The sequence below is a fragment of the Pristis pectinata genome, chromosome 2, assembly GCF_009764475.1.
Source record: "Pristis pectinata isolate sPriPec2 chromosome 2, sPriPec2.1.pri, whole genome shotgun sequence".
NCBI lineage: Eukaryota > Metazoa > Chordata > Chondrichthyes > Rhinopristiformes > Pristidae > Pristis > Pristis pectinata.
Window position 1 is genome coordinate 57367737 of NC_067406.1, and position 72089 is coordinate 57439825.

At 41.3% G+C, this 72089-nt stretch overlaps 2 protein-coding genes across 4 annotated transcripts in view; both read left to right on the forward strand.

The window, feature by feature from the left end:
* Window positions 1-2730: 2730 nt before the first annotated feature.
* Window positions 2731-33908, forward strand: fgl1 (fibrinogen-like 1). The gene is made up of 8 exons (XM_052010337.1): window positions 2731-3181; window positions 3317-3395; window positions 6415-6601; window positions 18474-18633; window positions 24320-24417; window positions 25541-25629; window positions 27440-27627; window positions 31332-33908. Exons 2-8 carry the CDS (start codon window positions 3327-3329, stop codon window positions 31492-31494), a joined length of 954 nt encoding a protein of 317 aa, XP_051866297.1. The 5' UTR covers window positions 2731-3181; window positions 3317-3326; the 3' UTR covers window positions 31495-33908.
* Window positions 33909-42363: 8455 nt separating this feature from the next.
* The window catches only part of mtus1b (microtubule associated tumor suppressor 1b), a 123317-nt gene continuing 93591 nt past the window's right edge, over window positions 42364-72089 (forward strand). Inside the window, exons 1-2 of one of the 3 annotated variants that reach the window (XM_052009340.1) lie at window positions 42364-42422; window positions 71181-72089. The exon at window positions 71181-72089 is cut by the window's right edge and continues 1439 nt beyond it. In XM_052009340.1, coding sequence (XP_051865300.1) covers window positions 71327-72089 — 763 coding nt within the window. In that variant the 5' untranslated portion in view covers window positions 42364-42422; window positions 71181-71326. Of the gene's footprint in view, window positions 42423-42464; window positions 42490-58321; window positions 58677-71180 lie in introns of those variants that run through there. The other 2 variants (XM_052009346.1, XM_052009334.1) reach the window with 2 other exon arrangements.

Genomic DNA, 72089 nt, shown 5'->3' on the forward strand with positions numbered 1-72089 from the left:
AAGCAGGATTTATATGCAGCGAGTCATTGGTTATTGCAGCAAGGGTAGGTGATTGGAATATCTAGGATGCTTAGTCACTGAAAGGCAAGGTGGCACACAAGTTTAACTGTAGAGAACTCAGATGAGAGTTCCAATGGGACCACATAGGGAAGAAAGATGATGAATATTCACAATTAAATGCTTTGTGCATTGGGAGAAGATAACAAAGATGGAGAGGGACATGGGGGATAAGCAAGTTTAGGTATTGGTATTGGTTTATTATTGCCACTTGCACAGTGGTACAGTGAAAAGTTTGTCTCACAAACCGATCGTACAGGTCAATTCATTACATAGTGCAGTTACATTGAGTTAGTACAAAGTGCATTGATGTAGTACAGGTAAAAACAGTAACAGTACAGAGTAAAGTGTCACAGTTACAGAGAAAGTGCAGTGCAATAAGGTGCAAGGTCACAACAAGGTAGATCGTGGGGTCATAGTTCATCTCATTGTATAAAGGAACCATTTCAATCGTCTTATCACAGTGGGGTAGAAGCTGTCCTTAAGTCTGGTGGTACGTGCCCTCAGGCACCTGTATCTTCTACCCGATGGAAGAGGAGAGAAAAGAGAATGTCCCGGGTGGGTGGGGTCTTTGATTATGCTGGCTGCTTCACCAAGACAACGAGAGGTAAAGACAGAGTCCAAGGTGGGGAGGCTGGTTTCCGTGATGCGCTGGGCTGTGTCCACAACTCTCTGCTGTTTCTTGCGGTCCTGGGCAGAGCAGTTGCCATACCAAACCATGATACATCCAGATAGGATGCTTTCTATGGTGCATCTGTAAAAGTTGGTGAGAGTCAAAGGGGACAAACCAAATTTCTTTAGCCTCCTGAGGAAGTAGAGGCACTGGTGTGCTTTCTTGGCCGTGGCATCTACATGATTTGACCGGGACAGGCTGTTGGTGATGCTTATTCCCAGGAACTTGAAGCCCTCAACCCTCTCGACCTCAGCACCATTGATGTAGACAGGTGCATGTACACCGCCCCCTTTCCCGAAATCAATGACCAGCTCTTTTGTTTTGTTGACATTGAGGGAAAGGTTTGGAGGCAAATTCATAGAAAGGATTTGGTTTGTAGTGTTGGAGATTATGCAGACATGGAGGGGCAAAGTTATTAAACATTAACTTTACATGTGAATTTAAAATTGAAATGCTTTGGAGGACCTACAGCTAATTTCTGTGGAATTATGAAGAATATTGCAGGTCATTGGGGCCAATAGATCTACATCAGTGCTTATGCTCATCACAGGCCACTTAATACTTTCATCTCAACATATTAAATAAAATATTGTTTTATACCTTTCTTCCTCATGCTTCAGCTGAAATCTTGTTGCCCTATAAATATAATGACTCATTTTGCCTCAACTGCACATTGTTATTCCAACTTCCAGAATTCTGCACTCTCTCAGTTATAGAATAGACTTTCTTCAGTGGGAACATGCATGCAGATTGCCTTGGACACTGGACATAGGCTATGGGCAAAAGAATTTTGGAATAGAATCAAACCACAATCTCCAGACTGGCACTTGTGATCTTGTGTATGGCAGGAGCCAGCATTTATAAACTGACTATGATGCAGGTAAGCTTTTCAATAGATTGTGTGGAGGGCAGGTTGTGTTATTATGGTTCATTATTTGATCTGGGTTACTGCATTCACAGGCAGAGAAGCATTTGATTTGCCATTCATGTTTTTCAAAATGACATCTGAGCATGCTTGAGATGAAGACGTAAGACACAGCCTAAAATTTCACAGGTCTTTAAAAGTAGTTCCCAGCATGTGAGGCTGAGACTTCTGTTTGCCATTCTACAAATGCTCTTATCGTATCCTAAATCCTGGACAAGGGTTTAGTATCACGCCTGCTTAGGCAGAGTGGAAGTGCCTGGCCTGATTTATTAGCAGAAAATTGAAATGAAACCCTATCACTTATTGAGACAAAAAACTCATTATTTTGGCCCAAATTCCCCTTATATTTATTTATTACCACTCTCCCGCATTTTCTTTTTTAATTTTGTTTGCAATTTATTGATCTGGTTGCAGCTTTTATTTTGATTGGTTAATTAAAACCCATCCCACAAGGTAAACTTCAAATGATAGACACTGTCAATCCTAAACAAAAATCAGAACGCTGGAAGAACTCAACAGGTCAAGCAGCATCTGCGGAGGCAAAGGGTGTAAGTTGACATCTCGGTTCAAGACCCTCTATGGGGACTGAGATGGAAGAGCAAAGACTTCCAGTATATTCAGCAGTAAAGGGGAAGGTGGGACAGAGGCTGGTAGGTCTCCACATTTGGGGGGAGGGGGAGGGGGTGAAATGATGGACAAATGTACCCAGGTTGGAGACAGGGAGGGGGAGGGGATGGGCAAAGTGAACAAACCCAGGTGGGCAGGTGAGTGTATGTGGGAGGAGAACACCAGGCTTGTGGGTTCCTGCATCTGCACTCTCTTTTGTCTTCATACTGCAAATTGTCTTCAAGGCATGCACACTTGGAAGAAATTTTCCTCCTCTCTACTACAAAACTTCAGTGAGTCTCTCTCTCTCTCTCGCTGTTCTCTCTCTGTAGGTTCTTCTGCTCTTCTCTCCTGGAGAAGGTGCTTTCCAGCCCGCTCCCCTTCGCTCACCATTCTACTCCAACCCACTCTGTCTGGTCCCACCTCTTTCCAGCGCTAGTCATCCTTCTTCATCTCCCTCAGTCCTGATGCAGGGTCTTGACCCGAAATGTCAACTTATACCTTTTGCCTCAATAGATGCTGCTTAACCCGCTGAGTTCTTCCAGAGCTCTGTTCTTTTTTTTGCATTTTTCCAGCATCTACAGTCTCTTCTGTTTTCATACTGTCAGTGAAGCATTCGCTTGTAACTGTGTCCTGCGTGTTATAAAGTGTTAAGCCAACTGTGGCTGTCCTGCGTAACCAGCGAAGTTCTTAAGTTCCTTCTTTTGTCTTCTTGGGGCCACTGCAGAGTCTCCCTCGGCTGCTGACTGGTGTGTTTTTTTTTGGAAACCATCTCATTGGAAACATTCCTGATCACCGACTCACCCGAGATAAACATCACCAACTCTGAAAACAACTGAAGTCTTCTGATTCGCAAGAGACCCGCTAGTCACTTGGAGCTCACAGTTTTGCTCCTTCCATTCTCAGAAGGAAGTAAAAAGGTCAGTTTATGTCTTTGGTTTAGCTGCTCTTATAATTGAGGCTTATTTGGGTGTTACGGATCGAAAATCTCAGTCTTCTCCCGCTGGCCTGCTGGGATAATTTATCTTTTTTTTTCATTTTCTGTTCACAAACAGGAATTCCGAAATGCAGCGTCCTTGGGACTCACTGTGTTCGCTGCTCGTGTGTATCTCAATGCTGAGCTGCAGCCACTCGGTGAGTGAGTTTACTGCGATAAAAAGCGGCGCGATCACTGCGATTTACTACCTTTCGACAAAAGAGGCCCCAAACTCAAAAGTTGCAGTCTGAAAGCCAAAAGAGGCAGCTAACAAATGTTTTGAAATGTTTGTCAGAACTTCCGTAAAAATAAAGATAAAATGACGGTGGAATATCGCTTTTGCAAAACAGGGACTGGATGTGCAGAGAAAGCTGCGCTGTGCCAGATGTTTTCTATTGTGCTGCTGAGATCGGGCACTCACATTCCACTTCCAAACTCTGCCTCCCGCACCACTGCTCTTTGAACTTCTGTCTGAATCCTCCACTCCATCTGCAGGGAATGATTCACTCTGTCCACATTCTTGATGAGCAACTTTGTCGAGAGAGCACACGTTACCCGCAAGAGATTGCCAGTACATTTGGGAGGCAAATCTGATCTGAATCATGTTTGCCTTAAAATCTTGAGCAAAAGGCTCAATTTGTTGTAGACAGTGCGTTGGTTAAATGTGGAGGAGTATTAATGGGGAAACATGAACTCAAATCTTACTGGGCCAGCTGGGAAATTTAAATCCAGATAAGTAAATGCATCAAGAATGAATACCTAGCAGCAGTACTCCTGATCATGAAACTGCTGGGTTGTTTTAAAACTTTCAGCATCCAATTCCTGCCACTACCCCCCCCCCCCCCCCCCGCCTCAGGAAAGCGCAGATCTACCATGTTTACTGGGTGTGTCCATGTGCGGCTCCAGACACATCAGTGGACCTGTGTGGCTGGACCCACTCTGCTCCTTGAGCTTGCTTCTCACAGAAAGTCTGCAGTTGTACTTCCCTCTGTGGCTGCAAGGCTTCCAGCACCCAGCCAGTATTGCTGCTGCTGCAGCCTTCCCATGAGGTGCAGTAGTGTGCCAGGGGCAATCTGGCCTCAGGTGGCTGATGCTAGGACCCTGCATAAGCACCGCACTGATGGCCTTCTCATAGCTTGTGCTGTCAGGAAGCCTATTCTACTGATTATAAAATGTCTCTAATGTGCCTGCATCTGACTTCCAGCCTGATTCGTATTTCAGTGTGGAGGTCCAGAATTTCTGACAACTCTTGGAACTTCTGTATGGAACAGTCAGCTTAGCATCAATGTGATCCAAGCCAATGTGGTTGACTTTTGGCTGCACTCTGCCGTTGGAGATGGACCGTAAATGTTGACTTCAATATAAAGCGCTATGACCAAGAAAAATAGCACAGTTGTGTAATCTTGAACATCAGTTAGATCAGATTTCTAATTTGTTACAACATCTTCTATGTTCAATGTCTATTTTTCCTGGTAAAATCTTCCTCTGAGTTTTAAAAGCTGAGTTATCTTTATAGCATGAGGGAAATTTTGTTTATTTGGATTAAAATGCTTCCCTAAAGAAAGTAACAGCAATTCCTCTTTTGCAGTTATAATGGAGCCCATAAGGTAATGGAATCGGTGCTTTGTAATACTTGACATCAGTTTTATAGCTGGTTTACATTCATTTTCAGTGTTATAAACAAATTGAAGAAATATTAAATGGCACAAGACAAACTAGAGTCTAATAATGAAGTTATTTGTTTAAAATTTTGCGTTAGTTTTCCATAAACTAATATCTTGATCAATTCAAGATTCAGAATTCTGTTAGGTGATCACTGCTGTATAGAATATTTGCTTATATGCATTTAGTTCATTCCAAACTAAGGACAGTGAGATTAGTTCATTGTCATTAATGGGATTGCATCATTTTTCTTGGCATGTTAGGTGATTATATTTTGCAGCACACATTTGAAAACATACAAATGATGTTTCTTTAGTTGTTTTTACTTATGCTGTGATGTAGCACCATTTCGTTTTCCAGAAGTCTGTGGAGACTAACCTTAATATTTCAAAGCTGTTTGCACTAACAATGGAATTTTTCCATAGTTTGAATTAACTGATCCAAATAGATGAACATAGAAATTAATTCAAATAATTGACCTTGAAGTGAATCAATTGGTTGACATTTTTCCTTATAATGCAACAATGACAAGCCTAGCAAATATATAGAGTCTTCTGCATGCACGACACTTCATTTATGCTTTAACAAACAACTTTGATATGAGGAATTGGCTGCCTTGCATATTTACCATCTAGAAATGAGTTCCCTCCATCTGGGCATCTGAAACATAGAAATATTTTCCAATTTTCTCATGGCAGGTTGTCAAGAAATCATGCACTTGCAATGACTATTATGTTTGATTTTAACCAGTTGATTGACAAAATGAGTAAATAAGAGTAAGGGGGTTGGTTATTCCTTGTACAACATCAATGACAGCATTTTCATAAATGCTTACAAGAGAAATGAAGATTAATAAAAAGCCTGAAGACGCTGGACATCTGAAAGAGAAACAGAAAACGTTGGGAACATTCAGCAGGTCAGGTGGCATCTGTGGAAATGGAAACAGTTAATGATTTATATCCAGGGTCCTTTGTCAGAACTGGGAAAGAGAGAAAATCAAGTTAGCTTTCAGTAGCAGAGAAAGTGAGGAGGGGATGACTTGAAGAAAGGGAATACCTCTGATAGGGTGAGTCCAAATGGAGTACAAGCACATTATGCTTCTTTGTCTGTGTAACGTGTTGTTACTAGTGATACTAGGGGACATGCCCGGCAGGCCAGACTATATGAATAGAATAAGAAAAAGTGACCCATCCCTGCCCCACATTCTCTGCTACTGAAAACTAACTCATTTTTCTCTCTTTTCCCAGTTCTGATTAAGGGTCCTGGATCTGAAATGTTATCTGTTTCTTTTTCAACAGATACTGCCTGACCTACTGAGCATTCCCAGCATTTTCTGTTTTTATATAAGGGAAGCATTTCAAAATGTGCTGTGCATGCAAAAGAACCTATAGTTAATGCATTTTACTTCATTTTTTGACTTAAGGGGAATAGACTGCCTTTCATATTTACTGTCCAGAACTGGGTCCCCTTCATTAACTTATGCATTCTCAATGGCTGTCATGTTTAATTCTGAAGGCACCAACTGATTGTCATCATGAACAAATAAGACTGAGGGCTCAGGTGAAAGCTCTGGAACTTCGGATTAAACAGCAGCAACTTCAGATTGAACGCATCTTGAGAGAGAGGGAAAACTTGCAAAGTGTTGATGCTTCAGAAGATGATGAATCCCTGAATGAACTGGAAGGAAGAAAATTCTTTGCAGGTTATACATATCTTATTTAAAACCTATTTTTTGTGGGCACAAAACTATGTCATAAGTTACTGAGATCAAAATGTAGAAGTGCAAAAATTTAAAGATGACACATTTTGAAAATAAACAAATGGAAAACACGAGAAATGTGTAAAGCAGACCAGACATGAAAGGGATGTAGAGAATGTTTCAAATCAAATACTTTGCCAGTTCAGTATCATCTGGACACAGAACTAGCAACCAAGTTGGAAAACATTCTATTTAAAATTACATATTGAAGCAGAGATTCATGATATTGCCTTTCAAAATATCTCAGTCAGGCAAATTCCATTTCGTTGGTCAGTTTTTGTCAGTAATATCTATTACCTATCAACTCAGCATCCTGATAATTGGTTTACACATGCACATTAGCTGAAGGAATAGATTTGCCTGTAGTCTTGATGCAAATCATTATGTTACCCGCAATGCCACCCAATGTTTTTCTAGCAAAATGTCCCCTGGAAGCCATAATAAGAGACAAAAGGGCCAAATTTAATGTTCTTGAACCATAGTTAGAAGAATTCAAAAGGAGGTATAAGATTCAGCACCAATTCTTGTGAAAGATATATTAATCTACTTAACATGACTTAGTTTTGTGCCCTTAAACATCCCATCCTTTTGCTGTCTGTTTGTGGCCTCAAGGCTCCAATCTTTCTTCAGTGTTCATTGAATAGCGTTGCTTAAGCAGCAATGATCCTAGTTGTAGTAGAAAGTGAAATTACAAAATCAATGTGACAATAGAGGCACAGATGATATACAGCAAACAAAGATGCCATTCAGCCCATCTGGTCTATGCCAGCATTTAAATGCCACTCAAGCTTCCTCCCAACTTTTGTCAACTAAGTCCATCAACATAACCTCTAATCCCTTTTCCTTTATGTGCTCATCCAGCCTCCCCTTAAATGCATGAGTACTATGCTCTTTCCCACAAGTAGAAACTTATGCTTTGTAGCAACAGTTTTAAAAACCTGTCATAATTTTAAAGACCTCAATTAAGCAACCTCTCAGCCTTCTTATCCCGAGAGAAAAGAGACCCAGTCTGTTCAATCTTTCCATGTACTCTTGTATTTTTGGTAACATCATTGTAAGTCTTCTCTCAAGTACCTTCTTTTTTATAATGTGGCAACCAGCTTTATTCCCCGTATCCCAAGTGGAGTCTCACCAAGGTTTCAACACAGGTTTAGCATAACTTCTCTCCTTTTTAATTCTTTTGCTCTCTAGATAAATCATAGTACTTGATATGCTCTTGTTTTGGATTTACTAACCTGTGGTGCAATTTTTAATGTGTGGTGTATTTGCAGTCTGAGGTCTCTTTGTTCTTCTGCCCTACCTAGACTTGCACGAAATTAATAAGTGACCTCTCTGCTCTTCACAGCTAGATATTATCTGAGTTGAACTTCATTTGCCAATTATTTGTTCATTCTGCATTTATTTATGTCCTCTTGTTGTTTGTTACAGTCATCCTTGGTGTTGACTATTAATCCTGATTTGGTGTCTTCTGCAACTTTAGAAATTCTGGTTTTGGTTCCAAATTCTAAATCATTAATGTAAATGTGAACGGCAGTGGTTCCAGCTCTGATCCTTGTAGGCCTCCACAGCCTATCTTCTAACATTGCAAATACTACCCTTTATTCCCAGCATCTGCTTTCTGTCTTGAAGTCAGCTAGCAATCCAATTCTGCCATTTGTCCCCTGACTCCACATTCTCTGATGTTATTCTTTGCTTTTTAAAGAATGGTTTATAAAAGGACTTTTTAAAATCAAGATAAATGACATTTCCTACATTTCCATTATCCATTCTCTCTGAAATCCATGATAACTATTCATTAATCTTTTATTTTCTAAATAATATTATATTCTCCCCTTTATTAGGCAATTCATTATTTTTCCTCCAATATTAAGCTGACTACTTTACAATTCCCTGGAAATGTTCTATCTCCCTTCTTATAGTTTATACATTATCTGTCTGCCTTTAGCACCCCACAGTTCATCATGAACTGTTCTACTTGTTGATTTTTTCCATTGCACTCTACTTATTCTTTAGCTCTGCATGTACTTAAAAGAAAATAGACGTGAGTGTGGCTTGACCCACTGTCAACTTGTAACCCTATCTAATTTCAATAGATCATCCAAGCAGGGAGCTTTATACGACTGATTTGATTAATGGACATTGGGGAAAGGGCAGTGAATTGGACTATTTGGATACCTCTTTCAGAATGACACAAATGTAGTCTGAATGCTGAATGGCCTCCCCTGTTCTGTCCGTACATTGCCCCTCCTGCAATTGAGGTAGTTAGGTGAGTTAGCCAGTTTTGATTATTGGATTTAGCTCCATCGTCAGTGGAAAAACTAGTTCCACCATGTGTTCCTATCCCCAACCCCATAACATAGCTGCTTTTATTTAAACCATATGAACCCAAGTCCCCATAGAAACAGTCGTCACCCAACCTGTGAAATGAATTCCATCTGCATCTGCCTTTTACCCCCCTGATCTGGATCCACCTATCACCTGCCAGCTCTTGCTCCATCCCTTCCCTCCACCTTTTTTATAGTATCTGTCTTTCTTTCCAGTCCGCATGAAGGGTCTTGACACAAACCATTTCCCTCCATAGCTGCTGCTTGACCTACTGAGTTCCTCCAGCACTTTTGTGTTGTCTTTCATTCAGAGAGAATTTCCACATTGCTGCATCCCATTGGGCCAAGTCAAGTTGGCCATAAGTCTAAGATGAACTGAGTGACAGATGCCAGTGCTTGGTCTAGGATCGGAATTAGAACATAGAACATTACCGCACCGTACAGGCCCTTTGGCCCATGATGTTGTGCTGACATTTTATCCTGCTCTAAGATCTATCTAACCCTTCCCTCCCACATAGCCCTCCATTTTTTGATCATTCATGTGGCTAAGAGTCTCTTAAATGTCCCTAATGTATCTGCCTCCACCACCTCTGCTGGCAGTGTGTTCCACGCACCCACCACTCTGTGTAAAAACCTTACCTCTGAAACATAGCTTCCTCCAATCACCTCAAAATTATGCCCCCTCGTGTGAGCCATTTTCACCCTGGAAAAAGTCTCTGTCCACTCAATCTATGCCTCTTATCATCTTGTACACCTCTCATCATCCTTCTCTCCAAAGAGAAAAGCCCTAGCTCACTCAACCTATCCTCATAAGACATGCTCTCCAGTCCAGGCAGCATCCTGGTAAATCTCCTCTGCACCCTCTCTAAAGCTTCCACATCCTTCCTATAATGAGGCAACCAGAACTGAACACAATACTCCAAGTGTTTTATAGAGCTGCAACATTACCTCACGGCTCTTGAACTCTATACCCTGACTAATGAAGGCCAACACACCATACGCCTTCTTAACAACCCTATTGACCTGCACGGCAACCTTGAGGGATCTATGGATGTGGACCCCAAGATCCCTCTGTTCCTCCACACTGCTTAGAGTCCTGCCATCAACCTTGTATTCTGCCTTCAAATTCGATCTTCCAAAGTGTATCACTTCACACTTTTCCAGGTTGAACTCCATCTGCCACTTCTCAGCCCAGGTCTTCATTCTATCAATATCCTGTTGTAATCTACAGCAACCTTCTACACCATCCACAACACTGCCAACCTTTCTGTCATCTGCAAACTTACTAACCCACCCTTCCACCTCCTCATCCAAGTCATTTATAAAAATCACAAACAGCAAGGGTCCCAGAACAGATTCCTGCAGAACACCACTGGTCACCGACCTCCAGGCAGAATATACTCCATCTACCACCACCCTCTGTCTTCTATGGGCAAACCAATTCTGAATCCACACAGCCAAGTTTTCCTGGATCACACACCTCCTGACTTTCTGAATGAGCCTTCCATGAGGAAGCTTATCAAATGCCTTACTAAAATCCATGTACACCACATCCACTGCTCAACCTTCATCAATGTGCTTTCTCACATCCTCAATCAGGCTCGTGAGGCATGACCTGCCCCTCACAAAGCTATGCTGACTGTCCCTAATCAGCTTATCCTTCTCCAAATTCCTATAAATCCTGTCTCTAAGAATCTTCTCCAGTAATTTGCTCACTACTGAAGTAAGACTCACTGGTCTGTAATTCCCAGGGTTATCCCTACTCCCTTTCTTGAACAAAGGAACAACATTTGCCACTCTCCAATCATCTGGCACTACTCCTGTGGCCAGTGAGGACTCAAAGATCGTTGCCAAAGGCACAGCAATCTCTTCCCTCGCTTCCCATAATAACCTTGGATATATCCCATCCGGCCCTGGTGACTTATCTATCCTAATGTTTTTCAAAAGTTCCAGCACATCCCCTTTACTCACATCAACATGCTCTGGCGTTTCAGCCTATTGTACACCATCCTCATAAACGTCAAGGTCTCTCTCACTGGTGAATACTGAAGCAAAGTATTCATTAAGGACCTCCCCTACATCTTCCGACTCCAGGCTCATGTTTCCTCTTTTATCCCTGATCGGTCCTACCTTCACTCTAGTCATCCTCCTATTCTTCACATACGTGTAGAACGCCTTGGGGTTTTCCTTAATCCTACTTGCCAAGGCCTTCTCATGCCCCCTTCTAGCTCTCCTAAATCCATCCATTAAGGGGTTTTCCTTAATCCTACTCGCTCCTGGCTACCTTGTAACTCTCCAGAGCCCTGTCTGATCCTTGCTTTCTAAATCTTAGGTAAGCTTCTTTCTTCCTCTTGACAAGATATTCTACGTCTCTTGTCAACCACTGTTCCTTCACTCCTTACCCTACTTCAATGGGGCAAACCTATCCAGAACCCCATGCAAGTACTCCTTAAACAACCTCCACATTTCCGCAGTGCACTTCCCCAAGAAAATCTGTTCCCAATTTACACTCCCAAGTTCCTGCCTAATAGCATCTTAATTCCCCCTCCCCCAATTAAATACTTTTCAATATCGTCTGCTCCTATCCCTCTCCAAGGCTATGGTAAAGGTCAAGGAGTTATGGTGACTGTCTCCAAAATGCTCTCCCACCGAGAGATCTGAAACTTGATCAGACTTGCCTAATACCAGGTCCAATATGCCCTCTCCTCTAGTCGGGCTGTCCACATACTGTGTCAGGAATCCTTCCTGGACACACCTAACAAACTGTGCCCCATCTATCCCCTTTACACTGAGGAGGTGCCAATCAATATTAGGGAAGTTGAAATCACCCATGACAACAACCTTGTTATTTTTTGCACCTTACCAAACTCTGCTTCCCGATCTGCTCTTCCGTGTCTCTGCTGCTATTGGGGGGGGGGGGGTCTGTAGAATACTCCCAACAGAGTGATTGCTCCCTTTCTGTTTCTGACTTCCACCCACACTGACTCAGTGGACAATTCCTCCAGGACATCCTCCCTTTCTACAGCTGTGACACTGTCCCTGATCAGCAAAGCCACTCCCCCACCTCTTTTACCTCCGCCCCTGTCCCTTTTGAAACATCTAAACCCCAGAATATCCAGCAGCCATTCCTGCCCTTGCAACAGCCAAGTCTCTTTAATGGCTCTAAGTTCATCAGCCTCGTTCCTGATACTTCTCACATTAAAGTAGACACACTTCAGCCCATCCAACTGACTGCAGTTTTGGCCTTTCAACTGTCTATCCTTCCTCACAGTCTTTCTACATGCTGCATCTACTTGTACACTAAATGCACCAACCTCCAACTATCACTCAAGTTCACATCCCACTGCCAAACTAGTTTAAATTCTCCCCAACAGATCTAACAAACCTGCCTGCAAGAATATTGGTCCCCTCCAATTCAGGTGTAACCCATCCCTTTTGTACCTTCCCCAGAAGAGATCTCAATGATCCACAAATCTGAAACCCTGCCCGCTGCACCAACTCCTCAGCCACGCATTCATCTGCCAAATCAACCTATTCTTACCCTCACTGGTGCATGGCACAGGCAACAGTCCAGAGATTACTACCCTTGAAGTCCTGCTTTTCAGCTTCCTACCTAACTCCCTATATTCCCTTTTTGGTATTGGTTTATTATTATCACTTGTATTGAGGTACAGTGAAAAACTCATCTTGCAAACCAATCGTACAGATCAATTCATTACATAGTGCAGTTACATTGAGTTAGTACAGAGTGCATTGAGGTAGTACAGGTAAAAACAATAACAGTACAGAGTAAAGTGTCACAGTTACAGAGGAAGTGCAGTGCAATAAGGTGCAAGGTCACAACAAGGTAGATCGTGAGGTCATAGTCCATCTCACTGCATAAAGGAACCGTTTCAATAGTATTATCACAGTGGGGTAGAAGCTGTCCTTAAGTCTGGTGATATGTACCCTCAGGCTCCTGTATCTTCTACCCGATAGAAGGGGAGAGAAAAGAGAATGTCCTGGGTGGGTGGGATCTTTGATTATGCTGGCTGCTTCACCAAGACAACGAGAGGTAAAGACAGAGTCCAAGGAGGGGAGGCTGGTATCCATGTGCTTGGCTGTGTCCGCAACTCTCTGCAGTTTCTTGCGGTCCTGGGCAGAGCAGTTGCTGTACCAAGCCGTGATACATCCAGATAGGATGCTTTCTATGGTGCATCGGTAAAAGTTGGTGAGGGTCAAAGGGGACAAACCAAATTTCTTTAGCCTCCTGAGGAATTAGAGGCACTGGTGAGCTTCCTTGGCTGTGGCATCTACATGATTTGACCAGGACAGGCTGTTGGTGATGTTCACTCCCAGGAACTTGAAGCCCTCAACCCTCTCGACCTCAGCACCATTGATGTAGACAGGTGCATGTACACCACGCACTTTCCTGGTCAATGACCAGTTCTTTTGTTTTGTTGACATTGAGGGAAAGGTTGCTGTCATGACACCATTCCATTAAGCTCTCTATCTCCTTCCTGTACTCCGACTCATTGCTATTTGAGATACGGCCCACAACGGTGGTATCATCTGCAAGCTTGTAGATGGAGTTAGAGCAGAATCTGGCCACACAGTCATGAGTGTATAGGGAGTAGAGTAGAGGACTGAGGATGCAGCCTTGTAGGGCACCAGTGTTGAGAATAATCATGCTGGAGGTATTGCTGCCTATCCTCACTGACTGCGGTCTGTTTGTTAGAAAGTCAAGGATCCAGTTACAGAAGAAGGTGTTGTGTCCTAGGTCTCGGAGTTTGGTGACAAGCTTCCTTGGGATTATTGTATTACAGGAGGAGCTGTCATCTATTTTTCTACCTACGTCATTGGTACCAATATGTACCACGACTTCTAGCTGCTCTCCCTCCCCCTTTAGAATGCTGTGGACCCGATCCGAGATGTCCCTAACCCTGGCACCCAGGAGGCAACATACCATCTGGGAGTCTCTTTCACGTCCACAGAATCTCCTGTCTGCCCCCCTTACTAATGAATCCCCTATCACTACTGCTCTCCTCTTCTCCCCCTTTCTGTTCTGCGCCACACAACCAGGTTCAGTGCCAGAGACCTGGTCACTGCGGCCTTCTCCTGGTAGGTCATCCCCCCCAACAGTATCCTGTTATTCAGGGGAACAGCTGCAGGGTTACTCTGCACTACCTGCCTATTCTCCTTCCCTCTCCTGACAGTCACCCAGCTACCTGCCTCCTGTAGCTTCGGAGTGACTGCCTCCCTGTTGCTCTTGTCTATGAACTCCTCATTCTCCCATAGGAGGCAAAGGTCATCCAGCTGCAGCTCCAGTTCCCTAACACAGTCTGTAAGGAGCTGCAGCTGGATGCACCTTGTGCGGATGTAGCTATAAGGGAGACTGGAGGTCTCCCAGAACTCCCACATCTCTCGAGGTGAACACACCACTGGCCCTGGAGCCATTCTAGTTACTCTGGCCTGGCACTAAAGGAAATATCACAGGAAGAAACTTACCAGAGACTTACTTGAGCCTCTGCCTCCTCTTGCTGAAGCCTCTCGAGCCAAACTGCTCCACTCTAACCCTGGCCTACTGGCACAATGGCCGCTCCGCTAATACCTACCTTCCTTTTATTCGCTACTGTTAATTAACCAATCAACTATTAACAATTTGCAAACGTGCCTCTTTTAGACTCTTGCAAGGTGAAACTCACAAGCACATGCACAGAGACTCACCTCTTTTCAAAGCTCCCACTCCAAATCTCACTCCCGACTCTGCAAGGTGAAACTCTTAAGCACAATTCTCAATCATTTAAACAGGAATTTCCCAACTTGGAGAATAGGAAGAAGAATGTGAGTTATTTCCTTTTAATATTTTATTTTAATATTTTAAATTATTATTCAGTGTTTCAAAGTATTTTAATCATTTTTATTTTTAAGTTTAACAGTTTTTATTTTTCAGTAATTTAAAGGAATTTTAACAGATATTAAATGTCTCCAAAACATTTTAAAACTGTGACAAAGTACCCCAGTTTTGACTGGCTCTACACCTTGCTTGCCTCCTGTCAAAGGCTGGCATGATACTCTGGCAGCAGAAGTTCATCAGTCCACCCCTGTGGTCTCGTAGCCACTGAGATTTGAATTGACTTGGCTGCCAAGGGTGAAGAACTAGTGCATTCAACCCTCTGTATCTGACCCCGAGTAAGTGCAGGTGGGTAAAGGCTGTGTTCAGTGAGTCAGACCACTGAGTCAACTCCAGTTCCAAATAGTTCCTTGTTTGCTCCTCTTCCTTTCCCTTGTCTTCAAATCCATTTCTCCTTCATCTTTCTGTTTCCTACCCATCTCCCTACACCACCGCACTTATTTCTCTACAACCAACAGCCCTCCTCAGAATAACACCCAAACCTGAGGGGGGGCCAATATCCTTGCGGCCAGGTTTGCTAGGGTGATTCAGGAGGGTTTAAACTAGATTGCGAGGGGGAAGGGAACCGGAGGAGTAGGTCAGAGGAAGAAGGGGATGGGGAAAAGTCAGATCTGACAGGTAGAGAGGCTTTGAGGAAGGAGAAGCAGAGTACAGGCTATAAAAGTAGTAAGGTGGATGGGCTAAAGTGCATTTACTTAAATGCAAGAAGCATCAGGGTTAAGGGAGATAAACTGAGAGCTTGGATAAATACATGGGACTACGATATTGTGGCTATTACAAAGATATGGCTGACATCAGGGCAGGAATGGATATTGAATATTCCTGGTTTTCAGTGTTTTAAAAGGGATAGGGAGGGGGGGAGAAGAGGAGGATGGGTGGCGATACTGGTCAGGGACACTGTTACAGCTGCAGAAAGGGTAGATAATGTAGAAGGATCCTCTCGAGAGTCAATATGGGTGGAAGTTAGGAACAAGAAAGGAACAGTTACCCTCCTGGGAGTATTCTATAGCTCCCCCCCCCCACCCCAATAGCCGTAGGGATACCGAGGAGCAGATTGGGAGGCAGTTTTTGGAAAGATAAGAAAATAACAGTGTTATTATAATGGGAGACTTCAACTTTCCAAATATTGATTGGCACCTACTTAGTGCCAAAGGTTTAGACGGGGCAGAGTTTGTTAAGTGTGTCCAGGATGGATTCCTGACACAGTATGTTGACAGGCCGACTAGAGGGAATGCCATTATTATATCTAGTCTTAGGTAATGAACCGGGACAGGCGACAGATCTATCAGTGGGTGAACATTTGGGGGACAGTGACCATTGATCCATAATCTTTAGAATTGTCATGGACAGGGATACGAGCAAAGAGGACGGGAAGATATTTAATTGGGGAAAGGCGAATTATGAGGCTATAAGGCGAGAACTTGGGAGTGTAAATTGGGATGACATTTTTGAAGGGAAATGTACTATAGAGATGTGGTCGATGTTCAGGGATCTTTTGCAGGATGTTAGGGATAAATTTGTCCTGGTGAGGCAGAGAAGGAATGGCAGGGTGAAGGAACCGTGGGTGATGAGAGAGGTGGAACAACTAGTTAGGAAGAAGAAGGCAGCATACATAAGGTGTAAGCAGCAAGGATCGGACAGGGCTCGTGAGGAATATAGAGTAGCAAGGAAGGAACTTAAGAAAGGGCTGAGGAGAGTGAGAAGGGGACATGAAAAGGCTTTAGCGAGTAGGGTTAAGGAGAATCCCAAGGCTTTTTTCTCATATGTGAAGAACAAGGATGGCTAGAGTAAAGGTAGGTCCAATTAAATACAAAGGTGGGAGGATGTGCCTGGAAGCTGTGGAAGTGGGTGAGGTTCTCAATGAATACTTCTCTTCAGCATTCACGAAGGAGAGGGGTCTTGATGATGCTGAGGACAGTGTTGGTAAGGGTAATGTTCTAGAGTATGTAGATATCAAGAGAGAGGATGTGTTGGAGTTGTTAGAAAATATTAGGACAGATAAGTCCCCGGGTCCTGATGGAATATTCCCCAGGCTGCTTCATGAGGCAAGGGAGGAGATTGCTGAACCTTTGGCTAGGAGTCCTCGTTGTCCACGGGGATGGTACTGGAGGATTGGAGGGTGGCGAATGTTGTCCCCTTATTCAAAAAAGGTAGTAGGGATAGTCCAGGGAATTACAGACCAGTGAGCCTTAAGTCTGTGGTGGGTAAGCTGTTAGAAAGGATTCTAAGAGATAGGATCTATGAGCATTTAGAGAATCATGGACTGATTAGGGACAGCCAGCATGGTTTTGTGAAGGGAAGATCTTGCCTCACAAGCCTGATAGGGTTCTTTGAGGAGGTGACCAGGAAGATTGATGAGGGTAGTGCAGTGGATGTGGTCTACATGGACTTTAGTAAGGCATTTGATAAGGTTCTGCATGGTAGGGTTCTTCAGAAGGTCAGAGGCCAAGGGATCCAGGGAGGCTTGGCTGTGTGGATTAGGAATTGGCTTGCCTGTAGAAAGCAGAGGGTTGTGGTGGAGGGAGTGCATTCGGATTGGAGGGCTGTGACTAGTGGTGTCCCATAGGGATCGGTTCTGGGACCTCTACTTTTTGTGATACTTATTAATGACTTAGATGAAGGGGTGGAAGGGTGGGTTAGCAAGTTTGCAGATGACACAAAGATCAGTGGTGTTGTGGATAGTGTGGAGCGCTGTCGAAGCTTACAGAGGGTTATTGATAGGATGCAGAGCTGGGCTGACAAGTGGCAGATGGAGCTCAATCCAGAGAAGTGTGAGGTAGTACACTTTGGAAGGACAAACTCCAAGGCGGAGTACAAGGTAAATGGCAGGATTCTGGGCAGTGTAGAGGAGCAGAGGGATCTGGGGGTTCATATCCACAGATCACTGAAAGTCGCCTCACAGGTAGGTAGGGTAGTTAAGAAAGTTTATGGGATGTTAGCTTTCATAAGTCGTGGGATCGAGTTTAAGAGCCGCGAAGTAATGATGCAGCTTTACAAAACTCTGGTTAGGCCACACTTCGAGTACTGTGTCCAGTTCTGGTTGCCTCATTATAGGAAGGATGTGGAGGCGTTGGAAAGGGTGCAGAGGAGATTTACCAGGATGCTGCCTGGATTAGAGAGTATGGCTTATGAGGAGAGACTAAAGGAGCTAGGGCTTTACTCATTGGAGAGGAGGAGGATGAGGGGAGACATGATAGAGGTATAATTAAGAGGAATAGTTAGAGTGGACAGCCAGCGCCTCTCTCCCAGGGCACCAATGCTCAAAGCAAGAGGACATGGCTTTAAGGTACTGGGTGGGAAGTTCAAGGGAGATGTCAGAGGGAGGTTTTTCACACAGAGAGTGGTTGGTGCATGGAATGCACTGCCTGGGATGGTGGTGGAGGCTGATACGTTGGTCAAGTTCAAGAGATTGTTAGATAAGCATATGGAGGAATTTAAAATAGAGGGATATGTGGGATGAAGAGGTTAGATAGTCCTTAGGTGTGGTTTGAAGGGCAGCACAACATGGTGGGCTGAAGGGCCTGTAATGTGCTGTATTGTTCTATGGTTCTATGGTATAACACTAATAGCAAATTCTCAAATTCTCTATTTGATGAAGATTGTGCAGAGGCCTTCAACAGTGGTAATAGGCGCAGCGGATTTTACAGAATTCAGCCACTGGCATCGCCTTCAAGCTTTCTCGTGCACTGTGACATGACAGGAGGAGGAGGCTGGACTGTTGTTCAGAGACGGATTGATGGCAGTGAAAACTTTGACAGGTTTGATGCTGCTTTTATGCAAATTCTTTAGTTAGCATACTCCAAATGTTTCTGCATAATTTATCTGATGGATGGAGGTATCAGTTTTACCACCGAGATTACCCTGTCCAACCCATTCAAGTATTACTTTTCCTTCTTTATTATGGTGGAAGCTTTCAGCATTCCATCTCAAATTATGCTAATCAAATTATTTCACCAAAATCTGCTTCAAGAAGTTGCTGTTAACTTAAAGGAATTAACTTTTGCAGCCATGATAATTATGCAAAATCTTTCAAAGTTTATGGGTATAAAATGTTTCTTAAGATGTAAGCCTTCGATCGAGTAACCTCTGAAAAGAATTCATTGTTTTTCCAATAATGATATACAAATTTGAAATTTACTGTTAATTTGTAATGTGCATTAAAATGCATTGGGTTATTTTAAATGTTCTAAACAGAGAAAAGTAATTTGTAAATTTGTACCAAATCAATTTTCATTGAAGTGGCATCTATCAAATATAATCCAGCTTCAGCAAAGGTACAGTTCATGTATATTTGGCATTCTGTATCCTAGTTCTCTCTCCCATAACTTACAAAAGTAAATAAAAATCTAGATTTCTTTTACTTATTGGTACCATATGAAAATTGTACTCCACAATGTTGTTAGTATTGAGAAGATTTGTCTTTTTGCTGTTAAAGAAGCTTTACTTATCCATTCTCATCAGTGTGACTTTAGGAGTAAGAAACTGAAATACATAATAGTTGACCAAGATTACAGATTGAGTTGTTTGTAGTTGGCCTTAATGGTGTATTTAATGGAAGTGAGTTGGAGATGCTTCAGATGGCCTATTGCAAGAAATAAGCAAGATTTTAAAATTCTACAATGATCCCAACTGAACATTTGAAATGCACATTGGGAAATAATTTCTTTAAAGTTCATCAATGAGTTGTGAGCAACACTAACATACCCAATGCTTATTGCCAAAATCTAAATACTCTTGAGGTGGTGGTGAGCTGCCTTCTTGAACAGCTGCTTGAACATTTGACAAAGGTACACTACAGAACCGTTGGGTTAAGAATTCCAGTATTTAGACTCAGTAACAATGAAGTAATTGTGTTATATCTTGAAATTAGGAGTGTGTGTGTGACTTTTAGGAGAACTTGCAGGTGGTGGCATTCCCACATCTCTGTCCTCGTCCATCTGGATGATTGAGGTAATCAATTTGGGATAAAGTGTAAAAAAAAGGTGACACTTCTGGTGAATTGCTGCAGTGCATTTTGTTGATGGTACACATGGAAAACTTGTGTTGGTGGTGATGGGAGTGAATGGTTCTGGGTAGTGGACAAGATATTTAATGAGCGCACATATTGGATGACGATGAACTACATCTGTTTTGCTGGAGCTGCACTGAAATAATTGGAGAATATTCTCATTCTTCTGACTTGTGCTTTGTAGATTGGGGTGTCAGGAGGCAAATCTCCTTTTGGAGGTGTTGTTTGAGAGCACATGGCTGTCACGTGACCGTAACAACACTGACCCCTCTGGTCAGAGGACAGAATTGCTTATCGGATTGGAAGTGACATCACTGTCAATCAAGGTTTGGCTCCACTCTGGCCATCAGGTGTGGGTGTAGGGATTGGCCTTGGAGAGCACCTTTGTTCCTGAACCTGTCCGACCATCGGCCTTGGTAAACACCTTTGTCCTTGACCTCCAAGCCATTGGCCTGTCTAAATCACCTGGCTGGGTGCCACCCAGCCTCCCAGCCCTATAAAAGGTGTTGAATTCCCCTGGCCCTTCCTCTTTTGACTGCCCCAGGAGTAGTGAGATGACAGTGCAGAGACCACTGGTAAGAGTGTGCATCACCATGTGGTTTGGGAGCATCTTAGTCAGATTCCAGGGAGTGTTAAGGCCAATGCTTGTTTGGGTCAAGGTATTCAGGCATTGAAGTGTTTATCCCTTGATAAGCTGTACCTTGTTTATTGGGTGTGTCTGTGTGTGTGTATGTATGTATATCTCATGCTCGTTGTGATTCCCCCTCACGTTCATGGTCTCCTGTGTGAGTGTGCATCTGTTCCCATTCATTCTGTCCCTACGTTTGCCTTTGTGATTAAATTATTTTTTAAAATCCAAAGACCGTGTCCAGAGCCCTCCATCCTTAAGATTCCAAAAGAACCTTTTCACACAACAGGAGGATACACAACTTCTGGTTTGTTTTGTAGCAACAGTGCTTACATGGCTAGTACCATTAAGTTTCTTGCCAACTAAACTTACAGCATTTTCTGATACTGAAACACCTTGTTGAATGTCAGGTGGTGGTAGGTAGACTCTCTCTTGTTGAGGGAGGTCATTACCTAATATTTCTGTGCCGCAAATATTACTTGCCATTTATCTGAATCTTGTCCAGGTCTAATTTGTGTCATTATTGGAAGAATTGCACATAGAATTGGACATTGTATAATCATCAGCAAATATCTCCACATTTGACATTGTAGGCAAGACCTTATAGGAAATATTGATGAAGTGGCTGATGTGGCCAAGGGCACTGCCCAATGGGATGCCTGTATGGATATCCTGTGCCCTAGATATGGGTGACACAGTGACATAGTTGGATGAGCTGCTGCCTCACAGCACCAGTGAACTGGGTTCAATATTGACTTCTGGTGCTGTCTGTGTGGGGTTTGCATGTTCTCCCTGTGATCACCTGGTTTTTCTCCAGGTTCTCTGATTTCCTCCCATATCTCAAAGACATGCAGGTTGGTGGGTAAATTGTAAACAGTTGCCCCTGCTGTGTAGGTGAGTGGTAGAGTCTGAGGGTAGTGGATGGGAGAACAGTTTATAGGGAAAATAAGTGGGAGAATGGGATTGATCTGTGAGCTGGCATAATTTCAATGGGTCAAATAGCCTCTTTCCCCATCATAAAGAAAATATAGCTATATTATTTTGTGCTATATTATTTTGTGCTGAGGCAGTAAGTTTTTCCCCTTGATTCCCATTGACCAGTTCTACCATGTGTCCTTGGTCCATGATGTCACTTACACGCACTACAGAAGCTCATCTATTTTGTCAATGTTTGGAAAAGACTTTCAAGAGATGAAGCTGAACGGTGCTGGTGAAATTCAAACTGATCATTAATAATAAAGTGCAGGGCTAAAGAGATTCATTTCACTACTTTGGATTCGAACACTTGCTTGTGAAGTTCTGACAGTACAATTGAACAGGATGTGAGCAATAAATTATTAAGAGCAAGTTTAAACAGTGGGAATATGAGTATGTGTTTTATGAATGCATAGCTCGGGAACTAACAATGACATGCTTTATTTATTGAGAATAGGTTCATAGGAATGCAAAGACTCCAGTAATTTATTAACTCAATCTCAGTGAAAATATGCAGGGTTCAATGTTGTTACAAAGATCTCATGTATATTAAAGGAAAATTCAGAAAAAGCAGATTGCAATGTACTGATGGTTTCTTTACCTGCCCAAGGATCCAAGATGGCACCTCTGATAACAATTTTTTCATTGTCAAAATGAAACAATTCTTGTATTGGGAGTCTAGATATTTGTAAAAGCACTGGCATTACTTTGTTTACTTTACAAACAATTCATTTGGTGTAAAGGCTTCAAGATAAATGATGGAAAGCATCTAAGTTTAATAATCAGAATCATACAACACGGAAACAGCCCATTCAGCCCACCACATTTAATCTGACCAGTAATAATGGGTCCTCCCCAGGTTACAGCAGGGTTCCATTCCTGTGAACAGTTCATAACTTGTATAGTTACAGGTTGGAAATATGGCTGTGAACCAACTTCCCACACAACAGCCAGTAAACCCATCCCGCAGTCCTCCCAATCCCTATTTGTATGTACAGGCTGTACATAATTTTGGGAATTCTTAAGCTGGGGAGGACATGTAATCTTTCAGGACTTAGCCCGTAGCCTTCTATGACTAGGTAATTCAGTGCTCATCTAGAGACCTCTTAAATGAGTCAATGACTCTGCTTCCACCACTCTCTCGGGCAGAGAATTCCAGGTACTCACCACTCTCTGGTGAAAAAGGTTCCCCTCAGATCTGCTCTAAATCTCTTACCGCTTAACCTAAATCTAAGCCCTCTAGGTTTACCTACCTTTGACATGGGGAATAGATTGCTACGGTCTACACAATATACCCCTCAATTTCACATACCTTGATCTTATCCCCTCCACTTCAGGTAAGGCATAACTGAAATACTGATTGCTTATTGATGATGCTTGTTTGAACTAATTAGAATTCAGCTCACTCATTTCTCATAGGTCCATCAAATGCACTTTGAATGAATTGAAACAATCAACAAAAATAGACAGAAAATGTTTGTTATATTTGTTAATTATTAATTTTTACTCAATACTGGAGCCCCCTTTTAATCCAAATAGGTTGCATTAACTCCTGTAGATAAAATGTTTATTCTAGACTTCCTTATTTTCTTTTGAAATTATTGGTCATTCCCATTGGCTGAGGTTACATTCAAGACACTACTGCTTGGTTTTAAGTGGGTACCTATCCACACCAAAGCTCTCAACAGAATTTAAAGGAACATTGTAAACAGCCCAAACTCCCATCTGAATTGCATCCTTCTCCCAAATTCTGCACCCTGACAGAACTTCAATTTATCCTCCAAGACCAAGAATTTAGAGTCAAATACCTTTAATCTGAATACAATTAATCCAAATGTTGTCAATTTTTTCTGATCTAATGAATTATGGATATAGGCATAATTAATAATGGATGTACATGCATAATTTATAATGCAGTGCAGTCTCTTGCTGGGTTGAAGACATTCAACATTACCAGACAGTTCAAATGATACTACCTCCTTACTATGTTCTGACCTTTTCAGCAGCTGAATGCATGGCCTTGAGTTTTACTAAACTGTTTTTCACAATTCATCTGGGTTTGGTTCACTGTCCACAAAACATATTTCTAATATGACTATAAACCCTCTTTTGAAATAATCCCAGCAGAGAATTGTCCAAAATTCCGCCACAATTTAGCCCTTTCTGCTATACAGTCTTTTAGAGTATCTGGTTTTACTTTTAATAAATAAATCCAAAGGAATTAGTTAGAAACATAGAAAACCTACAGCACAATTCAGGCCCTTTGGCCCACAAAGCTGTGCCAAACATGTCCCTACCTTAGAAATTACTAGGCTTACCCATCGCCCTCTATTTTTCTCAGCTCCATGTACCTATCCAAAAGTCTCTTAAAAGACCCTTTCGTTTCTGCCTCCACCACTGTTGCTGGTAGACCATTCCATGCACTCACCACTGAGTGAAAAAACTTAACCCTGATATCTCCTCAATACCTACTCCCCAGCACCTTAAATCTATGTCCTCTTGTGGCAACCATTTCAGCCCTGGGGAAAAGCCTCTGACTATCTACCTGATCAATGCCTCTCGTCTTCTATACCTCTGTCAGGTCCCCCCTCATCCTCTGTAGCTCCAAGGAGAGTTCCCTCAACCTGCTTTCATAAGGCATGCTCTGCAATCCAGGCAGCATCCTTGTAAATCTCCTCTGCACCCTTTCTATGGCTTCCACATCCTTCCTGTAGTGAGGAAACCAGAACTGAGCACAGTACTCCAAGTGGGGTCTGACCAGGGTCCTATATAGCTGTAACAATACCTCTCGGCTCCTAAATTCAATTCCCTGATATTTCCTATGTTTTTTCAGGGTCTGGTCTGATTATAAACAAGGATTTGGAAACTTCCAATCAATCAATGGAGAATATTGGATTGGAAATGACAACTTGCATTTTTTGACATCACAGGGTAAGCATTCCAACATGTTTGATTATTATGAGCTGCATCATTTTTTAATTGAAATATAAATTTGTTTATGGTTAAAAGAACTGCCTCGATCACTTTGGAGCCACCTTAATAGAATAGAAATGAAATGCACTGTCTCTAGAATTTAAAACAAGGAGAACAATGCATGTAAGGATTCTGCTGTGTCCCTGGAGACCCAGCATTGCCAAGAACAGTGGACAGGACACATCCAGGCAGGTGATCAGCAGCAGGTTTCTTCTTCTAACCAGCATGGAAATGATAGCTCTGAAGCCTCTGACATCCCTGCGTGACATCCAGTGATGCATCACTGAATCTGAGAGAGGCCTTAGCTGGTTGATTGCTTGGTTACCACTTTTTTCCATGTGCAGGCAACTCCTGAGTCTATCAAATGTAATCTTGCACCCTGCCTTTCAATATTCAAAATGGAGTTGCATTTTGTGCATTGGTATTGGATTCATAGAGCTATGCAGCATGGAAACAGGCCCTTCAGCCCAAGTCGCCCTTGCCAATGATGTTGCCTAACTGAGCCTGCATTTGCCAAATTGGAAAATTGGTTTATTATTGTCACATATACCAAGGTACAGTGAAAAACTTTGTTTTGCATGCCATCCATACAGATCATTTCATCACATCAGTACATTGAGATAGTCCAAACCTTTCTTTTCCATTCCTATACTGATGTATTGGATGCATCGGTATTGCATTATTGATTGGGAAATCTGGAATATGTTCCTTGACTAGTTGAGTTAAATCTTCACTGACAAACAGGCTATTGAAAGTAAAATAAGCTCCTGCTTACTGGCAAGCCCTGCTTCTCCACCCCCACCTCTTTCCAAAGCACCAAAGAGTAAATTCCCTCCCTTTCATAAGAAAATGTTCACTGGAGAAGTTTTACCTCTTAGATTTGAGGATTGTTTTACTATTTATATTTATTATTTATAACCACTCAAGTTTTTAGGATAAACCAAACCCACTTAAGTACTTATATTTCCCCAGTGTTTGTATGTCAAACTTGACAATCTTGCGTAAGACTGCAAGATTTTTATTGGACAGCCAAACTTAGGAAGGACAGAAGAAAAAATCTTTTCCTTTTTCTTTCTATCAGGAGACTACACAGTGAAAATTGATCTCACTGACTGGGAAGGTGAAAAACGTTACGCACAATATGAACGTTTCAAAGTTCAAAACGAACAGGTGAGGATAATAAATGATAGGGATGGATAAACATACTTTAAAAAATTATTGTAATCAGCTTACATGAGCAAACTGGAAGCATTCTTTCAGAATAGGACATGCTTCTCTGACAGTTTTTTATGGACATCATGAAGGAATGTATTTTCCAATTTTTCATGGATGAGATGAATCCAAATGTATTAGCAGAGCTACTGGGCCACTTCATGTAATGGTTAAGGAATGACAACAAGTTGCATTTATGTATTTCCTTTAACATTGGAAGTCTCCCTTCTAATCCAATGACCTTCCCTTCATATCACAACAACACTCCTTGCCTTATTGAACCCCCTTCCAATTTTCTGACCTTCAACTCTTTGTTGATGCGCTGTTTAGAGTGTCCTACTAGACACTTGTAGCTCCCTATTGTAATGAAAATGATCCTCAATATTGGGAAAGCCTTGGGCTTAGAGCTTCATGAAAAGCAGTCAATCTCTGCAAACCATTTTCTTCAGCTTGTGAACCCTATTATTCTTGGTCAGGAGATCAACTGCAATGAGACCGATAAAGATAAAAATGTTATCTTGTTGCCATATGGTGTACTCGTTGTTGACTGGATTTCATCTGCTCATCACTTGGCCCTTGGTCTGAGCATCAACATCATCCCCAAAGCCTTTCTACCCTCTGAAGTCCTTGAACATATTGCATCCTTCTGACCTCCTGTCTCTTACATGTAGTTTGAATCCCCCTAATCTGGTTTTTAATTCCTGCTGCAACATTGAAAAGGCTCTGATCATCTTTTGCAATCAGTTTGCAATACGACACAGTTGACCAGAGCATATCAAAGTCTGCCCACATTAGTCTAGTGCAATTTTATCTATCAAGTTGTAGTCAGAGAATCAACAGCAATGGCTTCACACATTCCCAAAGAACTTTCTTGGCCATGACCTGTATCTTATCTGTGTGCTGCTGCTTGGCAGCATCATATCAAAACACAAGTCAATTTTTACATCAACATTGACAGTACCTAGCTTTACCTCAAACCACATCTCTTACTCCTCCACTCTCTACACAGCCTAACAGTTGGTCTGATTTCCAACAGTATGAGCATAACTTCCTTCAGCTAAATATTGGTAGGACCATTTTTGCAAACTTGTTTTTCCAGACAGGAACTCCTTCTCCCTCTTAATCATCTGAAAATGAGCCAGACTCTTTGTAACCTTGGTGTTATGTTTAGCCTCTAGTTGAGTTTTGGACCTCATATCTGTGCTACCAGTAAAACTGCTAATTTCCACCTACATGGCATTAGCCAGCTTTACCCCTGCCTCAACTCATCTGGTACTGAAATCCTCACCCATGCTTTCAATACTGCCAGGCTTAACTATTCCAAGGTATTCCTGATTGCCCACCAAACCCCCCACCCCCATTCTACTTGCTGAAAATTTGAAGTTATCCAAAACTCTGCTGTATATGTCATAAGCCACACTAAATCCCATTCACCCAGCACTTCTGTGCTTGCTGACTTGCTCAGTTCTCAGTTAAGCAAAGTTTCACAAGTTAGTTTATTATTGTAATTACAAGTCTGATTACAATTTTTGCATATCCCAATTTTAACTGTTCCCCCCGTGAACTACCAAAGGGAAATTTTGTTATAGATCGGGAAAAGAAATTACTATCCACAAAATCCTGGATCTGATACACACCACAACACTCTATTGACCAGCACATTGCAGGGGTTTGTATGGCAGTCACTTGAGCTTCAGTATAATTGTTTCTCTTGGAAATTGTTTAGGAGGAACATTTCAATAAAGAAAATGCATTTTTTTTTGCACAGAATTCATATGTTTTAAGCTTTGGCGCTTACACTGGATCTGCAGGGGATTCACTGAGTGGTACTTATCACCCAGAAGTTCAATGGTGGGCCAACCACAACGGCATGAAATTCAGCACAAAGGACAGGGACAATGACCGTTATCATGGCAACTGTGCAAAAGAAGACAAGGGTGGATGGTGGTTTAACAGGTTTCTGGAAACATTATTTTCCTTTACAGAATACAAAGGTCTTTGGTTCATATATTTTAAACATTAGTATTGGACCAGAATGTGCAATGATTTACATCTATTGCTCTTTAAGAGGGTAATTTGCATCCAATGTGGCATACCCCATTACATTCGCAAGAGAAATACTTGAGCCTTTCAAATCGATACTTTGCAATTAAAGCTGAAAATCTGCATGTGCTGAGGGGTCATTCCTTCACTTTAAATTTTTACAGAATAATCTGCAATGAAATAAATGTAATTTGTCCCAGGGATTCTGCATCATTTAAGACACTGTGAGGATTTAAGCTGCTGATAGATTAAAAAAAACTGCAGATGGTGGAAATCTAATCTAAATCTAAAGATATGTAATAAAATAGAATACATGTGTGTCCCACGCATGGCTCAGTAACAAAACAACCTAGAAATCTGAAATGTTGCAGCTAAGTTAGGTTTAGCATAAGAATATGCACTGCATTCTTAGTTTTTCTAAAAGCCCCACAGGAGGCCCTCCATAGCCCAAGGGGGGCCTAACTTTAATTTTCCCCATTGAAAATTGATGAGATACTTTTCAGATTTATCTTTGAGATATTAAATATTTGGGTGGACCTGACCCAAGTACTTTGATCTACCTGAACCACAAAGAGAAACTGAAAATTTGTGTACCAAATACCAGCTACAATTTAAACCAGATAGATGAATACATCTGAGAGGAAGAACCAAATTTAGTGAGAAACCAAAGAAAAGCCTTGTATATTGTTACAGAGGCTGTTTAGAATACCCAAGGAAGCATTTATTTTTGGATGCTTCTGGTGTAACAGGGAAAATTATTTTTATTAATGGACTTCTGGCTAAGGTTTAAAGACAAATCATAATTGCCCTGGCTGTGGCACCATCAGGTGTTGCCTTAACATTTTTGACAGGAGGAAGAACTGCACATTCAACTTTTAAACTCCCTTTAAAATTGACAAATGTGGATCCTCCAAAATATAACATTGGTCAGGAAACTTCAAAGGAAAAAAATTCTAAAAGAATGTAAACTTATTGTCTGAGAAAACACCCACTGAAACATTAGAATGAATATTGCAAGATCTTAGACACATTATTAAATTAACAGGAAGTGTTACTTTAGTGCTAGCTGGAGGTTTTCATCAAATACAACAAGTAATTCCACAAGGTACTAAAGCAGATGAATTGATACCCTATATTAAATCATTACATATTTTGGAAAATGTGAAATGGTTACACTTAAACCATATGCTAGCACAGTTGGCAGGTGATCCATCTGCAGAAGTTTGTTTCGAATTTACTCAGATTAGGAAATGGGGAAATTAAACATGAAGATTCCAGGGGAATGATTTCAATGAAAAACATGAGCCAAATTACTACATCATTTCATGATCTGCTGCAAGCTGTTTTCCCAAATGTCACTCAACACTATTTGAGTACCACTGGTTGAATGAAAGAGCAATTTTAGCACCAAAAAACTTTGTGCAGGCCATGAATAAAGACTTTCTTTCGAAGCTTCCTGGACAACCTGTACAATGTGAATCTGTTGACAGTGTGACGGACATTGAGGATGTACATTTTCTAATGTTCACAATTGCAATCTGTGTAAGTATTACCAGAACAGTAGAAAAGATGTTTGATTGGTATTTGTCATGAATGATAACCTTGTTTCTGACACCGGACTAACAATTCAGTGATTTTGGGATAAAAGTTTAGAACTAATGTTGGACTGGGGAATTGCAGTGCACTGACAGTGAGCTGCCCAGCCAAGAGACAGTGGGCAAACCCAGAAAGCTTCTTGGATCTCACTGCAGTAACTTGGGTGAGCTGCAGGTAGTAGATGTGGCTCTGTAGGGATTTGCTCATTCCTGGCTGCTTTGCTAGCAATAAACTTCAGGTAAATGCAGGGAGTGTGGAAGGCAATGGGACAGGCTGTGGGAGGACAACAGGCAGCGAGCTTTAGGACTGCGTTGGAGCCAAGAGGGTCTTCTATTACTAATCGGTGGTGGCTGCAGACTAGATTGCATCCAAACTCAAAAGACCTGTCAGTATTTCTGACACTCTGGGTAGCCATTTTCCCAAATTATCACTGAATTTTGGGAATCCAATCATCTGTGTAATGTATCCAAGACATGCATGTATTAAACAGCTGCCCCAGATGCTTGCAAACTTGCTATAACAGTTTCAAGTTAGATACTTCCCAGGGATCATTTCAGACACACATCATTATTTTCTGAAATCTGGCTTTCTAGTTCCTATTTTATGTAAGTAAACATCTAATCCATTAAAAATAAAAAGTACTGGAAGTACTCAGCAGGTGAATCAGTATCTGTGGAGTGAGGAACAGAGTTAAGGCTGTTGGCCTTTCATCAGAATGAGAAAAGATAAATCTGTTCGACTCTCCACAGATGTGGCCTGACCTGCTGACTATTTCCAGAATTTTGTCTTTTTTTAAAATTTTCAGCATCTGCAGTTTTGTGTTTTTAAAAATACTCCAATGAGTGCAAGTTCCCCCACAGCAGACTATGAAAACTGAATTTAATGCATCTGTCAATTTGTGAGCTGGCACCAGAAAATCACCATGAAAAAGTAGGATTGTTAGGAAATCTAAATGATTTGATGATATCTTTTGTGGAAGGTTATACTTCATCTCTACTTGGTCTGGTCTTACTGAATGCAGTCTTGCACTATATGGTTGCATCTCAATGTCCTCAGTCCTGCGAATGATGCGCAATAACTACTACCTTGTTTTGTGTCATTCCCTTCCATGCTTTAATAAAATAAATAAATTAAGTGGATAATTACCAATGAGTTGGTGAATGAGAATTTTCAAACAGATTATGGAGTTTATGGTATCCAGTGTAAGTTGGCTACAGATGTAGTAGAGTGGCAGGATATTAACCAAGGCCAAGATATATCAAGTTGTTACCTAGGCCAAGATATATCAAGTTGTTACCTAGGCTTAATATCTCCATTAAGATCTATTTGGAACATGCTTTCTGTGACCTAAATATAGCTGATGGTATTTTGGTGGGGGGGGGGGGGGTGTGGCGGGAGGTGGTGTGGAATGTTGGGAATGAGTCTTCACATGAGTAATTCCATCAGCCCTGCTATCTTTATCATGAAGCACATTGTATCCTGGGGTGAACTTGATTAATGTTCTCAACAGTGAAATTGAAACTGATCTGGCAGTCCTAGAATGGATACACACAAGACTTCATTTCTGTTCTAAATGTTTGGCAACCCTGTTGCTTTATAAAATCACCTCTTGTCACCAAATAAAATGTCTTATTCACAGCTTCATCAGTGATGGGGATGTAAAATTTAAGATGAATAACAAGGAATGGGCATAAAATACACAAAGGGTTGCAGCATTCAAAGAGAAAGAAACAATGACACTGATACAAGCACAGAACGGATGAAAACATGATCATTGCTGGTGTAATATGGTATCATACAAATGTTGTAGTTATTTCCCAACTATTAGTTTTTTTTTTAAACATAGAACACCCCAATACAAATTGTTTGCATTAAAATTAAACTTCAAACTAAAATTTATTTGGGATGCAATCTTGCACTGCATTTACAGGTTAATTTAAATTGGCTGCATTAAATCAATATTATTCATTATCTGTTAGTATTTCAGTTTCTTTGACAATTGTAACATGTTGCTTTTACAGATGTCACTCTGCTAACTTGAATGGACATTACTACAATAGAGGGCCTTTCAATGCAAAGACGGATGATGGAATTATATGGTACACATGGCATGGATGGTGGTATTCACTAAACTCCACAGTCATAAAGATAAGACCTTCTGAATTTGTACCAGCTTCAGAATGAGTGTTCCAATTTCTCATGAAATTTGACTATATTTGTATTATTGTACTATAATGATTCCTCTCAGTAATGCTTATTTCAATATGTCAACACTACACTATTCTGCATTATTGTTCCTCCAACATTTTCCATAAAGCAAGCACTTATGGGTAAAAGAATAATGCAGTCCATTTGGTGTTTTCCATTAGTAGCAATATATAACATTTAGCATCTATCACAAAATGGAGGTGTCTCATTATCTAAATAACTTTACCTTATTTTGGTGGGTGGAGTGGTTTGTTTTAATGCCAGATATACGTTACATTACTCTACAGCATAATACAGAAGGTATATTGTCACAACTTATCTGCTTTATTTTCTTAAATATATTTTAATTCAGTCAGTATCATTTCGTTACTTCAACTGGTGAACAATTTTCCCATATGGCTTAGGTTCCATCAATTACTCCATTTTTGTGTCATAGAGACTGAGAAAATGTGGGATCATAATACTGCTTATGAAATGTTATTACATTAAATGGAAACTTCCTTGATGTTTTGAGCACTGCGAATCTTATGTTTGTTAAAACCAGTTAAGGCTCATTGAAACAGAAAATAGGAGCAGGACAAGGCTGTTCAGCCCTTTGAATCTGCTCAACCATTTGATATGATCATGGTTGATCACCCACTTCAGTATCCTGTTCTTGACTTCTCTCCTTACCTGCTGACCCCTTTCATATTAAGAAATATATTTAGTTTCTTCCTGTATATTTAATGACTCGGCACCCGCTGCTTTTTGTGGTAGAGAATGATAGGTGTTTCTTCATCTGCAGGCTCACCATGTCTGGGTGAAGACATCTTTGCTGATTCAGGTTCTCAGCATACCCTGTATTCAATGTCTGTGATCCCATCACTCTGGACTCCCGAGTCATCAGGAATCGTCCCCGCATTGGGTTTGTTCACTCCTGTCAGAATTTTACAGGTTTTTATGAGATCCCCACCTATTCTAAGCTCCAGTGAATATAGGCCTAACTGACCTAATCTCTCCTCGTCTGCCACTCCTGCCATCCCAGGAATTAGACAAGTAAACCTTTGTTGCACTTCCTCCGTTGTCAAGAACAGTTCTTCTCAGATATGGAGACCAAAACTGCACAAAAAAAAGGCCCTGTACAGCTGTACCAAGACACCCTTGCTCTTGTACTCGTATCCTCTCACAATAAGGCCAACATACCATTTGCCTTCCTTAGTGCTTGCTGTACCCGAATGTTTGCTTTCAGCGACAAGTGTTATGAGGACACCCAGGTCTTGATGCATTGCTCCAGTGTTCTTGTGTTTATAAGCTTTCTGTCTCTGACAGTTTTCTCTTTTATATCAGACAAGTATGATTGAAGTGCTGCCAAAACAAAATCATCATCAACTTCATTTACTGTCAACAGGCTCTCAGTGATTTTTTTAAAAAAATCATTAACATTTATAAGTCACTGACATCTGCATTTCATTTTACTGTCATCCCTTCCTGTCCTGACTTTTCTCACCCTCCATAACTATTCAGTTTGCCATTTATCAAGATTTCTTCTCTGGCGTTCAAAGAACAATGTAGAATTGTAAGCAGAGAAATAAGCTATTTGCTTAATTGATGAATGCATTTATAAACAAGCTTCCTCCCACAGTAATTATTCATTCCCACTCTGTAAAGTTATAATGGAAGAGGAATCACACCAGCAGTATTCTTGTCAAGATGAGGGTAATTAGGCTGATGATTGAAGCACGTTGAATGTGCCTCTAGTGCAGAAATCCACATCTAACAATTACAACTCACCATTGGGCATTTGTCGACTTCATCAGTTGCAGATTTTTTTCCAGTGCCATTATTCTCTTTCCATGGCAAATAAAGTGACAGCTGTCCTCATTTTTTGTGGCTGCAGATCCTTCCAAAATGCCAAAAGCATCATGTACCATTAACTGGGAAGCTGTAGGGTTAATCAGTTGGCATGAGGACCCTTTTCATAGGGCAGCCTACTTAATACAATGTGGCCTCACCTTCGTGAAGCATAGGCAGCATTGTAGGAACGAAACAATCAGCTACAAAAGCAAGTTAATAGAAAAATCACCCACATGAAATAAAGCTCATCTGTAATGTGACAAGCCAATGTTTTCCCTTGCTGCTGCAGGAAGTACAAGAGTCAGGTTTTGCAGGATCTCTTCACTGACTAATGGACCACAGTGGAAGCAGTTAGACTGTACCTTCTCCAACACACCAGGTGATACTAAAGAGGATCTTCTTGGTTTAGAAAGATCTTATTGGAAGTCCCCAACTGTGTGAAAATGTCCAAATCTACTAAATAGTTTATTACATGACTTAGTGTGGTGTTCCTAAATGAAAACTTAAGATATATGTCCAAGCTATAATAAAATTGCATCACCTTCCTACCAGAACAACCAGGTCTTGATGTATTATTCCAGTGTTCTTGTGTATATCAGTTTTCTGTCTTTAACAGTTTTGTGTCTTGTATCAAACAAGTATGATTGACATGCTGGCAAATCAAAATCATCATCAACGTCATTCAAATATTCTTTTCTGTGCAGTGCTGGCGTAGGGCTAATAAACTTCTTCTGGGTGTTGAAAATGGAAAAAGAGTTAGCAGGCACCATAACATCACACCCATCTCATTTACATGCACACTGCTCTCCACACAAGGATGATTCAGGGCACATTTAAAAAAAATTGGAGAGTCAGCATCAAGGTCTTTGGCACATTTTCCCCTGCATTTGAAAATGGCAATTGAGCATTCCCATGAACAAAGCTGGGGAAAATTAATCAAAAATTGCTGGTATTTTTGACAGTGGGTAGGGTAGTCTTAGGGGCTACAGGACAATATTGATGAGGTGCTAAGAAGGGTATAATGATGGCAGAAGTAATTTAACCCTGCTAAGTGTGAGGTGGTGCATTTTGGGAGGACTAATATGGGTAGGATGTGTAAAATGAATAGTACGCCCCTAGGTTGTGTTGAGGAGCAGAGGGACCTTGGTCTACAAGTCCAAGCATCCTTTATGATGGCAGCACAGATAGATTATGGATACTAGCATTCAGTAGCCAGGACATAGAATATAGGAGCAGGGAGGTTATGGTACAACTATATATATCATTAGTTAGGTCACAACTAAAATACTGTGTACAGTTTTCTAACTGTTCACTAAGAAGGCAAAATAGAAATACAATGCGCTCTTTCAATGCAAAGTGAAATCAACATTGTTTTGCAGAAGACTGCATTTAAATCACAAAGCAGTTTTACTTTGCACATATACAGTATATCAACAGTGGTGCTTTACCTATTGTGCTGACTTCAGTCTCTCTCTGTGCTGAGATTAACTGTAAACTGCTGTTGGCAACACCAGTGATATTTGGCTTCTCTATAACATCATGACCTTCATGAGACAGAAATGAACTTCATTTCATTGTTTCCAAGTCCAGAGAATAACCTTCAGCAGGTTGAAATGCCAGTTGCATGAAAAGGCAGCCTCAGAGCGTATCATGTAACATGATCAGAAAAGGACTGAATTAAAACATCACATGAGTACTCACCAGGAGAAGGAATAGTGGCATTAAGGTGCACTCTTGGTAAATTACTTGAGTTGGATCCTGGCTCTTACTACCCACCGGTCAATGGGAGGGCAGATCTAGTCTTATTGTTTACACCCTACAGACAAGAGATATTCCTCATGTTGACAGGCACAATTAACATAAGGAAGGACCTGACAAAGGTAGACTGGGAGCATCTACTTGTAGGTCAGTCTGCATCTGCATGGTGGGAAGCATTCAAAGGAGAAATAGCAAGAGTTCAAAGTCAACATCTTCCTGTAAGGGTAAAAACCAGGGGTAGCAAGTATAGGGAACCCTGGATGTTGAGGGATATTGAGGGTTGGATAAAGAGAGAAAAGGAAGTTTATGACAGTGATAGGGAACTAATGATGGGGGAGGCCCATCAAGAGTATAAAAAGTGTAGGGAGGCACTTAAAAAGGAAATTAGAGGGCTAAGAGGGGTCACAAAAAATCACTGGCAGACAGAATTGGATCTGTAGGCGTACTATAGGTATATTACGAGCAAAAGGATAACCAGGGGAAAAGCAGGGCCCATTAAGACAATGGGCAATCTGTGCATGGGGCCAGAAGTTAGACGTGAGGTCCTAAGTGAATATTTTTCATCTATATTCACACAGTAAGCTGACTTTGTTGTTGGAGAATTCAGTGATGGGATAGGTGAAAGTTTAGTATAGGTCTCCATAAGTAAAGAGGAGGTACTTAATGTCTTTGCGGGCTTAAAGGTGGATAAATTCCCAGGACTGGGTGGAATTATCCCAGGCTACTGCAGGAGGCAGGGGAAGAGATTTCTGGGGTCTGGCTAAGATTGTTAAACCTTTCCTGGATGCAAGTGAGGTACCAGATGACTGAAGGACAGCAAATGTGGTCCCCCTTTTCAAGAAAAGCATCAGGGAAAAGCCTGGTAACTATAGACTTGTGAGCCTAACATTAGCGGTCGGGAAGATAGATACTGGGAAAAATTCTGTGGGAGAAGATTAGTAATCACTTGGAAAGCAGAGACAGCCAACATGAATTTGTCAAGGGCAAATTCTGTCTAACCAATCTGATTGAATTCTTTGAAGAGGTAACAAAGTGTATCGATGAGAACAGGACAGTAGATGTGATTTAAGTGGACTTTAGGATATGCCTTTGACAAGGTCCCACGTGGGAGAGTGATTCAAAACGTTAAGGTCCATGGGATCCAGGGCAAGTTGGCAAACTGGGTCCAAAACTGGCTTGGCAATAGGAGACAGAGGGTGATGACGGATTGTGATTGGTTGCCTATGACTAGTAGTGTCCCACAAGTTGCTGGGTCCTTTGCTGTTTTTTTATATATGTGGATGACCTGGATTTGGATATAGGAGGCATGATCAATAAGCTTGCAGATGACCCAAAGATTGGCAGAGTTGTTGATAGTGTGGAAGACAGCGTTAGTGTTAGCCTGCAGAGAGATATTCATGTGTTGGTGAAATGGGCTGAAAAATGGCAGATGGAGTTTAATCCAGACAAGTGTGAGGTGATGTATTTTGGGACCACTAATGAGGCTCAGACATACACCATGAATGGTAGGGTCTGAGGGAATGTTGAGGAAGAGAGAGACCTTGGGAGTACAAGTCCTGAGATTCCTGAAGGTGGCAACACAGGAAGATAACATGGGTAGGAAGACGTGGGATACAGACCTTCATTAGTCAGGGCATTGAATACAGAGGTAAGGAGGTTATGCTCCAACTTTAGAAAACCTTGGTCAGACCTCAGCTGGAGTAATGTGTGCATTTCTGGTCACCATGCTATAGGAAGGATGTAATGGTGCTGGAGAGGGTGCAGAGAAGATTCACCGGGATGTTGCCTGGAATGGAGATTTTCAGTTATGAGGAGAGACTGGAGAAGCTAGGTCTGTTCTTCCTGGAGCAGAGGAGGTTGAGAGGGAACATGATTGAGGTATACAAAAGTATGAGGGGTATAGATAGGATACACTGCTGGAAACTTTCCCCCATATCAGAGGTAAATAAAACTAGAGGATATAGATTTAGAGTTAAGATTTAGAGGGTATACGAGGGGGACCTTCTCCACCCAGAGTGTTAAGTACCTGGAATGCACTGCCTGAGTGAGTGGTTGAGAGTGGAGAAGCATCGAGATGAGCACTTGAATCGTTCAGGTGATAGAAGGCTATGGACCAAGTGCTGGGATATGGGATTAATACAGATGGGTGCTCACTGGTTGGTGTGGACAAGTTGAGCCAAATGGCCCGTTTCCAGGCTGTATGATTCTATGATTGTACATAGAATTCTGAGGACTTCTTTATAAGCCATATTTCTATTAGTTCACCTGTGCTTGGAGGGACTGATGTTGGTTGAGGAGGTTAACTGAGGCATGTCAGAGCACAGTGCCATGAGCAGTTCCATTTCCCAGTTTCAATCTTAATTATACTTCTGCAGTTAGTTCTTCAGCAGCCTCAGCTGGTAATTCATTTCAGGATTTATGAAAAGGATTAAACAAAAATCACTCAACCAAAAAAAAGCATTTCTTGAAGGACTTTCAGGATGTTCAAAAAGTAGGCATCAGGATTCATGGGGTGTGGAAGTGATCTCACCCTTCCCGTTGAAACGGATTCTAGATGCAAGAGCAGTACAGATTGAGCTGGAATTAGAAATGTCAAATATTCCTCCAAAATAGTGATATTAAATCTCAGAGATACAGAAGAATTATAGCACAAGAGGAGACCTGTTGGAAATCAGAACATGCATACTGTTAATTAACTAATTATTTGGTTTATTGTACATTAGAAAAGAACAATGCATATATATATATAGTGCAAATAGATGCATAGATAATGGCAGCAACACAATGTCACACTTAGGTGATCCCCAGACATGCCTATTACCTATCTCCTTCAATGGTTTTTCACCACTGATTCTTCTGAGGCAACACAGCAGCGCCATCTAATGTTAGTTCATCTAAGACGTCCAATTTAAAGCACCAAATTTCAAACCATGAGCCAGTGTATCCTCAAGTCAAGACAGACACACAAGAGATTCTGCAGATGCCGGAATCTGGAGCAATACACACACAAAATGTTGGAGGAACTCAGCAGGTCAGGCAGCATCTATGGAGGGAAATAAACAGTCAGGACTGATGAAGGGTCTCGACCCAAAGCGTCAACTGTTTATTTCCCTCCCTTGATGCTGCCTGACCTGCTGAGTTCCTCCAGCATTTTGTGTGTGTAACCTCAAGTCAAGTCGCGTTTAATGTCATATGCACAAGTATGATGAGGTACAGGTACAATGAAAAACTTGCTTGCAGCAACATCACAGGCACACAGAACATAAATTGCACATAAATCATACCAGACAGTGAAAAAAAAGACTGTGCAAAACAAGACATTAACGCAAAAAAAATCAGTGTTTAGATATTTGGACATTCAAACCAAGGAAATAACTATTCTTGAGTAACTAATCTATGCAAATTGTAAATAGAAAAAAATGCCTTTGTCTTTTTATTCAAATAGGTAACATTAAAAAGTGAACTCAGAATGGCTTTATCTTTCCTACTACAGCACAGTGGGAAGGCATTGTGCCTATTGTACCTATGCCAACAACCAGGAGAGTAATCCCATCAGTCCCATTCCCCTTATCCCTGTAATCTATTCTCTCTCACACATGCCCTTCAACCTCCATTTTTCCATTTACCTACACTGGGCCATAATTTGCCAGATTTGCCAGATTTTAGAATTGCCAGATTTAGAACAGAAGCCCAATTATCCATATGCAAAACAGAAACTTCCATTTCAAAGCATTAGACACATATTTTAAAGTTGTGCGTCAAGGAATTTATTTTTTTAATATTATCAAAGCATTCTCAGACTTCAAACATACCTTAGGCAGAAACAAACAACTGTCATTTATTTAACAACTTTAATGGACTGATAGCATTCTTCTAGAGCCAGCTATCTCCAGCTTCTTCATCAATGACCTTCCTTCCATTATAAGGTCAGAGGTGAGGATTTCATTGAGGATTGCACAATGTTCAATTCCATTCATGACTCCTTAGCAAATGAAGCAGTCCATGCCTGCATGCAGCAAGACCTGACAGCATTCAGACTTGGGCTATTAAGAGGCAAGTAAAAAAAATACCAGGCAATGACCATCTCCAACAAGAAGATATCTAACCACCTCCCCTTGATATTCAATGAAATCTACCATTAACCTTCTGGGGGTTACAACTGACCAGAAACTCAACTGCACCATCCTCCTATGCACCGTGACTACAAGATCAGGTCAGAGACTTGGTATCCTGTGGTGAATGATTCACCTCCTGATACTCCAGGCTTTCCACCATCTACAAGGCAAAAGTCAGGAGTGTACTGGAATATTCTCCACTTTCCTGGATGAGTACAGTGCCAACAACGTTCAAGGAGCTCAACAGCATCCAGAACAAAGCAGTGATTAGTACACCAGCCACCACGCTAAACATTCATTCTCTCTAGGAGCAGGGCACAATGACTGCAGTGAGTACAAAATGGCCAGGTCACTCCAAAATATCCCCCAAGCCTGTGAACTTTACCACCAAGGACAAGGACAGTAGAGGGAAGGGAACTCCACCACCAGCAGGTTCCCTTCCAAGTTGCGCAGCATTATGACTTGGAAACATATTGCCGGTCCTTCATTGTTGCTGGGTGTAAATCCTTAGAACTCCCTGCAGACCAGCACTGTGGGATACCTTCACCAGAAGGACTGTAGCAGTTCTAGAACAGGGCTCACTATCAGCTTCTCAAGGGCAATAGGAATGGGCAATAAATGCTGACCTTGCCAGCAATGCCCAGATCCAGAAAAAGAATGGAAAAAAAAAGTAATTACTACGAAGGCGAAGTTCTTTTTAAAGATTACCTGCTTTAAATCTTTAAACCTGTTAGTAACTGAGAGTCCAGAATTCAAAGTCTGAATTTAGTTATCTAATAACTGGTTTTTCTCTCTAAAATTTCCAGTCCAGGGATTTACCTTACTTCATCTCAGCTATGCTTCCCCTGTCACAAGTCTGATAATTATGCTTTTAAAATTCTTTGCTTTCCTATGATTTACTTTAAGAATTCATTCCTAGCAAGTATATTTCAGGCCAGTGACTTATTATATCCAGAATTTTCTATTTTGTTTTAGTTTTTCAGCATCTGCAATTCTTTGGTTTTCAATAATAAATATTTAATTATGTTCTTAACACAAATATCAACAGTAAAATTCCAATATAACAGAGGATGGGAATAATGTGTAAACTCAATGCAAAAATCTACTTGGTTGATTTAGTTAGATTGCCTTCTTGTGGATTTACTCTGAGGTGCCTTCTTTTCTATGGGACCTGTGCATTTTTTTCTGGTGTCTGACTGCATGCTATTACTTTGTAATTATAAAAATTACAATTTTCTCTAATGCAGATCACAATACCTTAAAACAACATAAACAGGCATGCTAATTAAATGTCCCAGTAATTTCATAAATCCAGCATTGGCAGTGCTGATGGTACACTTGTGAATGAGCAGAGAGGTGGTATCATATTGTAGATATCAGAGTCACAACCTGTGGATTTCTCGACCCTGTTCCATGTGTGTATGTAACCTAATATCCTTCAGTAGTGTTGTAAAGATGACTTCAACGAGATCATACATCATCAAAAGTGATGTGGTATCCTTCAGTATTAGCAATGTTTGCGTAATATTTTTCCATCAAATTAACTGCGTGAAACTCTATTCTGTGAATTTGATGCAGCACCATCGTGGACAATGGGAAACCATACCTCAGATCCTAGCCTACCTTTGAAAAATGGCTTAGAAATAAAACCAGTTCCAAAGACCGAAGACATCTCCCAACTGATATGCTGTCATGATTCACCTTTCAAACATTAGCCGGCCTGTTGTTATTGACAGCTTCCCTATATTTCATTTTAACTTCTGATAGCAAATAAATTGTGTTTTGCTTTGACAATTAGAAGCTTAAATAAAAGTTTGAGAACAATTCTGAATGAGACTGTTTTCGTAGTTCAGATGAATTCTTCAATTAAAACTCAGCAGCGCACGATGTAGTTTGTTCCACTTCCTTTAAATTAAATATTTGTCTATATAATTTTCAGTTATTTGTGGGCTTTACGTTTTCCCCCAAATAGGATTGAAAAGAAACGCCGGGAGTACACTGCAGCGATTGGGTTGGCACAGTATCGTAATGACATTGAGCTTAGCATTTGCTGTTATTCAAGTGAGTATCATGACAGTGATAATTCTACTACCTTTATCACAATATTTTTACCCATTTGTCTTTCATCCGATAATTAATTCAAAAGCAGCGGAATAGCTTATAATGATTTTTATTCATGTGTTTTCTATTTGTATATGTGGAACTGTTTCATAAAATTAAAATGTGGCATAATTCAAAACATTTCACTATTTTAAAATATCTGTGGCTTATCTGGGAGCACTCCAGCTTCCGAATTGCACAGTTGTGGGTTCAATTCCCATGCAAGAAACTTCGATGCAAAAATCTATGCTGCAGAGCGCGGTAATACCGAGTGCGGCACCCTCAGTTGAGATATGAAAATACGCCCTGGTCTGCTCTTCCCGGCGGAAGTGAAAGATCCGATGACACTACTTTGAGGAAGAGTTATGGCTGGTGTTCTAGCCAATCTTTATGATTCTGCTCATTGGAACAGACTCCCCCCCCCCACCCCCACCATATTTCTCTTTTTTTCCCCCTTTTCTCTTTTTTTCCCCCCTTTTCTTTGGAGAAGACTCGATGTGCCGAATGGCCTACTTCTGCTCCCTTGTCTTGTGATCTTGTGATGTAGCACTAGGAAAGCAAATAGTTTGGTCATTATTGCACTGCAATTATATATGCAAATAGTTTGCCCTGCTCTTCACCCCAACAGTAACTATACTTAAAAATATTTTATTGTCTGATGACCTCCTGAGATAGAAACGGTACTACAATAAAGTTCTTAATTTCTTTCAAACTAAATTAGGTACTTATTTAAGGAGCTGTTTTACTGACATACCTGAAATCTTCTTATGACAACAACTCAACACAAGCTTCTCAAAAAGTATTGTGAAAAAAATCCCATCATCTGAACGAAATATTATTGCAGGATTTAGCATTCAGAAAGCCGTTCAGATTTTGAGAAGAAATTTCGTTGCGTTACCCCCCTCTCCAGCACCACACACACACAAAAAGGCAGCAAGTACAGCCCAGGGTTACTAAAGGTCGCCACTGATAGAATTGGGAGTGCACGTGGGGCACGAGCTTTTCCAGGTGGAGCGGCTCCCGGGAGCGCGCACTGCAGCTCAGCCTTTAACTGGCGTTGCAAGCTCAGCTTGACTTTCCCAGTGAACCAGTGGAAAGGTTTGTTGCATTGCGCTGCTGGGGTTGGTTGTCAGCAAGAATTGAATTTGCACGCATATTCCTGACAGTATGATTTTGAGTATTATTTCTGAATGTGTGGGTGTTGTGTTTCCGAATAGGCATTTACACGTAGTCGCTATGTTTTTTCTTCGTCTCGCCCTAAGGTTAACTAAGGCGACAGTAGGTTTATGGGTGTGTTTTGGGGACGATTAGTCGTCAGCATAGGTCTGTTAAAAGGGATTGAAGAACTAGGTGGCGGGCAATTGCTTGGATGGGTAATTACAATTCCCAGTGGGCACCGCGGGATCAGCAGATGAGAAGCTGCCAGGTGTTGTAAGTGTTTTGAATTGTTTGTTGGCACCACCAATGAAACGTGGGAGGTGGGCATGAAAACCATGTTTAAATGTTTTACTTTGAGTAATAATCACACCGAGTTGAAACTAGTGAACTGTAGAAGTACCAGCGGTGGTTCAGTTAAAATCTTGAACTTTTTAGTGTTCTTACTTTTTCTTCCCCATCTAAATCAGCTGCATCTTCCAAGACGTCAAATTGATGTTTTACTCAAAATCTTTGAGTTAAAACCAGTTATCAGTTTTAATTGTATTGAATGGTAGCATCTTTTTTGTTGTGTAAAGTACAATAAAAAGTATGTACTGAATCAGTTACTCTTGGATATAGTTGCACTTGATATTGGTGAAGGAATGTACAAAAAAAACTATTTAATGTGTGTTAAATGAAATGAGAAGGTGAGATTTTAAAACATGAACTGACTGAAGGTTTTATGAATTCATCCATTGTTAAACATGGTACTTAAAACAAAAGTGGTGAAGGTCTGGTGGTTAATTATTGGCTAGTGTATATTGCTTTGAATTCCATTTCAGAGATATTTGTGCATTAGTAAGGATTGGCTTTCCAACAGCTGCCAAATGTTCTGTGGGTTTAGAACTAGCTGTTACAAAGCAGCTGAACTTTGTACCAGCTATTTATCAGATTGTTGTCTGTGTTCATCTAGTTTGCCAAGCAAACAAATTGACTTGGGAAAATATATTACAGCAGTAACTCAGCAGAGTGTTTCTGTAGCAACTGTCCTGTTTCTAAATAATGGAATGGATTATTTAGTGTATCCTATCATTAATTTGCATGGGTGGACTTTGTTGCTTGGTATCATTTTATTCCCCAAACTAAGGCAAACGGTTGTAATCTAATATTACATTTTTAAGGTAACATTAAATTTGCAATTCCACCATCATATGTTAATATGGTGGTGGTAGTACAAGGTGAACCACTTCTCATTGGTGTACACTGCCATGTGTTTTGTAGGGCAGGCTCCCAGGCTGCTGTGGGAGGCGAGGGAAGAGATTGTGGAGCCTCTGATGATTATCTTTGCATCATCGATGGAGATGGGAGAGGTTCCAGAAGATTGGAGGGTTGTGGATATTGCTCCCTTATTCAAGAAAGGGAGTAGAGATAGTCCAGGAAATTTTAGACCAGTGAGTCTTACCTCAGTGGTTGGTAAGCTGATGGAGAAGATCCTGAGAGGCAGGATTTATGAACATTTGGAGAGATATAATATGATTAGGAATAGTCAGCATAGCTTTGTCAAGGGCAGGTCCTGCCTTATGAGCCTGATTGAATTTTTTGAGGATGTGACTAAGCACATTGATGAAGGGAGAGCAGTAGATGTAGTTTATATGGATTTCAGCGAGGCATTTGATAAGGTACCCCATGCAAGGCTTATTGAGCAAGTAAGGAGGCTTGGGATCCAAGGGGACATTGCAATGTGGATCCAGAACTGGCTGACCCACAGAAGGCAAAGAGTGGTTGTTGAAGGGTCATGTTCTGCATGGAGGTCAGTGACCAGTGGTGTACCTCAGGGATCTGTTCTGGGACCCTTACTCTGTGATTTTTATAAACGACCTGGATGAGGAAGTGGAGGGATGGGTTAGTAAGTTTGCGGATGACACAAAGGTTGGATGTGTTGTGGATAGTATAGAGGGCTGTCAGAGGTTACAGCGGGACATAGATAGGATGCAAAGCTGGGCAGAGAAGTGGCAGATGCAGTTCAACCCAGATAAGTGTGAAGTGGTTCATTTTGGTAGGTCAAATATGATGGCAGAACATAGTACTAATGGTAGGACTCTTGGCAGTGTGGAGGATCAGAGGGTTCTTGGGGTCCGAGTCCGTAGGACGCTCAAAGCGGCTGCACAGGTTGACTCTGTGGTTAAGAAGGCATATGGTGTATTGTCCTTCATCAATTGTGGAATCGAATTTAGGAGCCGAGAGGTATTGTTGCAGCCATATAGGACCCTGGTCAGACCCCACTTGGAGTACTGTGCTCAGTTCTGGTCGCCTCACTACGGGAAAAATGTGGAAGGCATAGAAAGGGTGCAGAGGAGACTTACAAGGATGCTGCCTGGATTGCAGAGCATACCTTATGAAAGCAGGTCGAGGGAACTCTTTTCTCCTTAGAGCTACAGAGCATGAGGGGGGACCTGATAGAGGTATATAAGATGATGAGAGGCATTGATCGGGTAGATAGTCAGAGGCTTTTCCCCAGGGCTGAAATGGTTGTCACAAGAAGACATAAGTTTAAGGTGCTGGAGAGTAGGTATAGAGGAGATGTCAGGGATAAGTTTTTTTTACTCAGAGTGGTGAGTGCATGGAATGGGCTGCCAGCAACGGTGGTGGAAGTGGACACAATAGGGTCTTTTAAGAGACTGTTGGATAGGTACATGGAACTGAGTAAAATAGAGGGCTATGGGTAAGCCTAGTAACTTCTAGGGTAGGGACATGTTCGGCACAGCTTTATGGGTCGAAGGGCCTGAATTGTGCTGTAGGTTTTCTATGTTTCTATGTATTGTATTTGGTTTGCCATCTTCAACTGAGTTATTGTACTCCCATAGGGTTATAATTCACATGTGGGGAAAGCATGTCTGTAGAGGAATTGCTCATTGTTGTAAGGATGTATTAGTGGGAGAATTTAATTTCCTGGTATTGACTGGGCCAACCAGAGTGTTAAGGGCCTGGACAGGGTAGAATTTGTGAACTGTGTCCAAGAAAGTTTCCTGAGTCAATATATATAGAAGGGCCTACTTGGGAGGGTGCAATGCTGGACCTTTGCTTGGAGAACAAAGCAGGGTAAGTAACTGAGGTGGTCGTCAGGGAGCACTTTGGCTCTAGTGATCATAATTCTATTAGTTTTAAGATGGTGATGGAAAAGGATAGGACAGGCCCGCAGGTTGGGTGTCCTAAACTAACCTTGAGGGGATCTAGCAGAGGTCGAATGGGTGAGCCCGTTTAAAGGAAAAGGAATGGCAAGTGGGAGGCTTTTAAGAATGTTACATCAAGAGTCCAGGAGTAGCATTTACCTGTTGGGGTGAAGGGTAAACCTGGCAAGTTTAGGGAACCCTGGGTGATGGGAGATATTAAGGGACTTGTCAAGAAAAAGAAGGAAGCATACGTTAGGTTTAGGAGGTCGGGGATGAGTGAATCCCTTGATAACTATTAAAGAGATTAAGAATAAATGAGAAATCAGGAGGGCAAAGTGAGAGCATTAGATGGAACTGGCAGGTAAGGTTAAGGTAAATCCCAAGAGGTTCTGTAGATATTAAAAGTAGCTAAGGAGAGAGTAGGTTCCCTTAGAGATCAGCAGGGCTGCCTACATCTTGAACCACAGAAGATGGGTAGGATTTTTAACAAATATTTCTCCTCTGTTTGCAGAGGAAAAAAAAATCATAGTTGCTCAAGAGAAGGGCAACAAGTGGGGATGTTTTGGAGAAAATTCATATTACCAGGGAGGAGGCATTTGCAGCCTTGCAGCACATTAAGGTGGATAAATCCCCAGGGCTTGACTGAATACATCCTTGGACTCTGGGAGGTTAGAGAAGAAATTGCAGAGGCCATTGTGGAGATATTTGCTTCATTGTTAGCCACTGGTGAAGTTCCCAAAGATTGGAAGGCAGCTGATGTTTAAGAAATGTAGCAAGGACAGGCCAGGGAACTACTGGCTGATCAGCCTGATGGTGGGGAAGTTGCTGAAGGGAATTCTGAGAAACAGGATTTACCAGCATTTGGATAGACAGCCTGATTAGGAGGAGTCAGCATAGCTTTGTGTGAGAAGTCGTGTTTGAATCTTTGAGAATTCTTTGAAGAGGTAATGAAAGGGTTTGCAAGAACCAATGATCATGGGAGAATTTGATAAATGGGGCAGTTTAATGATGTGTACTGACTAATGCATGTGGTACGTTTCGTCTTTTAAAATAATATAGCACAATTCACATTGTCGAGCATAAACAACCTCCTGAAGCTATTGGATGTACATTAAATGGCAAACTAGTAGTTTGTGAATTGGTACATATTGTTGCAAAATTGCAATTGACATAATTTTCAGTGTCTATATTTATGGAAAGCATGGAACTGCTGGACTTCAATGTTGAGAATAATAGGCAATTCAAATTGCGTTAATACTTTGACTATTTATTCTATTCTTTATCTCTTCACCTCTTTATTTGTGTAGTGATTAGGGTTGGCGGAAGGAAACCTTGTTTTACTTTTGTATTATTTATTAACATGCTTGCCTGCCTGGATTCTATTTGATTGAAGCACTGGGCAGAGAAGTGTTGGGGAAAGAGGTAGTCCTGTAGCAGGGGAAATGAAAGCTATATTGACAGCTTTGGTTCACTGGGCAGGATTTAAGAAAAGCATACTAGACATTCAGCCCCTCATGCCTGGTCTGCCATTGACTATCCTTGCTGATATTTTACCCCTGCAATGACCCATGTCCCTCAATTTCCTTAATATAGTTTAGTGCTTTCTCATCAAATATACTCAACAATGGAAACTTACACCTCTGGGGAGAGGGAGATGGAGACTTTCTTCCATCATCTCGGGACTGAACAGTTATTTATTTTGAGCCCAGTAGCCCTAATTTCAGATTCCTCAGCCAGAGGAAACATCACTTTGTCTACAATGTCAACTGTTGAAGAACTATAGTTGTGCTTTCAAAGTTGAGTATCTAGGCCTGCTCTGTTTAATTTCTGTTCATGGCAATTGCAAGAATCCAATTGTTGTACCACATGTATGGTACATGTGTCTTTCTTTGGAGGAAAAGCAGAAATGCTGCAAGACCTCAGCCAGTCAAGTAGCTTCTGTGGAAAGAGAAACCAGTCCATGTTTGTTATCTGCAGTCCTTTGTTTTTCACTTATCAGCCCTTCCTCAGAACTGGAGGGTTTCTATTAGAATCAACACACAGGAGCTGGAGGAACTCAGCAGGTCAGGCAGCATCTATGGTGGGAAATGGACAGTTGACATTTTGGGTTGAGACCATTCTTCAGGACTGGAAAGAGGGGAGTATATTTTTTTTTAAAAAAAAGTGGGGGTGGAGCAAGAGCTGGAAGGTGATGTGCGGATCTGGGGGCGGGGGGGGGGGTGAGGGGGGTGGTTAAAGAGTGGAAATGATGCTGCTGGCCCAGATGGCATGTCTTTAGGTGGGATTTGCAAAATGGACCAATGTGTTAACTACATTGTATGCTTGGGTTTGATGTGGCAAAATTCCAGCTAGTGTCACTTCAGTGGCTTGCAGCAGCTGGCAAATCCATTCACCTGGTCTCCCAGATGCTTGCTTGTACAGTATATACAGGCTGTGTGAAAGTCAGGCATTCATAAGCTGCAAAGGACATAAAGTATACAAGTCTGTCTTGGATTCAAGATTGAAATTACTGTAATGCTTTAAATGTGCTTGTATAATGCTTCCTTCAAGGGACACCACCTTCAGTTGTGAACACGTGAAGTGTGTTCTGAGGAAATATGGGAACCATCCACCCTTGAGTGTGTTTTCTTTCTCCTCATGTGCATGGAAGAGAGACACCATTTTGTACCATGCAACCCAGCCTAAATAAGTAGACGAGACTTGAGTTAATGTTATGAAAAATGGTACCTGTTTTTCATTGTACTAGAAACACCTGTGTTGTAGTCATACAGCACAGAAATGAGCCCTTCAGCCCACTGATTCAGGACCATCTTTGAGCACCTACTTAGACTAATCTTATTTCATTGTCCCCATGTAAAATAAATGAATAAAAATTCTTGTCAATCTTCCTGCATTTTCCACAGCTCATCCACACACTGGGAACTGTAAACTGCCCCCAATGAACCACCAACCTGCTGATCTGGAGTTGGTGGTGTTGATAGGGGTGAAAATGTTCCTTATTGCAAGGGAAATAGGGGTTCTCTCTGAGATTGGTACAGAACTTGAGCACCTGATCTGTGGAATTCAAGTCCGAAGCCAGTAAAGAAACGATAAACTGCATCCAGCAGGATACAGGATCTCCATTTGATTCCAAAATAAACACAAGCTTATCTGTTTGTAACTCTCCCAGTATGGGAGTGGACAAGCAAGAGTCTGCTGCAATCAAGTTTTTCATTGTACCTGTACATTGCCGTACTTGTGCACATGATGGTAAACTTGACTTGAAGAAGCGGGTGGTCAGTTGTCCCAAATTGAATGACAAATTAGCTGCACCTCATGGGACACGCAACCAGGACCAGCTAGTCAAGCAGTGGGAAATTTGACAAGTGCAAATGCACAGTACTCTATAAGACACAGTCTTATTAAAGTTGCTCCTTGCACTTTTGGGTATTTAAATTTTTGAAGCTGGGAATGAGCTTGATATATTTACACAGAGATTCAGGTGTTGATAAATTGGTGTCAGTAAGTACAATGGTTGGCATGGATATAGTGCCCTGAAGAGCCACATGTCCATCTGACTCTCACAAGATCACAAGACAAAGGAGAAGTAGTAGGCTATTCGGCCCATCGAGTCTGCTTCGCCACTTTACCATGAGCTAAACTACTCTCCCATCTAGCCCCAATTCCTGGCCTTTTTCCCCATATCCCTTGATACCCTGATTAATTAGATACCTATCAATCTCCTCCCTAAACACCCCCAATGATTGGGCTGCCACAGCTTTATGTGGCAACGAATTCCATAAATCCACGACCCTCTGGCTAAAGAAACTTCTCCTCATTTCTGTTCTAAATGGGTACCCTCTAATTCTAAGACTATGCCCTCTTGTCCTGGACTCGCCCACCAAGGGAAACAATTTAGTCACAACTACTCTGTCCAGTCCTTTCAACATTCAAAATGTTTTGAGGTCCCCTCTCATTCTTCTGTACTCTGAGTACAGTCTGAGAGCCAACAAACGCTCCTTGTATGTAAGCCCTTTCATTCCAGGAATCATTCAAGTAAATCTTCTCCGAACCCTCTCCAACATCAGTACATCCTTTCTAAGGGGCCCAAAACTGCATACGGTATTCCAAATGAGGTCTCATCAGTGCCCCATAGAGCCTCATCAACACTTCCTTTTATACACTATTCCTCTTGAAATGAATGCCAACATAGCATTCGCTTTCCTTACTGAAATCCAACCTGGTGGTTAACCTTTAAGGTATCCTGCATGAGGACCCCCAAGTCCTTTGCATTTCTGAATTTTGAATGTTCTCCCCATTTAGATAATAATCTGCCCGTTTATTTCTTCCAAAGTGTACAACCGCACGTTTCTCAACATTGTATCTCATCTGCCATTTCTTGGCCCACTCTCCTAAACTGTCCAAGTCTCTCTGCAACTTTTCTGTTTCTTCAACACTTCCCGCTCCTCTACCTATCTTGGTGTCATCGGCAAACTTAGCCACAAAACCATTTATTCCATAATCTAAATCATCAATATACAGTGTAAAAAGAAGTGGCCCCAACACCGACCCCTGCGGAACACTACTAATAATCGGCAGCCAACCAGAGCGGAATCCCTTTATTCTCACCCTTTGCTTTCTGCCAGGCAGCCAATGCTCCATCCGTTCTAATATCTTTCCTGTAATTCCATGGGCGCTCATCATATTAAGCAGCCTCTTGTGCAGCACCTTGTCAAAGGCCTTTTGAAAATCCAAATACACAACATCCACAGCCTCTCCCTTGTCCGTCCTACTTGAGATTACCTCAAAAAGTTCCAATAGGTTGGTCAGGCAGGATCTTCCCTTCACGAAACCATTGGCTTGGACCTATCTTGTCACGCACCTCTAGGTATTCCATAACCTCCTCCTTGAGGATCGAATCCAATAACTTTCCAACCACCGATGTCAGACTAATAGGCCTGTAATTTTCCTTTTGCTGCCTCCCTCCTTTCTTAAACAGCGGAACTACATTTGCGACCTTCCAGTCTTCCGGGACCATGCCAGAGTCTATTGATTCCTGGATAATCATCTCCAATGTCTCCACAATCTCTAAAGCCACCTCCTTCAGAACCTGAGGGTGCACTTCATCTGGTCTGGGAGAGTTATCTGTCCTTGGTCCATTTAGCTTCCCGAGCACCTTCTCTCTAGTAATCTTGATTGTACTCAATTCTATTCCCTGAGACCCCTGACTATCAGGTATATTGCTGATGTCTTCCACAGTGAGGACTGATGCAAAATACTCACTTAGTTCCTCTGCCATCTTTGTTACCCATTTTAATTTCTCCAGCATAGTTTTCAATTGGTCCTATAGCTACCTGTCTCTTTTAGTCTTATATTTTTTTTAAAAACTCTTAGTATCCTCTTATGTTATTTGCCAACTTCCTTTCATAATTCATTTTTTCTTTCCTAATGACCTTCTTAGTTTCTTTCTGTAAGTTTAAGTTTCCCAGTCTTCTGTTTTCCCACTAATTTTTGCTTCCTTGTATGCCCTCCTTTTGCTTTTATTTTAGCCTTAACCTCTCTCGTTAGCCACATTTGTGCCATTTTTCCATTCATAATTTTCTTCTTTCTTGGAATATATCTATCTGGCACTTTCCTCATTTCTTGCAGAAATTTCATCCATTTCTGTTCTGCTGTCCCTCCATTTAACTAGCTTTTCCAATCAATTTGAGCCAATTCCCCTCATATGCCACTAATTTCCTTTGTTCCACTGAAATATTGACACATCTGATATCAACTTCTCCTTTTCAGATTTGAAACTGAACTCAACCATATTGTGATCACTAGTTCCTAATGGTTCCTTACCTTTAGTTCCCTAATCACCTCGGGTTCATTGCACAGAACCCAATCCAAAACAGCTGATCCCTGGTGGGCTCATCAAAAGTTGCTCCAAAAAGCCATCCCATAGACATTCCACAAACTTTCTTCTGAGATCCAGTACCTTCCTAACTTTCCCAATCCACTTTTATGTTTAAAATTCCCCGTAAGTATCTTGATATTGTTTCTCTGACATGCTTTTTTCTATTTCTAGCTGTAACCTGTAGTCCATATCCTGGCTGCTGTTAGGGGGCCTGTATATAACTGCTATTAGGGTCCTTTTACCCTTGCCACTTCTTAACTCAACCCATAAGGATTCTTCCTCTTCTGATCCTATGTCCCTTCTTTCTAGCGATTTAGTATCGTTGCTTACCATCAGGGCCACACCACCCCTCTACCTACCTGCCTATCTTTCCTATACACTGTGTACCCTTGGACCTTCAGCTCCCAATCACATCCATCATTAAGCCGTGACTTGGTGATGGCCACAATGTCATATCTTTTAATCTAGCTGTACTACAAGGTCATCCACTTTATTTCTAATGCTACATGCGTTTAAGTACAGTACATTTAGACCAGTATCTGCTACTGATTTTGCTGTATTTCTATTATCCTGTCTTTTCACCTGCCTGTCCTTCTTGCCATCTTTGCTGCACACTATCTTTGACTTGTTTCTATTTTCCTCTTCCTCGACCCTAACACTCTGGTTTCCTTCCCCCTGCCAAGTTAGTTTAAACCCTTCCTCTTACCCTATGAACTTGTGTCTTTGCAATTCCCTTTGCCTGTTGGGCAACCCTGAGCTCTGCAATTCACAGCTTAAGTTTCCAGTTTTTTTTAAGAACTTCAAAACTTTTCTTTGATCAAGCATTTGGTTGCTCTGATACCATCCTTATTTCAGAATTTATTTGCACATCTGAAATATCTTGTGCTTTTGTTCAGAGTATTATGTAAATGCAAAACCAATCAAGAACTGCATATGTATACTTGGGTTTTGTCATTTTAATTTCTTGGGTTCACATCTAGTAACTATCATGTCTTTTTTTGAAATTCTCCACTGGTTTGTCAATGGGTCTATTGCATTCTGAATACTTCCTTGATCTATTTTTCACTCGTCCCATTCCCTAACTTTAAGTCTTCAGTTGCGCTGCTTAATTTGTTTCAAGTACATGCACACCTTTTTTTTAAAATTAAGATGGCTTTCTGTGACCAGTTACCAAGCAGTACCTCATTGTTAGAGTTGAATATGAGAAATGTATTTAAAAAATGGTACCTTGTCCAATCTAGAATTGGATACCTAGTCTAGGAAAAGCACAACCAAAATCCACTTTCAAAATTGTGCATGTAAATAAGAATTAACATTACTTATGGGGTTTGGGTATTGCTAGCAAGCTCAGCATGTTATTCCCTATCACTAATGGGATGGTGAGCCATCTTCTGGGAATTCTTGACACTCCCATCATTCTGTTGGGTAAAGTTGTTGCTGTATTTGAACTCAATGATGGTTCAAGGGTAGATTTCAAAGTTCAATGATGTATAATGTTGTCACTGAAAGTCCTGTCACAGGTAGACAGGGTGGTGAAGAAGGCCTTTGGCATATCAGCCTTCAGTCAGGGCAATGAGTATCAGAGCTGGGACATTATGTTGCAGTTGTTCAAGATGTCAGTGTGGCCGCAGTTGGAGTATTGTGTACAGTTTTGGGCACCCTGTTATAGGAAAGATGTTGTTATGCTGAAAAGAGTGCAAAGAAGATTTATGAGAATGTTGCCACGACTTGAGAGCCTGAGTTATAGGGAGAGGTTGGACAGGCTGGACTTTATTCCTTGGAATGTAGGAGACTGAGGGGTGACCTGAAAGAGATGGATAAAATCATGAGGGGCATAGGGTGAATGCACAATCTTTTTTCCAGGGAAAGGGAACTTAAAAACTAGAGGGCATAGGTTTAAAGTGAGAGGGGAAAGATTTACTAGGGAGCTGAAGGGCAACTTCTTCACACAGAGGGTGGGCATATGATTCAAACTGCCAGAGAACGTGGTTGCGGTCGGTACAATAAAAACACTTCAACATAACAAAACATTTGAATAAGTACATGGATAGGAAAAGTTTAGAGTGACATGGGCCAATTATGGGCAAATGGGACAAGCTTAGGTGGGCACCTTGGCATGGATGAGTTGGACCGAGGGGCCTGTATCTGTGCTGTGTTACTTATGACTCTTTATTTATGACTTGGAGGGGAACCTACAAGTGGTTTTTGTCCTTATTAGATTATAGAGGTCAGACATTTTCTTTTAGTGGGAGTGCTGTTGAGTGAAGCCTCGTGCGTATTACTGCAGTGCATTTTGTAGATGGTACACACGACACCAGAGATGGGAGTGACTTTAGGATGGTAGATTGGTGCCAGTGCAGCTGGCAACTTTTCATGGATGATTTGTAACTTCTGGGTGGTTGTTTGATCTTTAACCATCCCAAGAATATGCTGTTACACACCTGTTTTGTAGCTGGTGGTATTGTGAATAATCACATTGTTTGTACTTTGATTCAAACAGAAGTGTATTTATTTTGATTCCTCTCTCACTTTCTGGTGCAGAGTATTGCATTTTTAGAAGTAATCAGAGGCATAGTACGGACTTGATCCTATCTGATTGACTCCATGCTGATAAGTGACCTTGTAATCAGTCATTATTTGAATCATTGGCTCTGTGCTTTGAAGGCCCTACCTCCTCCTTGTTAGAAGGGAAGGCGTTGTCCTGCCATGATTGAGTGCTGGACAAAGAACAAACCAGCTGTCTCTACTTCTATTCCTTGATAAAGGGACTTGTGGTCTCTGCTTTCTTTGTGGGAGGGGGATGTGCCTGATAACTCACTGTCATGAAACTAATTTCCATCACATTTATTATTGCATTCTATGATTTCAACAATCTCTAAGGCCTTGTGGTGTAGGAGAGAATTTGCATTGTCCTGTATCCTATTTCTACTTGTCACTTTGTTTTACTTGCAGACTCTCCAAGAATGAGTGCTAACTAAACTTGCAGTTAACACAGACATATTTTCACTGTCTTTATTCAAAAGGAAGTTAACCCACTTCTAATTTTCATACAAATTAGAACCAACAATTACCCCTTTTACATTGGGAAAACTGTAGATTGTCAGAGGTGAGTTGCTTGTTGTAGAATATTTAGCCTCTAACTACCTGAAGCCACAGTGGTTGTGATTGTTGCAGTTTAGTTTGTGTTTAATGGTGCTCTGGCCACTTGGATTGGTTGGGAATTTGGCAATTTTAATATTATTAGAAGTTAAATGGAGGTGGTTAGATTCTGTGTTTGCTGATTGTTGCCTGGCAATGTGGCACCTTATGTTGCTTGCCTAAATCTATAAAATACAAGATATCTATTAGTCACATGTACATTGAAACACACTGAAATGCATCTTTTGCATAGTGTTCTAGGGCAGCCCGCAAGTGTCGCCATGCTTCTGGCGCCAATGTAGCATGCCCACAACTTCCTAACCTGCATATCTTTTGGAATGTGGGAGGAAACCAGAGCACCCAGAGGAAACCCACGCAGACAGGGAGAACCTGCAACTCGCTGGCACTGTAATAGCGTAATGCTTACCACTACACTACTGTGCCTGCCCTAAAAGTTTACCCAGGTTTAGTTGTATATAGACACATTATCTGGAGCTGCAACCAGAATTAAAAATTGTATAGCAAATGCGAGCTTCCAAAGATCAAGGTTGTCTGCCAAAATAGAAAAGATGAAAGGTTGCCCTGCATTGATTAAGGCACTGACTCTGTGGCTGAGGCAGCCTGATTGACCCTGTAATAAGCTCCTTGGAAGATGTGTGGAGGTGCCTATAAAGGCCTATCCTAAAGACTGGTGAATCACTGGATTGGTTGTGCCTTCTACCATGACTTAATCTGGTAGCTATGATGCTGGATAGTCGAGTTGTATTTTGTTTTGATGCAGCAGTTTGATGCAATTGAATTGTTTGCTGGGCAATTTTAGAGATTAAGTGGCTTTTGGAGTTGCATACAAAACTAGGCAAGGACAGCAACACCCCTTCATGAAGTATGTTACTTGATAGTTTTTATTGGTGGTTGTATGATTAATATTATAATTTGCCATTAAATTTACCAGCTGCCAAGAGAAGATCAACTAATTAACAGCCTGATAAAATGGGACAAGACAGATGAAATCTAATGGTATTTAAAAATAAGATTTGATCATTTTGCCCCCTTGGTTTGGGTGATATGTTTGCCTTTGCCTTCGTTCTCTTTAATGCATTCTGGCTAACAATGTTATAAGATATAATACATGTTTCTAACTTCTTAAGGTCTATCTATTTAAAAATTGCTCCTTGATCCAAGGTCCTCCAATGATGAGGAATGGGTTGCTATAAAGTTCCCCTTCTGAACATCAGGTAGTGGATGTTCACGATGACTTTTTTTGGAAAGTTGAATTTCATTTTGTTCATACATGCATCAGTTGCTAATAATGTTACAGCTTATATGAACCACATAATGAAAAGTTCAGACTAGGTGTTTACAATAGCTGCTGATGTTTCATTAGCAACTTATGATAAGAACTACACTTAAAACTGGTAAGCTAACTTTCAGTACTTTGTTTTGCCATTAAAACATTTGCATCCCAGACAAGTTCATTCATGTATTGTATTTGCTTCTGTGTGGCCCAAATGTTTGAAAATTGGTCTATAATTTTCTAATCATTTGAGATTAAAGGCTTGTTTTAAATCCATCTTTGGGAGGAGACATTAAGCTGCTGCCTCGAACTATTGCTGTTCTTCAGATGAATGCTGCTGGGGAGGGAGTTTCAAGACTTAGACCCAGTAATTTTGAAGGACCAGTGATATTTCTATGGTGGGTGGGGCTTGGAGGGGGACCTGTAGATGGTAGTGTTCCCATGTGCCTGCTGCCTTTCTCCTTGGTGGTGGAGATGGCTGGGTTGGGAGATGCTGTCGTAGTAGCATGGGTGAATAATTGCAGTGCAACCATTGTGTTGATCGTGAAGGGAAATGACAGTTGATGGGTGCCAATCAAGCCAGCTGCCTTGTCCTGTTGATTTAGTCTATAGATTTGGAAACAAATGCATTTTTTCAGTTACAAACTAGATTACTGAGAGAATGATGAAAATTTCAAATTCCATTTAGAATTTTAATACTTTTTGTGGAGCAAATAGGGAAGTGAAAGTTTTGTATACTTTGAAAAGTGGTACCAAAAGTTGCCTCTAATGCTTTTTATTCCACTTGCATCTTTGAAGGGATTTCTTAAGCAATGGACTGGTAATTGGTTAGATTTTCATTAGACTGTTATAATTAGTGATAAATGAGCAGATTTTGAAAACTTGTTGAAAAAAGTTGATGAAAAGGAATGTTTATTGACACTTAAGGAGTCTTGGAAGTGCTTTGTGTTAACATTAACCAGTCGATGAAAATGGCAGTAAAATTGTAAATATTTAAAATACCAGCAACCCCGATGGTCTTGTTAGTATGCAAATTAATTGCTCTGGGTCTTGATGCCCATCCTGAATTTTCTTTGGCATGAAGAGAATCTAAAGCACTTATAATTTGCCTTGCAAGATGTGGTATGTGGTGGGGGGGGGGGGGTGCTGAAAGGAGAGGGTGGAGAACCTTGTCTTGAACCTCCTCACAGTTTTAAAAAAAAATTGATCTCTGCTGGTCTGGAGTTGTAGGCTTGCTGAAGGATAGCAGATTATTTGTGAACCGGATTGATACTTATCTAGATAAATTTAAGATTTAGTTAACTACTTCTGTGGCAGTTCAACTTTATCCAGTGGCTCAAGGTACCTTAATCAGTGCTACTATGGCCTGCACCAGATGCTACATTTCCAATCCACTTGGGACTGGCCTGTTTCTATCAACCATAAATTAGATCTTGTCTAAAATTTTACTGTCTGATGCCTAAATTGCACCAGGGCCTATTCACCAATGTGCTTGGTGACATACATCCACTCCTAGTTAGGCAACACATTTTGTTAAGGCAATATTTTCAAACTACTTAACGCCATGTTATAACACTTCCTGCCCTATCTCTGCTTTGCTTTAATTCTGCACACTGCATGTATGATTTTGATTTCTTCAATACAGAAGATGGCTTCCTTAATGCTTGCTCCTCCTGAAGTTGTCTAAGAATCCAATAAATTAGCTTTTCATGGTTTTGTCTATTTGGGGGCAATGGGGAGGGAGAAAAATGCTTCTGCGAGTGACATCCACATCCTTTGCATGACTAAAATTGACCTAGGACCTGCCTTGAACATTAACTCATAGTTTGGTCACAGGCAAGTGCCTTAATACCCTGTGGCTTGGTATCAAATGTTGTTAATGCTACTATGAAAGGAGTTTTGCTATTTTATCATTGTAAGTATAGTCCATGTTTTGTGGAAAAATATTACACTTGATTTCCCCGATGAAATTCAGAGGAAACTTGAACTATAACATAACTAACATTTGTACCCAGTTTTTTTGTACGTCTGTGATTGTTTTCAAACCGGAAACTCTATCCCTGTATTTTTCTCTTGGTCTACAGTTCTCAAAAAATGCGTTGCTGAGAGTTTGCGAAAAAACCATAATCGTTGAAATTGTAAACTGCTTAACAGGAAGTGTAGGAAGGGAAGCGGGAGATTAAAGCTTGATTTAAGGTAATTATTTTGCACTTTTGAATGATTTTGCTGTCGTCTGCATTCTCGCTAATGCAGTTTTGGAAAAGTGATTTGCTGTGCAACGTTTCATGCTAATTTATCCGGACTGGATCAGACACTCCCATTTCAGTGACGAAAGCAACCAGTTGCTGCTGGTGAATTTTGGCTCGGTTGCTTGCTTGGATCTGGAGGTGCAGCACAGGAGGGTTGCTACGTTCATTAAGAGGCAGCTTTCAAGATTGTTCACAGATTTTTAGTGAAGAGGTATTGCCAAGATTTAAACATTCCAGCCGGTCTGAGAAAGTGAATACTTGCCCTTTGTGCTGCATAGCCGAATTAATCCACAAAAAAAACAGTCCCGTGAGAGTTCTTAATGCAAGCTGATGGTTTGGTTTACAGTATATCTCCATTTCCAGAATGTCGCAATCGACAGTGCAGCCAAATAATGAGTGCCTGCTTCTACTTAATGCAGAGGAAGTTTTCGTGATTCACTGCTTGCTTTTTAGCTCGCTGTCCTTTTTCGCGGTAAACATTTCATGGTAAGTTGCTTTTTATTGGACCAGTGATTCCTTTCGGTTGTGAATTTCTCTCCAATGTGCTGCTTTTATGTTCAATCGGCCACTTTTTAGAGCCGCTCATAGACCACAATCCTAATTCTGTATTTCTCCGGTTAGATAAAAATAATTTTAGCCATTATATAGTTCTAGAAATTCTGACAACTAATTGGAAAGTTTTCCAAAACCTGAGTACTTCAATTTGCAACTCCTTTGAGCGTGGAGGGTTTAGTTGCATTGAATTGGAACTCTCGTCGAAGATCTGAAATGAATTAAAAAAGGAAATTGTTGTCAAATTAGAAATCCATTGCATAATTCTGAATGAAATTCCTTATAGACAGCGCCATAAATTATTTTCGTTTACCTGCGTGTGAACGTGGTTGTCTTTAGACTGAAATGCAATGAGTTGGATTGTACTACAGTTGGAGGACAATTAGTTTTTCATGGCACTGATCTTGCGCCCCTTTCTCCTCTTTCTTCCCTCCCACCCCCCCCCCAAAAAAAAACGGTACAACGCTAAATTTGGATTTTTTAAATGTAATGATTGGGATCACAATCATTTTTTTTTGAGAGGGACTTGCCTTTTGAAAGGAATCTCTATTTTCTTTGCATTTAGAAGCCACTTCAGCCCATCAAATCTCTGCTGGTTCGCAGTGCAGTCCCCATTCATTTTACTTGTAAACTATTCTCTCTACGTTCTCATCAATGCACTCCAGATTATACTGCTCATCCACACGGGCATTTTAGTGTCCAATCAACTTTCCAACCTTAACATCTTGGATATGGGAGGGAAGCAGAGCACCTAGTGTAAACCACAGAATCAGTTAATTATTTTCTCTTGGTTTAACAGAACTCTGAATAGTGTCTGTTTTGGGAGTTTGGTATCGAGCATTCAAGTGGCATGGCGTGGCATGCCTATCAGAGCTGACAGTGTAATTAGCACCTCTGTGCTGGGCATGTTATTCTGCAAGAGCACAGATGTTGGTTTTCTGATTTCCAGTGCATTTGGAGGTTTGCAGATAGTGGCTAAATGTTGATCTGTGATGTATTGTACTCATAAGAACTTGCAGAGTCATTAAGTGCAGAAATGGGCTCTTTGGCTGACCAGTCTGTGCCAACAACTGGGTACCCGTGTAATCCCATTTACCAATGCTTGACAATTCAAATGCTTGTCTTGATGGTATCTCCCTCTGTTTGTGCATTCCAAACTCCAGTTGGTCTGTGATGTGGGGTGGGGAAGAGGGAGAAATTCCTTTAAATATCCTCTAAATATTGATATTGGAGTAAGGGACCTGGTTCATTCCCAATTATGCATACTACATTGCAGTTTACAAGTGAATCAATCTCTCTTTCACTGTTGTGCAATGCTCTGTCCTGATGAAGTGCATGCAGTACTAATATGGGACTATCCTTTTCTAGTATAGGCACAGATGAAATAAGCTCTTTAATAATTTACAGGAAAGTGCATTTAGTATAGCCAGCTTACAGTATATAAAGCTGCTACCAACATTGGTTAAGTGCAGTGTTGTGTGTATCCAGAAATCAATCCTTCAGAGTACCAGTAATTGTTTGAAATCAGTTGGCTTTAGAGATGCTGTAGATTTGAAGAGCATTATCGGAAGTGTTCAAACCACCAAACTTAACAGTTTGCTCTTTGTATCTTGCTTTAGGAATGCTCTTGAATTGTGGTCTTAAAACAATAATATAACATTTAAGAGTTAAGCTGCTGATCACTGCAATGACCCATTGGATCAAATGACCTGGTATTGTACTTTATACAGTTTCTCTGCAGTTGATTTGATAGAGAATTGTGCTCTCCTTTTAGTTTAGGAGCAGCAAATTTAGTTTTAATCTTTTTCAAATTATTTTGGCAACTTTTATTAAAAATGCATTCTGAGCATCGAGTATTGATCTCCCAGAGTAACTGGGTTTTAAACAAATGTCTGCTCAACACCATGAGGCCTATGTGAGGAAACTACCACTATTAAAGTTCAGTTAGGCAGAAGTATGTTAATGCAAAGATTTTAACCTAAACTCAGTGCTATAAACAATATACATGTTCCCTGAAATTGTTGCTTGCTGGAATCCTGTGGCCTATCAAGTTGTATCAGAGGACAGCTGAGAAGAAGCAGTGTTGTATAGCTGTTAGTTATAGGTCAGATCATTTCAAAATAGAAAATACCCTTCCCCGAGGACATTATTGAATCTATCGAGTAATTATGAAAATATGACTTCCTTTGTCACTTGATTGCTTTGGTAAAACCAATTCTAACTGATCAATATTTGGATTTGAGGCCATGCTCTCTGGATGGCTTTGACGCAAAATGCTGGTCAGGTACAGCAGGTCAGGGAGCATCTGTGGAAAGAGAAACAGTTAATGTTTTGGATCAAGACTCCTCAGTTCAGAAACACTTGCTCTGTTCATTTTTCCCACCATCTGCCTGAACTGAATGTTTGAAAAGTCCAAAATAAATGCTACAATCAGAATCTGGTTTATTATCACTGTGTCATGAAATTTGTTTTGCAGCAGTACTGTGCAAGATACAAATTACAAAATAGTGCAAAGGAAATAAGTGGTGGTGTTCATGGACTGTTCAGAAATCTGATGGTGGACTAGTGTCTTTCTGATACAGGCAAGTGTTTCAAATAGCCCAAGATTTTCAAGGATATCCAAAGCTTAGTCAGGTAGCTGTAACTTTAAGGGCTCTGAAGGTGAAAGTGAAGTAATGGAGCAGTTAACAGAAGTATAGATAAATTGTATAATAGTAGTGCAACTGCAAAAAGCAAGGATAAATGGTGATGGCTACAAGCAGCAAATCCATCCATTACTACCATGAATATTTGCACTTGAAATGGTAGTACCAGCAAAATGGCTTTGATCTAATTACAATTCATCTTCATTGCAAGAGGACAAAGACTAAATACTAAATTTTTACATGAATGGAAGAGGAGGGTAGGATAACAGTGGAACGACAAGATCAGCACATGGGATCTTGGCTCAATAAATCAGGAAATGAAAGATGAATTAACAAAGGGGAGTAGGCTTAAGGCTCATGAACAGTAGCTATATGGTTGGACAATCAGAGAATTTGCTGATCTTCAGGAAAAGAAACTATGGATTGTATTGAAATTTGTTTACTTGAAGAAATGTATTGCAGACCCAGCCAGGGATCAGAGTACTATAGTTCTGCTTGTGTGTTGTGGGACAACATTTATTAGAAGCCTCAAAGTAAATGATCCTTTGTGGAAGAATGATCACAAGGTGATAAAGATGTGTCTAAACAGTATTCTGCTGAAAACAGACTCCAAGTAAAAGGATTCACTGACAGCTAGTTTAATGATTTGGTTTGCATCTTGTGATTGTAAACCTGAGGATTGAGAATTATAGAAACAAGCAATTTCTGGGCAAGATCCCAATGGATGGGAAAATTGCAAAAACCAAAAAAAAAGCAGCAAACAATCGGCTTGTTGGTTAAATGTCAGTCAGGTGAAATCTGGAATTCATTATAAAAGCAGTTGTGTTTGAACACTTAAAGTTCTTAAGCAGAAGCAACATGGTTTTATGAACAGGAACTAATATATAATGTATTAATTGGAACTCTTATGAGGATATAACTTGGAAGTGAATAGAGGACTGCCAGTGCATGGTGTGTATTTGGATTTCAACAGGGTGGTGCAAGAAACTTAGTGCATTTGACATGAGATGGTATTGAGTACAAGATATTTGCAAGAATAAAGGATTGATTTTTGAATCACTGATTTGCTACCACAGTGAGCTGATGCAATCATAGAATAATTTCAAAGATAATTTGGAGGACAGACCTCAAAGATAATGGGAATAGGGTAGGAATATGTTGAGAACAGACAGTAAACCATTAATTAAAAATTCCAGAAAAGGCCTTGAGGACTGTATGGCCTCTTGCATTTATCATGAGAAGGAAGGGGAGACTGTGCACATTGACCCAATCTATGTCCCTCATGATTTTGTACACCTCTAAGATCACCCCTCATTTACCTGGATTCCCATGAATAAAGTCCCAACCTGCTCATCTTCTCTCCATAACTCAGTCCCTCAGGTCCTGGCAATATACTCGTATATCTCTTAACTCTTTTCAGTTTAATGGCATCTTCCCTACAGCAGGGTGACCCAAATTGAACACAATATTCCAAATGTAGCTTCAACAACATCTTGTACAAATGCAACCTAACATCCCAATTTCAATACTTGGTGCCCTGATTGATGAAGGCCAGTGCTCCAAAAGCCTCGTCTACCTGTGATGGATGTTTAAGATTTGATCAGATTATGTTGTATGTAGCCTTGTGCTGTAAGTGACTGAAAGTTAAGGAATATGGGTACTTAAATATCTTTGCATCACCTTTTTCCAGCTGCAGACTACATTTGGTATGAAATTGCCGGAAAATTGGCTGCTATTGTGATGATGTGACAGGTGTAATCTGAAGTCTTTTCACTTGGGCCTGCTCACTTCACAATTTAATTGCTGGTTCTGGATACTAGTCTCTTTATTGCAAATAATTGAGCTCTGTTTACCGGATGAAAAATCTTTTTGTATTGGATGCAGTTATCTGTGTGCCTTTTAAACATTAGATATAGTGCACATGCTCAATATAGTGCACGTACACAAGAATTTGTTTTTTTTCTTGTGAATGCTGCTTGTATGATCCTGTGATGCTGCTGCAAGTAAGTTTTTTCATTGCACCTGTGCATGCATGTACTTGTGCATATGACAATAAACTCTACTTTGACCTTGATGTACTCAGCATATAGGATTTGCATTAATGAATTGCAGCCAAGCTCAAGGCTCCAATTTTTATATTAAAGATAATTGGTTTATTTTACAGTGAATGAATGCAGTCAGGTATCCAAACTACTTATCATGATTTGGTTATGCTTTTAATTTGGGGAAGGAGTAACTGAATTCAACAGGGTTCATAAGAATTGAGATGCAAATGGCTAAATTATGAGGTTGCTAAACTTGTTGGGGTAAATTGGCTCAGATGCAAATACATGACAGTACTCCAATCTGATTCCTGCAATATATACAGCTTGAAAATGGGTTCATGTCCTTCCTTTTTGGTGATTTTAATACATGACCTCTAGAGAGAAATGGGAGCCTATTAGTCTTGCATGCTCATTGTTAGGCTGCATCAATAATACTTTGTCAGATTTGAATCTGAGGGAAAACTAAACTGATTAGGGTCATGTTCAGTAAGAGTAGCTGAAATGTGACTCCAATAAAATCAATTGTCTTGCAGAAGTGCAAAATCTGTAAGGTTTGGTATCTCCTATTTCTTCAGTGGATTTACCATTTCGAGCAATGTTCGAACAGCCTTATTCACAAGCAGCAAGAGGTGTCATCCATACTTGTAAGAATTTTGGTCTAGTATTTATTCAATGGGTGAGTGTATTTGAAGAAATCAGTCCATTGGCATTTAATAGCCAAATACATGCACAGTACTAGGATAGGAACATTTGGACTAAATTAAGTGTTGGTATATTTGTTAACCTGTCATTCATTTGCAATCTTGGACAGTCTTTATGCTTTGTTTATAAGTTTTCCACAATTCATTATTGGTTACTGTGTTCTATTGGAAAAAGATGGCTGCTATACTCAGTATCTGGTTTCAAATATGCAAAGCAGTCATTTAGTTAAATATTCTGCTCAAAAATTCATTTCTTCTGAACACTATTCATACTGGTTTGCAGTGCTATGGGAGATGATGATACCTTTGCCCAAATGGCAAATTTCTGGATTTGGTGGAAATAGTGGCTAAAGAATTGATTTTTAAGGATCAGAGAGACTGTGGTAAGGGGGTGATGAGGGTGGGTGGGAATGAAGGCTCTATCCCCTGTAGGTAAAGGAGAAAAAGATCAGGAACGAGAGGTTTAAGAAGATTTAGATAGTGTTTGAAGTGATTGGGTAAAGCTATGGTGGGATTTGCAATTGGAGTACGCAATGGGTAAATCTATGGTGGGATTTGCAATCAGAGTTCGCAATGTGCTATTTTGAAGGCAGTAAATGAATGAGTATATTGGAGATGTAATCTTAATCAAAGCAAAAAAAAAAGCAACTGGAAATCAGCAATAAAAAGAAAATGATGAAAATACAGGTAACCACGTTACTGAGGGGGGGGGGTGAGTTCTAGAAAACGAGCCATATTGTGATTTTTTTTTTTGGTAGCACAAAGCCACGTCATCTGGGCATGTCGATGCGGCTGGACGATCCAGCAGTGCTGACAACAGACTGGACAGCACCTCCAGACTCCTGATGGAAACGGTAAAGGATGCCAAGTTGCGCGATGCCTTCAGCACCCCTGCGGGCAGAGCACAGCTGCAACACACCTGGTCGAGGTTGGACAGCTCAGCCCGGTCCCGGATCTACTTCCTGTTCGTGTCGGAGCCAATCACGGTCAGATCCACTGACGTCACGCCAGTGTTCTTCTCTGATCGTCGTCTCCTTCGGGCCTCCTGTCACCTACAGGAGGACCAGAAGGCAGGCAGGCAGGGGGACGTGGAAGTTGAATGTGAAGCTGCTGACCCCAGAGAGCATTGAGAAACTAAAGAGGGATTATGCAGGTTGGAGAACCGTGAAACCCCTCTTCGACTCTCCTGTTCACTGGTGGGAAGCGACAAAGGAGAACATCAAGAGGTTCTTCATCCACGGGGGGTCCAGAAAGCAAGACAGAGTCAGGGAGCTGTGCCAGCTCCAGACAGACTTGCAGCAACTCCTCCTACTGCAGTCGAGGGGGGTGGATGTGAGGGAGGCGCTCCGAGAGGTGAAGAGCCGGCAAGCCCAGCTCCACGCCTCTGAATCCTCCAAGATTATCTTCCGATCCAGGGTGCGCTCGGTGGAACAGGATGAGACGTGCTCACGTTTCTTCTTCCAAAAGGCGCACGGGGAGCTCTGTGATCCACAGCCTTAAGGAAGAGGACGGCTCAGTAACATCCTCGCAGACGGACATATCAAGGATCTGCAGATCCTTCTATGCCAGTCTGTACGACACGAAGGCCACAGACAGCACAGCCTCCCAGAACTTCCTGTCCTCTATCACAAAGGTCTTAGAGGACAGTAAGCGGGAGAGTCTAGACCAACCACTGACCCTGGAGGAGTTGACTGGCTCCATCCGTTCCTTTGAGTCGAGTAAAACCCGGAAGCGACGGCTTACCGGCGGAGTTGTATTCGGCGCTCTGGGACTGGATGGGCCCTGACCTGCTGGAAGTGTACAATGCTATGCTTCGAGCTGGCAACATGTCAGAGTCCATGAGGAAGGGTACCATTACCCTCATCTACAAGCAGAAGGGGGAGAGGGAGGACATCAGGAATTGGAGACCCATCTCACTGTTGAATGTGGATTATAAGATCCTGTCCAAGGCCATCGCCAACAGGGTCGAGTCTGCTCTGGGACAGGTGATCCACCCGGACCAAACCTGTGCTGTACCTGGCAGGAAGATCTTTGACAGCCTTGTGCTGCTCAGAGATACGATCGCCTACGTGCGGGACAGAGGGGTGGACACCTGCCTGGTCAGCTTGGACTAGGAGAAGGTCTTCGACAGGATATCACACACGTACATGTTGGACGTGCTCTCCAAAATGGGCTTTGGGGAGGGAATCAGGAATTGGATCCAACTGCTCTACACGGACATCCGTAGCGCAGTCCAAATCAATGGGTGAGAAACAGACAGCTTCCCCATCAAGTCTGGAGTCAGGCAGGGCTGCCCTCTCTCCCGTCTTGTTTGTGTGCTGTATAGAACCCTTTGCCAAATCCATCAGGAAGGACAAGAGCATCAGGGGTGACGTTGCCAGGCAGTGGGGGCACCCAGGTGAAAACCTCCCTGTACATGGACAACATTGTCGTCTTCTGCTCAGACCCAAGGTCAGTCGGCAGATTGATCAGCATCTGCGACCAGTTTGAGTTGGCATCAGGGGCCAGAGTCAACCGCGTGAAGAGCGAGGCCATGCTGTTCGGCAAGTGGCCCGACCAATCCAACGTCCCCTTCACCGTCAGGCCTGACTATCTGAAGGTGCTGGGGATCTGGTTCGGAGGGGTTGGGGCGTGCAACAAAAATTGGCGGGAGCGGATTGGGAAGGTGAAGCAGAAACTGGGACTGTGGGAACGGCGCTCCCTATCGGTAACTGGGAAGAACCTGGTCATCAGGTGTGAGGTGCTCTCAGGGCTGCTATACTTGGCGCAGGTGTGGCCTGTTCCTCGCTCCTCCGGCTTGGAGATCACCCGCGCTGTTTTCCGGTTTGTCTGGGGATCCAAGATGGAGCGGGTCTGACGGGTCACCGTGCACAAGTCCCTGGACAATGGGGGTAAAGGTGTCCCCAATGTCGCCCTCATCCTGATGACCACCTTTGTCTGTGGCTGCATCAGGCTCTGCGTGGAACCCAACTACGTGGGCACCAAGTGTCACTACGTACCGAGGTTCTACCTGTCCCAGCTGTTGCGAAGGATGGGCCTGGCCCCGTGGCCACACGGCGTCCCAGTCAGCTGGATGTTGCCGCACTACCTGTCCTTCGTGGAAAAGTTCTTCCGGACCAATCCCTTGGACCATAAGTCCACCAGGAAGTGGTCAGCACGGAACATCCTGCAGACACTGCAACAGAAGGACTTGATGGACACTGTGGGGTGGTTCCCTGAGCAGACTGTCCAGACCATCTGGCAGAATGCCTCGTCGCCAGAACTCACCAACAAGCACCAAGACCTCGCTTGGCTGGCGGTGAGAGGGTCACTCCCAGTAAGATCCATCCTGCATGGTTGGGGCATCACCCCCAGCGCGCGCTGCCCCCGGGAGGACTGCGCCGGGGACGAGACGGTCGCCCACCTCTTTGCGGGCTGTGGGTTTGCGAGGAGGGTGTGGCGAAAGATGCAGGGGTCTTTGTCACATTTCATCCCCAGCAGCAGCGTAACAGAGGATTCTCTGATCTACGGGCTGTTCTCGGGGACACACACAGAGACGGACATCAACTGCTGCTGGAAGGTCATCAACTCGGTGAAAGACGCCCTTTGGTCTGCCCGAAAATTGTTGGTCTCCCAGCACTGCGAGATGTCCGTAGGGGAATGCTGCTGACTGGCATATTCCAGGCTGCAGGAGTACGTGCTGAGGGACGCTCTGAAGCTGGGTGCAGCCAGCGCGAGGGCTCGGTGGGGAAGGACGACAGTTTAGGGTTCTTCTGCCACAGGAGAAGGAGGGGCGGGGTCAGGCGAGGAAGCTGCTCGAATGTTGTAAATATGGGATTGGGGTATCACCCCAGGGAGCCACACGTGTGGCATCGGTGCTGTTTTTATATATAAAAAGGTAACACTAAGAATTGAACAGTACACGAATGTAAAGGTTTGAACAGTTTTTGTTATTGTATATAGTTTCTTTTATGAATAAAGTTTATTTTGTATATATAAAAAAAGTGTCAAGTAATGCAAGATGAAAGGATTTATTTTCACAAATTCCATGAGTGAATTTGATTCAGTATCTCAAATTTTTGGGTAGTGATTTGTGAATTCTGTAAATGTGGTTTTCTGTAACCCTAATGTCTGTAACATAGGGGCTGTTTGTATTCAGGTTGTGCTGAATTTATGGAGGGAGAAACAACCTTAAAGAAGCAGAACTAGTTGTGATTGAGGGTAGTTTGTTATATTGTGATAGCTAAGGTAAGAGGGTCAAAGATTAGGGGTATAGAAAGCATTCTAGTTTGGAAAGTAATGCAGGAGAATTCAATTGAATGCTAAGGCAGCTGTTTTAATCTGAGAGTATGAATGTGTAAGCCATCAGAGGATAGCCAAGGATATTTTGGTTGGGCTGCTCCCTCTTTTCAGCTAGTGGTTTAGAACAAATTGCAAAGGCAAAAGGAATTGAGCTCTTGGGTTGACTTTGACTTTGGTGGCTACTAACTTGTTCTGATTGAGCTTGGAGGAATGTATGTTGAGAATGAATGATTCACTCTTAATTGTTGGGGGGGGGGGGGTGTGGTGGAGGAGAGAGAAACCAGGAAGTAGGAAAAACTTGATGGTCAAAAGCCATGCTGAGACATTCTAATATTGAATCATCACTGATAAATGACGAGTTCCTGTCAATTATGTAGACAAGAAATTGCTGTCAACCTTGCATTGCTAAACAGTACTATTGATTACTTTTCCACCTTCAGCATTCAATGTAAGAGGATGTTTTGGATAATTGTATAGCTGTTAATGAATTCATGATGCTGTACAAGTGTGAAGTAAAAGGATATGTTATCAGATGAATGCAAATAAGGAGTGCCGTTTAATAAGGCGAAATAATTGGATTTTGAAGTGGCAGTTGCTCCATAAATGCACAAGTCTCTCACCAGTCAGACTCCTAGTGGAATTTGTGTTTCTACTATTTTGGAATTTTAAGGTGGGACAGAAGGAAAGGTAAGCACAGAAAAGATGCAGATGGTTCAAGCAGGCGAATAACTTGGGAGGGAAGCATGAACATTTGGCAAATGGTGCTAATGAAATAATGCCTGTAGTTTGATTCTTTTTCCCACTCACAATTAAGTGCATGGTGCTAATCCCAAACTTTAAAAGAACAGTAAGAAATTTTGATCCTTGCAGTTTGACTGATCTAATCTTAATTCTAGTCTGTTATTGGAATTGATGTTCACTGGGGCTGCTCCATGGTTTCATTATGAAATCTACAAAAGTTCATCTTACTCAGTCCTCAGAATTAAGGAAAATTTCAGTTTGTTTTGTAGATCAAGTTAAAACATTTGTAGCAGATTGCTATCTCTGGCCTTGCTCATCCCACCTGTACCCCCTTGGCCCTCTAACTCCTGTATAAAACTGCACTGGGCTTGCTAGCTACTGTATGAGCTCCAGCAACTGCTTGGGTCCCTATAAATGTTCGGATGCTAGAATGATGCCCTTAATCTGAAAAGAATATGATGATCCTGATTGTTCATTTTAGATGTTAGTAGTTAACTTGTGGGTCTCTCTGGAGCTTTCATGGGAAGCATCCCAAGACTCACTCATGCACTAGGCTAGCCAAAGAGGAACTTGTGTCCTGGATCACTGCAATTAGGAAAATTTGGAATGTGGGGAAACAGAAATAGTTGATGCTGCCTGCAAATTCCATATCATTACATTTTGGAGTGGTCTCTGTCATCTAGCAAAAAGAATGCAAGGAGCAAAGTTGCTTTTCTTCCCATATTTTACTTTCACTCTGTTTGGAGGACAACCTTTTTTTAAAAAGCACTTGGTGCATGAGAATGGTTGATGTGCATTCTTTGAATCTGTTTAAATTTAAACTTAATGGAACTCCATTATATATTCAAAGTAACGCTAAATGCAGTTTTATTTTCAGGTTTCAGAACCTGTGACCTGACAATTCGCTAGCTTGAACTTGGATAAATCTTTCACTTGGACAGTGGTTTGGCACATCTTCATTGTAATCAAAGACCGAACCAAATTTTTAGAAATGTATAGTTTTTCTGCAGTAAAATCAAAAGTATATTGCACATTAAAGGATGACTTCAGTTAATATCTATCTAGATTGGTCTCAAAATAGAACATGTGTGAGTACAGAAGAATGCATGTAGTAACCTGCTGAGCCTTCTGATATTTTTAAGGAGAAATGTTTTAGTTTAAATAGAGAATTTGCCAATTATCCACTTGAGAAGTGACTTACTAGCCCATGAAATGGTCAAATTAGAATTTCTGGGGTTAATTTGCACTAGTTCAATTGAAGTGTATTCCCGATCAATAGGAAAAATGCTTATTTATTTCATGATATTTTTATTTAATGAAAGCTCAGAGTAGGAATCATTGCATAGTGCAGTGCTTTCTATATTGACATTGCAGAAGTTAAAACTAAAATCACAAAATCTGAGTTTGATTGTTTGTTTGTTTTTAACCTAATATGGCAGTAGACATCTGTGATCCTTAAGCAGTCCACAGGTTATGCAAGGATACTGTTGCTAAGAACTGTCTGTAGGACTATTTTGCTGTGAGTCAAACACTTCCCTTTTCTATAGTAACCCATATTGGTTAAACAATAATATCTATATTAATCTGAATTTGGGTCTAAATTTACAAGAGAATAGGTAAGCAGTATTGTCATGCTATAATCACTAGGGCTTAATCATAATTATTTAGATGACTCTGCTGAGTGCTGGAAAATGAAACTAGGTACATATCTGTCATGGATGTGGTGGCTCAAAAGGCTCTCCTTTTTCATACTCTATGATACAGACATTAAGCCTTGTATAAGAAGAAAAAATCTAAACTTGAACTGTGTTCTGGGAGTGGTTTTTTAAGATGTGTTTAATTTTATTCTCTGGCAGAATTCAACACTGGATTAATTACTGCAAGATTGCCTCAATTTTGGTCCAGTTCCACCAAAAACATTGCATTGTGACTTGGAATTGTCCAAAAAGCCTCCACAATTGCAAAATCCAGTGAGACAGTTATGTGTTGGATATGCAGTAAACCTGACTTTTGTTCTCTGTTCAGTTCCAGATAAAGTACATTTGCTTGAACAATCAACATTCAATTTTGGAAGAACTTATCCTTTCCTGATCTTGTTTCTTGAAAGTAATTATGTACTGTTGCTAATGTCAGATCAATGTTCTGAAGGACTCTAATTGGAAATATTTGAAATGAGCTTGCATGCCAACAACTGCAATGGGATGGAGGAATCTTTGCACAATACAATACATGGTTCTCATCGGCCTGTTTTGATCAGTGACGCAAATGGCAACAAACATTGCTCTAGTGCACAAATAGCTCCTGAAACACTCCATGTTGCAACCAAGTTGACTATTGAAAACTGTATGATCTCAGATATGCAAATGTTTCCATGTAATAACAATGTCGGGGCAATCTTATCAGACCAAAAAGCCTGTGGGCTCCAGGATAAAGCTAGACTTGAATTAGAAGTGGCTGAAGACCATCTCTGTGATGGAGTTACTAATTCTCAAAGTAGCTCTTCAGATCAGTACATGACAGCAAATTTGAGTTGCAACTCTGAGAGCTCTGCTACAATAACAGATCCTGGCTGGTGTACGCAAACACGCAAATTGAGTAACTCCATCAAAAGCAAGCTACCTTGCGTTGAACCCCTTGGTGGAAATCATGCTACAGATATTGTGCAAAAGTTAAACTCTTGTGTTACAAATGAAGCATATCTTCAGAAAGCAGAGCATGTTTCAGGTAACAGCTCGAACTTTGATACAGTTGGTAATACCATTGATAAAAGTATAGGAATTAAAAAGCCCATGGAAAATTTAGAATATTCAATATTGCCTTGTGAAACAGAGTTGGAAATGAAAGGTGTTAGTCTTGGCAGCACTGAGCATGAATTGAGTGTGGCTGTCCTTGAATCATCAGTATTTTCTAATAGTTCATATGATCCAATTGTGT

What these genes read in the sequence shown, in the direction of transcription:
- fgl1 (XM_052010337.1), top strand. Translation starts at nt 3,327, where the DNA reads ATGCAGCGTCCTTGGGACTCACTGTGTTCGCTGCTCGTGTGTATCTCA. An exon ending in TGCTGAGCTGCAGCCACTCG is followed by an intron (nt 3,396 to 6,414) that starts GTGAGTGAGTTT and finishes TTAATTCTGAAG; the next exon opens with GCACCAACTGATTGTCATCA. An exon ending in GGCAGTGAAAACTTTGACAG is followed by an intron (nt 18,634 to 24,319) that starts GTTTGATGCTGC and finishes ATGTTTTTTCAG; the next exon opens with GGTCTGGTCTGATTATAAAC.